The following is a 72,089-nucleotide window of genomic DNA, read 5'->3' on the forward strand; positions in this document are numbered from 1 at the left end:
CTGTGAGGGTTACTATGGCTACCTGATAGTTACTATGGCTACCTAAGGGTCACGCCACACTCAAACGTACATGTGGCTCAAAGCACAGTGTTGCTATTATATAATATTGTTTAAACGTGTGTATTCTTTTATTTTATTTTTATGTATAAGACCTTTGCACTAATATTAACGTGTTCTTGTATTTTTAGGCTTGTTATATATTTTTTGTGTTTGTTTGAATGACATTTCATGTGTTCTTGGGGCTCTATTCAATCCGCATTGTGGAAGTTCAGCTTTACAGTGTGATTTAAACAATTTGTTCTTATCTGACTTGCCTAGTTTAAATAAAGGTTACATAAAAAAAAATATATATATATATATATATATATATATATATATATAAATGTAAAGGCAATGTAAAGGCAATGTAAGCGAAGACTTACCTCAAGTGTAAACGATGCATGTGTCGTTTACATTTCTATCGCGGACTCTGTAACGCTTCTTCAGCTTCCCAGATTGAATAGAGCCCCCTTTGTAGGCCTTTTACCTTGTCAATGCAACAGTCTGCATGGACCACTAATGACCACGTCAGACGGACATTTCATAGTAGGAGGAGCGTTCTAGCATTTATCTACATGTGGTTCCGCGTCAGTAAAGACGTGATGTACATGATCCTGCTCTATCTTTGGTACTTTACATTCTAACTCAATGGAGACGGCTGGTACGGCAGTGTACAGGTAGACAGCTGGTACGGTAGTGCACAGGTAGACAGCTGGTACAGTAGTGCACAGGTAGACAGCTGGTATGGTAGTGCACAGGTAGACAGCTGGTACAGTAGTGCACAGGTAGACAGCTGGTACGGCAGTGTACAGGTAGACAGCTGGTATGGTAGTGCACAGGTAGACAGCCGGTACGGTAGTGTACAGGTAGACAGCTGGTATGGTAGTGTACAGGTAGACAGCCAGTACGGAAGTGTACAGGTAGACAGCTGGTACGTAGTGTACAGGAAGACAGCTGGTACGGTGGTGCACAGGTAGACAGCTAGTACGGTGGTGCACAGGTAGACAGCCACTATGGTAGTGCACAGGTGAGGTCCAGCAGTGTAGCAGTGTACAGCAGTGTACAGGTAGACAGCTGGTATGGTAGTGCACAGGTAGACAGCTGGTATGATAGTGCACAGGTAGACAGCTGGTACGGTAGTGCACAGGTAGACAGCTGGTACAGTAGTGCACAGGTAGACAGCTGGTACGGTAGTGTACAGGTAGACAGCTGGTATGATAGTGCCCAGGTAGACAGCTGGTACGGTAGTGTACAGGTAGACAGCTGGTACGGTAGTGCACAGGTAGACAGCTGGTACGGTAGTGTATTAGAATGAACTCACGTGAATCCTGTATTGATGAGGCTTTTCCTCTCCATATATTCTTTATTCCAATATGTTGTTCAGTACACCATAACGCACATACATTATGCTCAATTATGCTTTTGCCCCACAACAATGTTATAAATGAGTTAAACTTATTTTTCACAATGTGAATTTGTAAATACTTAATTTTTTTGTAATTTTTGTAATTTTTTACAACTAACCAAAATTGTAATTGGAAAATATTAAGACAAAAGAAAAGTATAAATTTTGTAAGTACAGTATGTAGCAATTATATAGCGATATTCCCCCAAGGTACCGATATGGAACATCCCCTATCCTGACTTACAGAGTCTTAACATATCATGCAGTCAGTAGAGACGGTATTCTGTGATCTGATTGGTTCATAAATGATGCTCATTGGTTTCCATGTCATTGACGGGGAGATGAAGAAGATGTTACAGTGACAGTCACATATTATTGTCACTTCTATGGTTTTTAAAAGAAACAGATTTTGATACTTATTTTGTATGAAATAAAATGTGTACAGTGTATTCCTTACACCGTTTGTGTGGACCATGTCTGTCTGTTGCAGTGCAGGAAATGAGGAGTTAAAAGACGGCTTTCGGTATGTATTTTATTATTCACATAGTTTAATTACTTTGATTTTATATCTTAGCATGTAATTAACATCTAATAGGGGTCTGGTTACAGAAGTACAATGTTGAATCATGTGTGTGTGTGTGTGTGTGTGTGTGTGTGTGTGTGTGTGTGTGTGTGTGTGTGTGTGTGTGTGTGTGTGTGTGTGTGTGTGTGTGTGTGTAGTATTGTGTGGGTGTTTAGTATTGTGTGTGTAGATTTGTGTGTGTGTGTGTGTGTGTATTATCTCAGAAGTGTACATATGAGATCTGTACGTCTCCCTCCAGCTCCACCGTGTCTATCTGGTTGTAGTTCTGGAAGCGATGGAAGAAGTCACACATGTGCTGCCCGTTCACAAACACCTTGAACCGCTGGTTCCCACAACGGATAGACATCTGAGAGAGAGAGACAGAGACAGAGACAGAGAGAGAGAGAGACAGAGAGAGAGAGAGACAGAGACAGAGAGAGAGAGAGAGACAGAGAGAGAGAGATAGAGAGAGACAGAGAGACAGAGAGAGAGAGACAGAGAGAGACGGAGACAGAGAGACAGAGAGAGGGAGAGAGACAGAGAGAGAGAGAGACAGAGAGAGACAGAGAGAGAGAGAGACAGCGACAGAGACAGAGACAGAGAGAGACAGACAGAGAGAGAGAGGCAGACAAACAGACAGACAGACAGACAGAGACACACAGACAGACAGACAGACAGACAGACAGACAGACAGACAGACAGACAGACAGACAGACAGACAGACAGACAGACAGACAGATAGACAGACAGACAGACAGACAGACAGGTTAATAAGCATTAAAAACAGAGCACATCGAAGAGACTTGATGAGGAGTGAGATGACAAACAGAAAGGACACTAATCTGACTGTGAACTTATATTTTATGTACAGTACTAGTCAAAAGGTTGGATACATCTACTCATTCCCAGGGTTTTTCTCTTTACTATATTGTAGAACAGTATTTATTTTACCTTTATTTAACTAGGCAAGTCAGCTGAGAACAAATTCTAAATTTACAATCACGGCAAGTCAGTTAAGAACAAATTATTATTTTACAATCACGGCCTAGGAACAGTGGGTTAACTGCCTTGTTCAGGGGCAGAACGACAGATTTTTACCTTGTCAGCTCGGGGGATTCAATCTTGCAACCTTTCAGTTACTGGTCCAATGCTCTAACCACTAGGCTACCTCCCACCCAGAATAATAGTGAAGACATCAAAACTATGAAATAACACAACTGGAATCATGTAGTAACTGAAAAATTGTCAAACAAATCAAAATATATTTGAGATTTCAGATTCTTCAAAGTAGCCACCTTTTGTCTTGACGACAGCTTTGCACACTTTTGACATTCTCTCAACCAGCTTCATGAGGTAGTCACCTGGAATGCATTTCAATTAACAGGTGTGCCTTGTTAAAAGTTCATTTGTGGAATTTCTTTCCTTCGTAATGCGTTTGAGCCAATCAGGTGTGTTGTGACAAGGTAGGGTTGGTATAGAGAAGATAGCCCTATTTGGTAAAATACCAAGTACATATTATGGCAAGAACAGCTCAAATAAGCAAACAGAAACGACAGTCCATCATAACTTTAAGACATGAAGGTCAGTCAATGTGGACAATTTCAAGAACTTTTCAAGTTTATTCAAGTGCAGTCGTAAAAAACAATCAAGCGCTATGATGAAACTGTCTCTGATGAGGACCACCACAGGAAAGGAAGACCCAGAATTACCTCTACTGCAGAGGATGGAGAGCATCCTGACCGGTTGCATCACCGCCTGGTATGGTAACTGCTCAGCATCTGACCCGGAAGTCACTACAGAGGGTAGTGCGTATGGCCCAGTACATCACTGGGGCCAAGCTTCCTGGCATTCAGGACCTCTATACCAGGCGGTGTTAGAGGAAGGCCCAAAAAATTGTCAAAGACTCCAGCAACCCCAGTCATAGACTGTTCTCTCTGCTATCGCACGGCAAGCGGTACCGGAATGCCAAGTCTAGGTCCAAAGGGCTCCTTAACAGCTTCTACCCCCAAGCCATAAGACTCCTGAACAGCTAATCAAATGGCCACCCGGGCTCTTTACATTGACCCCCTTTGTTTTTACACTGCTGCTACTCACTGTTTATTATCTATGTATAGTCACTTCACCCCTATCTACTGTACAAATTACCTCAACTAACCTGTACCCCCGCACATTGTACTGGTACCCCCTGTATATAGCCTCCACATTGACTCGGTACTGGTACCCCCTGTATATAGCCTCCACATTGACTCGGTACTGGTACCCCCTGTATATAGCCTCCACATTGATTCTGTACCAGTACCCCCTGTATATAGCCTCCATATTGACTCTGTACCGGTACCCCCTGTATACTCCACATTGACTCTGTACCGATACCCCCTGTATATAGCCTCCACATTGACTCTGTACCGTAACACCCTGTATATAGCCTCCACATTGACTCTGTACCGTAACACCCTGTATATAGCCTCCACATTGACTCTGTACCGTAATACCCTGTATATAGCCTCCACATTGACTCTGTACCGGTACCCCCTGTATATAGCCTCCAAATTGACTCTGTACCGTAACACCCTGTATATAGCCTCCACATTGACTCTGTACCGGTACCCCCTGTATATAGCCTCCAAATTGACTCTGTACCGTAACACCCTGTATATTGCCTCGATGTTACAGGATGGCCATAAATATCATCAAGGACAACAACCACCCGAGCCACTGCCTGTTCACCACGCTACCATCCAGAAGGCGAGGTCAGTACAGGTGCATCAAAGCTGGGACAGAGAGACTGAAAAACAGCTTCTATCTCAAGGCCATCAGACTGTTAAACAGCCACCACTAACATTGAGTGGCTGCTGCCAACATACTGACTCAACTCCAGCCACTTTAATAATGGGAATTGATGGGAAATGATGTAAAATATATCACTAGCCACTTTAACAATGTAAAAATGTATGAAAAAAATGTATCACTTGCCACTTTAAACAATGCTACTTAATATAATGTTTACATACCCTACATTACTCATCTCATATGTATATGTATATACTGTACTCTATATCATCTACTGCATCTTTATGTAATACATGTATCACTAGCCACTTTAAACTATGCCACTTTGTTTACATACCCTACATTACTCATCTCATATGTATATACTGTACTCAATACCATCTACTGTATCTTGCCTATGCCGTTCTGTACCATCACTCATTCATATATCTTTATGTACATATTCTTTATCCCCTTACACTTGTGTCTATAAGGTAGTAGTTTTGGAATTGTTAGTTAGATTACTTGTTATTACTGCATTGTCGGAACTAAAAGCACAAGCATTTCGCTACACTCGCATTAATATCTGCTAACCATGTGTATGTGACAAATACAATTTGATTTGATTTGATTTGTGATTGATTAAAAAAATAATAATACTTTCGTTTATTTAGTAAATATTTTCTTAACTCTATTTCTTGAACTGCATTGTTGACTAAGGGCTTGTAAGTAAGCATTTCAGGGTAAGGTCTACTACACCTGTTGTATTCAGCATTTCACTGTAAGGTCTACTACACCTGTTGTATTCAGCATTTCACTGTGAGGTCTACTACACCTGTTGTATTCAGCATTTCACTGTGAGGTCTACTACACCTGTTGTATTCAGCATTTCACTGTAAGGTCTACTACACCTGTTGTATTCAGCATTTCACTGTGAGGTCTACTACACCTGTTGTATTCAGCATTTCACTGTGAGGTCTGCTACACCTGTTGTATTCAGCATTTCACTGTAAGGTCTACTACACCTGTTGTATTCAGCATTTCACTGTGAGGTCTACTACACCTGTTGTATTCAGCATTTCACTGTGAGGTCTACTACACCTGTTGTATTCAGCATTTCACTGTAAGGTCTACTACACCTGTTGTATTCAGCATTTCACTGTAAGGTCTACTACACCTGTTGTATTCAGCATTTCACTGTAAGGTCTACTACACCTGTTGTATTCAGCATTTCACTGTGAGGTCTACTACACCTGTTGTATTCAGCATTTCACTGTAAGGTCTACTACACCTGTTGTATTCAGCATTTCACTGTGAGGTCTACTACACCTGTTGTATTCGGCATTTCACTGTGAGGTCTACTACACCTGTTGTATTCGGCATTTCACTGTGAGGTCTACTACACCTGTTGTATTCAGCATTTCACTGTAAGGTCTACTACACCTGTTGTATTCAGCATTTCACTGTGAGGTCTACTACACCTGTTGTATTCGGCATTTCACTGTGAGGTCTACTACACCTGTTGTATTCAGCATTTCACTGTAAGGTCTACTACACCTGTTGTATTCAGCATTTCACTGTGAGGTCTACTACACCTGTTGTATTCGGCATTTCACTGTGAGGTCTACTACACCTGTTGTATTCGGCATTTCACTGTGAGGTCTACTACACCTGTTGTATTCGGCATTTCAGGGTAAGGTCTACTACACCTGTTGTATTTGGCATTTCAGGGTAAGGTCTACTACACCTGTTGTATTCGGTGCATGTGACAAATACAATTTGATTTGATTTGTTCATTAGAGTTACCAGCCTCAGAAATTGCAGCCCAAATAAATGCATCACAGAGTTCAAGTTACAGACGCATCTCAAAATCAACTGTTCAGAGGAGACTAGGGGAATCAGGCCTTTATGGTCGAATTGCTGCAAAGAAACCACTACTAAGGGCCACCAATAATAAGAAGAGACTTGCTTGGGCTAAGAAACATGAGTAATGGACATTAGATTGGTGGAAATCTGTCCTTTGGTCTGATGAGTCCAAATTTGAGATTTTTGATTCCAACCGCTGTGTCTTTGTGAGATGCAGAGTAGGTGAAAGGATGATCTCCACATGTGTGGTTCCCATCGTGAAGCATGGAGGAGGAGGTGTGATGGTGTGAGGGTGCTTTGCTGGCGACACTGTCTGTGATTTACTTAGAATTCAAGGCACACTTAACCAGCATGGCTACCACAGCATTCTGTAGCGATACGCCATCTGTCACGCCCTGGTCTAAGTATTTTGTGTTTTTCTTCATGTATTGGGTCAGGCCAGGGTGTGGCATGGGGTTTTTGTATTGTGGTGTGTTTTGTCTTGGGGTTTTGGTGTGTATGTATTGGGATTGTAGCTAGTGGGGTGATCTAGCAAAGTCTATGGCTGTCTGGAGTGGTTCTCAATCAGAGGCAGGTGTTTATCGTTGTCTCTGATTGGGAACCATATTTAGGCAGCCATATTCTTTGAGTTTGTCGTGGGTGATTGTCCTTAGTGTCCTGATGTCCTTGTTCTGTGTTAGTTTACACAAGTATAGGCTGTTTCGGTTTTTGTTACGTTTATTGTTTTGGTAGTGTTTGTGTTTAGTGTGTTTCTTCATTAAACATGGATCGCAATCTACACGCTGCATTTTGGTCCGACTCTCCTTCTCACCTAGAAAACCGTGACAGAATCACCCACCACAAAAGGACCAAGCGGTGTGTCAACAGGCAGCAGCAGCAGGAGAAGGAACAGAGGCAGGAGCAGCTGCAGCAGTGGGAGAGGCTGCATTACTTGGAGAAATGGACTTGGGAGGACGATTTGGACGGTAAAGGACCCTGGGCACAGCCTGGAGAATATCGCCGCCCCAAAGAGGAACTGGAGGCGGCGAAAGCAGAGAGGCGCTGGTATGAGGAGGCAGCACGGCGACGCGGATGGAAGCCTGAGAGTCAGCCCCAAAAATGTATTGGGGGGGGGCTAACAGGGAGTATGGCTACGCCAGGTAGGAGACCTGGGCAGACTCCCTGTGCTTACCGGGGGGCTAGAGAGACCGGACAGGCACCGTGTTATGCAGTGGTGTGCACGGTGTCTCCAGTGCGGGTGCATAGCCCGGTGCGGTATATTCCAGCTCCGCGTGTCGGCCGGGCTAGATTGAGCGTCGAGCCTAATGCCATGAAGCCGGCTCTACGCATCTGGTCCCCAGTGCGTCTCCTTGGGCCGGCTTACATGGCACCAGCCTTGCGCTCGGTGTCTCCGGTTCTCCTGCATAGCCCAGTGCGGGCTATTCCACCTCGCCGCACTGGCAGGGCGACCGTGAGCGGTCAACCAGGTAAGGTTGGGCAGGCTCGGTGCTCAAGAGCTCCAGTGCGCCTGCACGGTCCGGTCTTTCCAGTACCACCTCTACACCCCAGCCCTCCGGTAGCAGCTCCCCGCACCAGGCTTCCTGTGCGTGTCCTCGGCCCAGTACCACCAGTTCCAGCACCACGCATCAGGCCTACAGTGCGCCTCGCCTGTCCAGCGCTGCCGGAGCCTTCCTCCTCTCCAGCGCTGTCGGAGTCTCCCGCCTGTTTAGCGCTGTCAGAGCTTTCCGCCTCTACAGCGCTGCCGGAGTCTCCCGCCTGTTCAGAACTGCCAGTCTGCAAGGAGCTGCCAGTCTGCAAGGAGCTGCCAGTCTGAAAGGAGCTGCCAGTCTGCAAGGAGCTGCCAGTCTGCAGGATGCCGCCAAAGCTGCCAGTCTGCAAGGAGCCGCCAGAGCTGCCAGTCTGCATGGAGCCGCCAGAGCCGCCAGTCAGCATGGAGCAGCCAGAGCCGCCAGTCAGCATGGAGCAGCCAGAGCCGCCAGTCAGCATGGAGCAGCCAGAGCCGCCAGTCAGCATGGAGCAGCCAGAGCCGCCAGTCAGCATGGAGCAGCCAGAGCCGCCAGTCAGCATGGAGCAGCCAGAGCCGCCAGTCAGCATGGAGCAGCCAGAGCCGCCAGTCAGCATGGAGCAGCCAGGGCCGCCAGTCAGCATGGAGCAGCCAGAGCTGCCAGTCAGCATGGAGCAGCCAGAGCTGCCAGTCAACCAGACTCTTCCAGATCTGCCAGTCAACCAGACTCTTCCAGATCTGCCAGTCTACTAGACTCTTCCAGATCTGCCAGTCAGCCAGACTCTTCCAGATCTGCCAGTCAGCCAGACTCTTCCAGATCTGCCAGTCAGCCAGACTCTTCCAGATCTGACAGTCAGCCAGACTCTTCCAGATCTGCCAGTCAACCAGACTCTTCCAGATCTGCCAGTCAACCAGACTCTTCCAGATCTGCCAGACTCTTCCAGATCTGCCAGACTCTTCCAGATCTGCCAGTCAGCCAGACTTTCTCTCACTCCCAAGCTTTCTCTCACTCCCGAGCTTCCCCTCAGTCCCGAGCTGCCTCAGTCCCGAGCTGCCTCAGTCCCGATCTGCTCCTCAGTCCAGTGGGATTCTGGGTGAGGACTACTAGGCCATGGTCGGCGGCGAGGGTGGACTATCCAGGGACGCGAGGAGAGGGGACTAAGACATTGACTGAGTGGGTTCCACGTCCCGCGCCGGAGCCGCCACCATGGACAGACGCCCACCCGGACCCTCCCTATTGTTTTGAGGTGCGTTCGGGAGTCCGCACCTTAGGGGGGGGGGGGGGGTTCTGTCACGCCCTGGTCTAAGTATTTTGTGTTTTTCTTCATGTATTGGGTCAGGCCAGGGTGTGGCATCGGGTTTTTGTATTGTGGTGTGTTTTGTCTTGGGGTTTTGGTGTGTATGTATTGGGATTGTAGCTAGTGGGGTTATCTAGCAAAGTCTATGGCTGTCTGGAGTGGTTCTCAATCAGAGGCAGGTGTTTATCGTTGTCTCTGATTGGGAACCATATTTAGGCAGCCATATTCTTTGAGTTTGTCGTGGGTGATTGTCCTTAGTGTCCTGATGTCCTTGGTCGGTTTTCGTTACGTTAATTGTTTTGGTAGTGTGTGTGTTTCTTCATTAAACATGGATCGCAATCTACACGCTGCATTTTGGTCCGACTCTCCTTCTCACCTAGAAAACCGTGACACCATCCCATCTTGTTTGCGCTTAGTGGGACTATCATTTGTTTTTCAACAGGACAATGACCCAACACACCTCCAGGCTGTGTAAGGGCTATTTGACCAAGAAGGAGAGTGATGGAGTGCTGCATCAGATGACCTGGCCTCCACAATCACCCGACCTCAACCCAATTTAGATGGTTTGGGATGAGTTGGACCGCAGAGTGATGGAAAAGCAGCCAACAAGTGCTCAGCATATGTGGGAACTCCTTCAAGACTGTTGGAAAAGCATTCCAGGTGAAGCTGGTTGAGAGAATGCCAAGAATGTGCAAAGCTTTCATCAAGGCAAAGAGTGGCTACTTTGAAGAATCTAAAATATATTTGGATTTGTTTAACACTTTGTTTGGTTACTACGTGATTCCATATGTGTAATTTAATAGTTTTGATATCTTCACTATTATTCTACAATGTAGAAAATAGTTTAAATAAAGAAAAACCCTTGAATGAGTAGGTGTGTCCAAACTATTGACTGGTACTGTACGTCCATAGACATGGGCTACACCCCAAATGCCACCCTACTCTCTTTTCACCAGAGCCCCATAGGCCCTAGTCAAAGTGCACTATATAGGGAATAGGGTTCTATTAGAGCCCTGGTCTAAAGTAGTTCACTATATAGGGTTCTATACGGCTCTGGTCTAAAGTAGTTCACTATGTAGGGAATAGGGTTCTATTAGGGCCCTGGTCTAAAGTAGTGCACTATGTAGGGAATAGGGTTCTATAGGGCCCTAGTCAAAAGTAGTGCACTATGTAGGTAATAGGGTTCTATTAGAGCCCTGGTCTAAAGTAGTTCACTATGTAGGTAATAGGGTTCTATTAGAGCCCTGGTCTAAAGTAGTTCACTATGTAGGGAATAGGGTTCTATTAGGGCCCTGGTCTAAAGTAGTGCACTATGTAGGGAATAGGGTTCTATTAGGGCCCTGGTCTAAAGTAGTGCACTATGTAGGGAATAGGGTTTTATAGGGCTCTGGTCTAAAGTAGTGCACTATATATAGGGAATAGGGTTCTATTAGGGCCCTGGTCTAAAGTAGTGCACTATGTAGGGAATAGGGTTCTATAGGGCTCTGGTCTAAAGTAGTGCACTATGTAGGGAATAGGGTAATATTCTTGACACAGACCTGTTCCTTGTTTACTCACGTCAAAGTACTGTCCCTCCAGGAAGGGGTTGATGCTGATCTCTCTCTCCTCCGTCTCCCAGCTCCCACCAATAAAACTGTTTCTCACCAGCTCTCTCTCCTGCACACGAGGGTTTAGGTGGAACGCTATGTCCCCTGAGCTGCCCACTTTGAAGTTAATTGAGAACCTGCAACACAAAGAACCCCAACCACAGAGTTATTCATGTTGACCCTGCAACACACAGAACCCCAACCACAGAGTTATTCATGTTGACCCTGCAACACACAGAACCCCAACCACAGAGTTATTCATGTTGACCCTGCAACACACAGAACCCCAACCACAGTTATTCATGCTGATCCTGCAACACACAGAACCCCAACCACACAGTCATTCATGCTGATCCTAGCTTACACCTGGATTCACCTGGTCAGTCTATGTCATGGAAAGCACAGATGTTGTCAATGCTTTGTATTTTGTATACTCTTGTGTATTTTAGTGTTTAATTGTCCATAAAACATTTTTAAATGTTAGAATATTTCTTCCACTTTGACATCACAGTGTATTTTGTGTAGATCGTTGACTAAAAAAAGGAACATTTTGTAAAGCTATCCTTGTGGGGACCAAAGAATTGATTCCCATCCAAAATCCAATTTCCCCTAACCCCTAAATCTAACCTTAACCCTAACCCAACCTTAACATAAGCCTAACTCCTAACCCTAATATTAATTCTAACCCTAAAATAGCATTTTTCCTCGAGGGGACTGGCAAAATGTACCCACTTGTCCGATTTTTCCTTGATTGAATTTACTTGTGAGGCCTTCTGGTAAAACACACACACACTACACACACTACACACACTACACACACTACACACACTACACACACACACACACACACAGTATGTTAAATGGTGACCACCAACCTCTTAGCTCTGTAGGTTTAGGGGTAGAGTATAGGGGTTAGGGTACAGGGGTTAGGGTAATGTGGTTAGGGTATAGGGGTTAGGGTATAGGGGTTAGGGGATAGGGTAATGGGGTTAGAGTATAGGGGTTAGGGTATAGAGGTTAGGGGATAGGGTAATGGGGTTAGGGGTTAGGGGATAGAGGTTAGGGGATAGGGTAATGGGGTTAGGGTATAGGGTAATGGGGTTAGGGTATAGGGTAATGGGGTTAGGGTATAGGGGTTAGGGGATAGGGTAATGGGGTTAGGGTATAGGGGTTAGGGTATAGGGTAATGGGGTTAGGGGTTAGGGGATAGGGTAATGGGGTTAGGGGATAGGGTAATGGGGTTAGGGGATAGGGGTTAGGGTATAGGGGTTAGGGTATAGGGTATAGGGTAATGGGGTTAGGGTATAGAGGTTAGGGGTTAGGGTATAGGGGTTAGGGGTTAGGGTATAGGGGTTAGGGGTTAGAGTATAGGGGATAGGGTATAGGGGATAGGGTATAGGGGATAGGGGTTAGGGTATAGGGGTTAGGGTATAGGGGTTAGGGTATAGGGGTTAGGGTATAGTGGTTAGAGTACTACAGACCTGTTTGCTCCTAGAGGTACCATGCCTCTGATGACGATGGTCTTCTTCGTAGACATCCCTCCTGGAATCATGATGGTGTACGGGACAGGCTGATACACATAGGACAGGAGTCAGTTCACTGACACCATGTAGTGTATACTGTATGTACGTATACTTAGGACAAAACAAATCCATCCTGACTCACAGAGATGTTACTTACAGGTTTGAATATTGGCTGTCCATCCATGACCGGTAGGTTTCCCTGTGAACAGGGGAGTGTCAGAGAACGGCCATCAGTAGCCTCTTTTGAAGTCAGACCTACACCCTGATCACCTGGGGATCCACCCTGATCACCTGGGGATCCACCCTGATCACCTGGGGATCCACCCTGATCACCTGGGGATCCACCCTGATCGGGGATCCACCCATGTCCCCTGGGGATCCACCCTTGTCCCCTGGGGATCCACCCTGATCACCTGGGGATCCACCCAGATATCACTGTCTAACGTCGAAATCTGAAGTGGTACGGACAAACGTCTATTTTTTTATTTAATTAATTTCAAAGTGGTTAAGGTTAGGGCTAGGGTTAAACATAAACAACACCATTACTATGAAGTAAGCTAGCGGCTTGCTCTGGAGTTGTTGTCAGCGCCAAGTGGAGCTGTGAGCTAAAGTTCAGAGGGTTGTGAGTTCAATCCCAATGCGAGGTAGTCTTTTTTTTTGTGAGCACCGAATCAGGCAAATATAATATAACCATCGGAGTCTAAATGTAATTATCCCTCTGCCTGACAGAAGGCAATTACAAATGATTTACCTTTATTTAACGAGGCAAGTCAGTTAAGAACAAATTCGTATGTTCAATGACGGCCTAGGAACAGTGGGTTAACTGCCTTGTTCAGGGGCAGAACGACAGATTTGTACCTTGTCAGCTCGGGGGATTCGATCTTGCATCCTTTACGGTTAATAGTCCAACGCTCTAACCACTAGGCTACCCTGCCGCCTCTACACTCTAACCACTAGGCTACCTGCCACCTCTACACTCTAACCACTAGGCTACCTGCCACCTCTACACTCTAACCAATAGGCTACCTGCCGCCTCTACACTCTAACCACTAGGCTACCTGCCACCTCTACGCTCTAACCACAAGGCTACCCTGCCGCCTCTACACTCTAACCACTAAGCTACCTGCCACCTCTACGCTCTAACCACAAGGCTACCCTGCCGCCTCTACGCTCTAACCACTAGGCTACCTGCCGCCTCTACACTCTAACCACTAGGCTACCTGCCACCTCTACATTCTAACCACTAGGCTACCTGCCGCCTCTACACTCTAACCACTAGGCTACCCTGCCACCTCTACACTCTAACCACTAGGCTACCTGCCGCCTCTACACTCTAACCACTAGGCTACCTGCCTCCTCTACACTCTAACCACTAGGCTACCCTGCCGCCTATACACTCTAACCACTAGGCTACCTGCCGCCTCTACACTCTAACAACTAGGCTACCCTGCTGCCTCTACACTCTAACCACTAGGCTACCCTGCCGCCTCCACACTCTAACCACTAGGCTACCTGCCGCCTCTACACTCTAACCACTAGGCTACCCTGCCGCCTCTACACTCTAACCACTAGGCTACCCTGCCACCTCTACACTCTAACCAATAGGCTACCCTGCCACCTCTACACTCTAACCACTAGGCTACCTGCCGCCTCTACACTCTAACCACTAGGCTACCTGCCACCTCTACACTCTAACCACTAGGCTACCCTGCCTCCTCTACACTCTAACCACTAGGCTACCTGCCACCTCTACATTCTAACCACTAGGCTACCTGCCGCCTCTACACTCTAACCACTAGGCTACCCTGCCGCCTCTACACTCTAACCACTAGGCTACCCTGCCGCCTCTACACTCTAACCACTAGGCTACCTGCCACCTCTACACTCTAACCACTAGGCTACCTGCCACCTCTACACTCTAACCACTAGGCTACCTGCCACCTCTACACTCTAACCACTAGGGAACCCTGCCGACTCTACACTCTAACCACTAGGCTACCTGCAGCCTCTACACTCTAACCACTAGGCTACCTGCAGCCTCTACACTCTAACCACTAGGCTACCCTGCCGCCTCTACACTCTAACCACTAGGCTACCTGCAGCCTCTACACTCTAACCACTAGGCTACCCTGCCGCCTCTACACTCTAACCACTAGGCTACCCTGCCGCCTCTACACTCTAACCACTAGGCTACCTGCCACCTCGATAACTCTAACCACTAGGCTACCCTGCCGCCTCTACACTCTAACCACTAGGCTACCTGCAGCCTCTACACTCTAACCACTAGGCTACCTGCCTCCTCTACACTCTAACCACTAGGCTACCTGCCACCTCTACACTCTAACCACCAGGCTACCTGCCACCTCTACACTCTAACCACTAGGCTACCAGCCACCTCTACACTCTAACCACTAGGCTACCCTGCCGCCTCTACACTCTAACCACTAGGCTACCTGCAGCCTCTACACTCTAACCACTAGGCTACCCTGCCGCCTCGACACTCTAACCACTAGGCTACCCTGCCGCCCAAATCCATGTATTTGTTGAAACAGACACACCACCTACCAACTTACCCCAATTTGATCACCTGCAGGATTTCCTCCCTGTTGACGGTAGAAAACATACCAAATGTCAGTTTATGACACACTAAGAAATGCATTCATGAGTATATATAGTATATACAGTTACCCCACAATTAATTAATTCCACTTGTTTTTCATTTCCTCCTGTCTCATCCTATGTTTTGTCTGCAACTGTCACTCAAAGATTTGAACCATTGAATTAACATACACATGACAGACAATAAAACGATGATCTCTGTTGGGAAGAGTACGCTGACCCTAGATTTGTGGGTAACAGAAATCAACTTCTTCTCTGAGGTGTTTTTACTTACTGCTCCCTTCCCCTGCTCCCAGGCACCAGCCCCTACTCCCTCTCCCTACCCCAGCCCCTACTCCCTTCCCCTACCCCAGCCCCTACTCCCTCTCCCTACCCCAGCCCCTACTCCCTCTCCCTACCCCAGCCCCTACTCCCTTCCCCTACCCCAGCCCCTACTCCCTTCCCCAGCCCCTACTCCCTTCCCTACTCCAGCCCCTACTCCCTCTCCCTACCCCAGCCCCTACTCCCTTCCCCTACCCCAGCCCCTACTCCAGCCCCTACTCCCTTCCCCTGCTCCAGCCCCTACTCCCTTCCCCTGCCCCAGCCCCTACTCCCTTCCCCTGCTCCAGCCCCTACTCCCTTCCCCTGCTCCAGCCCCTACTCCCTCTCCTTACCCCAGCCCCTACTCCCTTCCCCTACCCCAGCCCCTACTCCCTCTCCCTACCCCAGCCCCTACTCCCTTCCCCTACCCCAGCCCCTACTCCCTTCCCCTACCCCAGCCCCTACTCCCTCTCCCTACCCCAGCCCCTACTCCCTTCCCCTGCTCCAGCCCCTACTCCCTTCCCCTACCCCAGCCCCTAACCCAGAACCCTAACCCAGCCCCTACTCCCTTCCCCTACCCCAGCCCCTACTCCAGCCCCTACTCCCTTCCCCTACTCCCTTCCCCTACCCCAGCCCCTACCCCTTCCCCTACCCCAGCCCCTACTCCCTTCCCCTACCCCAGCCCCTACCCCTACCCCATCCCTACTCCCTTCCCCTACCCCAGCCCCTACTCCCTTCCCCTACAACCAGCCCCTACTCCCTTCCTCTACCCCAGCCCCTACTCCCTTCCCCTACCCCAGCCCCTACTCCCTTCCCTTACCCCAGCCCCTACTCCCTTCCCCTGCCCCAGCCCCTACTCCCTTACCCTACCCCAGCCCCCACTCCCTTCCCCTACCCCAGCCCCTACTCCCTTCCTCTACCCCAGCCCCTACCCCAGCCCCTACTCCCTTACCCTACCCCAGCCCCTACTCCCTTCCTCTACCCCAGCCCCTACTCCCTTCCCCTACCCCAGCCCCTACTCCCTTCCCCTACCCCAGCCCCTACTCCCTTACCTTACCCCTACCCCAGCCCCTGCTCCCTACACCTGCTCCAGCCCCTACCCCTACCCCCTCCCCCTGCTCCAGCCACTAACCCTACCCCCTTCCCCTGCTACAGCCCCTACCCCTAATCCCTTCCCCTGCTCCAGCCCCTACTCCCTTCCCCTGCCCCAACCCCTACTCCGTTCCCCTGCTCCAGCCCCTACTCCCTTCCCCTGCCCCAGCCCCTACTCCCTTCCCCTACCCCAGACCCTACTCCCTTACCCTACCCCAGCCCCTGCTCCCTACACCTGCTCCAGCCCCTACCCCTACCCCCTCCCCCTGCTCCAGCCACTAACCCTACCCCCTTCCCCTGCTACAGCCCCTACCCCTAATCCCTTCCCCTGCTCCAGCCCCTACTCCCTTCCCCTGCCCCAACCCCTACTCCGTTCCCCTGCTCCAGCCCCTACTCCCTTCCCCTGCCCCAGCCCCTACTCCCTTCCCCTACCACAGACCCTACTCCCTTACCCTACCCCAGCCCCTACTCCCTTCCTCTGCCCCAGCCCCTACTCCCTTACCCTACCCCAGCCCCTACTCCCTTCCCCTACCCCAGCCCCTACTCCCTTCCTCTACCCCAGCCCCTACCCCAGCCCCTACTCCCTTCCTCTACCCCAGCCCCTACTCCCTTCCCCTACCCCAGCCCCTACTACCTTACCTTACCCCTACCCCAGCCCCTACTCCCTACACCTTCTCCAGCCCCTACCCCTACCCCCTCCCCATGCTCCAGCCACTACCCCTACCCCCTTCCCCTGCTACAGCCCCTACCCCTAATCCCTTCCCCTGCTCCAGCCCCTACTCCCTTCCCCTGCCCCAACCCCTACTCCGTTCCCCTGCTCCAGCCCCTACTCCCTTCCCCTGCCCCAGCCCCTACTCCCTTCCCCTACCCCAGACCCTACTCCCTTACCCTACCCCAGCCCCTACTCCCTTCCCCTACCCCAGCCCCTACTCCCTTCCTCTACCCCAGCCCCTACCCCAGCCCCTACTCCCTTCCTCTACCCCAGCCCCTACTCCCTTACCCTACCCCAGCCCCTACTCCCTTCCTCTACCCCAGCCCCTACTCCCTTCCCCTACCCCAGCCCCTACTCCCTTACCCTACCCCAGCCCCTACTCCCTTCCCCTACCCCAGCCCCTACTCCCTTCCTCTACCCCAGCCCCTACTCCCTTCCCCTACCCCAGCCCCTACTACCTTACCTTACCCCTACCCCAGCCCCTACTCCCTACACCTGCTCCAGCCCCTACCCCTACCCCCTCCCCCTGCTCCAGCCCCTACCCCTACCCCCTTCCCCTGCTACAGCCCCTACCCCTACTCCCTACCCCAGCTCCAGCCCCTACCCCTACTCCCTACCCCTGCTCCCAGGCCCCAGCCCCTACTCCGGTCCCCTACCCCAGCCCCTACTCCCTTCCTCTGCCCCAGCCCCTATTCCCTTCCCCTGCCCCAGCCCCTACTCCCTTCCCCTACACCAGCCCCTACCCCCTTCCCCTACCCCAGCCCCTACTCCCTTCCCCTGCCCCAGCCCCTACTCCCTCTCCCTACCCCAGACCCTACTCCCTTCCCCAGCCCCTACTCCCTTCCCCTGCCCCAGCCCCTACTCCCTTCCCCTACCCCAGCCCCTACTCCCTCTCCCTACCCCAGCCCCTACTCCCTTCCCCTACCCCAGCCCCTACTCCCTTCCCCTACCCCAGCCCCTACCCCAGCCCCTACTCCCTTCCCCTACCCCAGCCCCTACTCCCTTCCCCTGCTCCAGCCCCTACCCCTACCCCTTCCCCAGCCACCTGCTCCTACCCCGTGCAACAGCCCGTACCTCAGCCCCAACCCCCCTTCCCCAGCCCCTGTGCCCCTACCCCTTGACCCTACCCCCTTCCACTGCCCCTACCCCTTGACCCTACCCCCTTCCCAAGCCCCTACCAACCTGCTCCTTTTCCCTGCCCCTACACCCTATCCCCTGCCCCTACACCCTTCCCCTGCCCCCTACCCCCTGCCCCTACACCCTACACCCTTCCCCTGCCTCCTACCCCCCATACCCCCCTTCCCCAAACCCCTACCCCCTGCCCCTACACCCTACCCCCCTATCCCCCTACACCCTTCCCCTGCCCCTACCCCCCTACCCCCCTTCCCCAACCCCCTACCCCCTGCCCCTACACCCTGCCCCCTACCCCCCTACCCTCCTACACCCTGCCCCATACCCCCCTACCCCCCTACACCCTTCCCTGTACCCCCCTACCCCCCTGCTCCAGTCTCACCCCGATGACGTTGACGGTCTGGATGGAAGCGTCGCCGCCGATCTGCAGGGCGTTGACTCTCTCGACTGGAATACGGTGGTTGAACGTATGAAGGTCTTGTCCGTTCACTGTCACCTACGACAGAAAAACACATGAACTACGGTATAACCCTAACCCATACACAACTATAGTCTAACCCTAACCCATACACAACTATAGTCTAACCCTAATCCATACACAACTATGGTCTGACCCTAACCCATACACAACTATGGTCTGACCCTAACCCATACACAACTATAGTCTAACCCTAATCCATACACAACTATAGTCTAACCCATACACAACTATAGTCTAACCCTAACCCATACACAACTATAGTCTAACCCTAACCCATACACAACTATAGTCTAACCCTAATCCATACACAACTATGGTCTGACCCTAACCCATACACAACTATGGTCTGACCCTAACCCATACACAACTATAGTCTAACCCTAATCCATACACAACTATAGTCTAACCCATACACAACTATAGTCTAACCCATACACAACTATAGTCTAACCCTAACCCATACACAACTATGGTCTGACCCTAACCCATACACAACTATAGTCTAACCCTAACCCATACACAACTATAGTCTAACCCTAACCCATACACAACTATAGTCTAACCCTAACCAATACACAACTATAGTCTAACCCTAATCCATACACAACTATAGTCTAACCCATACACAACTATAGTCTAACCCTAACCCATACACAACTATAGTCTAACCCTAACCCATACACAACTATGGTCTGACCCTAACCCATACACAACTATAGTCTAACCCATACACAACTATAGTCTAACCCTAACCCATACACAACTATAGTCTAACCCAGACACAACTATAGTCTAACCCTAACCCATACACAACTATAGTCTAACCCTAATCCATACACAACTATAGTCTGACCCTAATCCATACACAACTATAGTCTAATCCATACACAACTATAGTCTAACCAATACACAACTATAGTCTAACCCTAACCCATACACAACTATAGTCTGACCCTAATCCATACACAACTATAGTCTAAACCTAATCCATACACAACTATAGTCTAACCCTAACCCATACACAACTATAGTCTAATCCATACACAACTATAGTCTAACCCTAACCCATACACAACTATAGTCTGACCCTAACCTATACACAACTATAGTCTAACCCATACACAACTATAGTCTAACCCTAACCCATACACAACTATAGTCTAACCCATACACAACTATAGTCTAACCCTAATCCATACACAACTATGGTCTGACCCTAACCCATACACAACTATAGTCTAACCCATACACAACTATAGTCTAACCCTAATCCATACACAACTATAGTCTGACCCTAACCCATACACAACTATAGTCTAACCCATACACAACTATAGTCTAACCCATACACAACTATAGTCTAATCCTAACCCATACACAACTATAGTCTAACCCTAACCCATACACAACTATAGTCTAACCCTAACCCATACACAACTATAGTCTAACCCATACACAACTATAGTCTAACCCTAACCCATACACAACTATAGTCTAACTCTAACCCATACACAACTATAGTCTGACCCTAACCCATACACAACTATAGTCTAACCCTAACCCATACACAACTATAGTCTAACCCATACACAACTATAGTCTAACCCTAACCCATACACAACTATAGTCTAACTCTAACCCATACACAACTATAGTCTGACCCTAACCCATACACAACTATAGTCTAACTCTAACCCATACACAACTATAGTCTAACCCTAATCCATACACAACCATAGTCTGACCCATACACAACTATAGTCTAACCCTAATCCATACACAACTATAGTCTGACCCTAACCCATACACAACTATAGTCTAACCCTAATCCATACACAACTATAGTCTGACCCTAACCCATACACAACTATAGTCTGACCCTAACCCATACACAACTATAGTCTAATCCATACACAACTATAGTCTAACCCATACACAACTATAGTCTAACCCTAACCCATACACAACTATAGTCTAACCCTAACCCATACACAACTATAGTCTGACCCTAACCCATACACAACTATAGTCTAGCCCTAACCCATACACAACCATAGTCTAACCCATACACAACTATAGTCTGACCCTAACCCATACACAACTATAGTCTGACCCTAACCCATACACAACTATAGTCTAACCCATACACAACTATGGTCTGACCCTAACCCATACACAACTATAGTCTAACCCTAACCCATACACAACTATAGTCTAACCCATACACAACTATGGTCTGACCCTAACCCATACACAACTATAGTCTAACCCATACACAACTATAGTCTGACCCTAACCCATACACAACTATAGTCTGACCCTAACCCATACACAACTATAGTCTAATCCATACACAACTATAGTCTAACCCATACACAACTATAGTCTAACCCTAACCCATACACAACTATAGTCTAACCCTAATCCATACACAACTATAGTCTGACCCATACACAACTATAGTCTAACCCTAACCCATAAACAACTATAGTCTAACTCTAACCCATACACAACTATAGTCTAACCCATACACAACTATAGTCTAACCCTAACCCATACACAACTATAGTCTATACACTTTTCTGTACAGCACTTTGAGATATCAGCTGATGTACGAAGGGCTATATAAATAAATTTGATTTGATTTGATTTGATTTGATTTGATTTAGTCTGACCCTAACCCATACACAACTATAGTCTAACCCTAACCCATACACAACTATAGTCTAACCCTAACCCATACACAACTATAGTCTAACCCATACACAACTATAGTCTAACCCATTCACAACAATAGTCTAACCCTAATCCATACCCAACCATAGTCTAACCCATACACAACTATAGTCTGACCCTAACCCATACACAACTATAGTCTAACCCTAATCCATACACAACTATAGTCTAACCCTAATCCATACACAACTATAGTCTAACCCTAACCCATACACAACTATAGTCTAACCCTAACCCATACACAACTATGGTCTGACCCTAACCCATACACAACTATAGTCTAACCCTAACCCATACACAACTATAGTCTAATCCTAATCCATACACAACTATAGTCTAACCCTAACCCATACACAACTATAGTCTAACCCATACACAACTATAGTCTAACCCTAACCCATACACAACTATAGTCTAACTATAACCCATACACAACTATAGTCTGACCCTAACCCATACACAACTATAGTCTAACCCTAACCCATACACAACTATAGTCTAACCCATACACAACTATAGTCTAACCCATACACAACTATAGTCTAACCCTAACCCATACACAACTATAGTCTAACCCATACACAACTATAGTCTAACCCATACACAACTATAGTCTAACCCTAACCCATACACAACTATAGTCTAACCCATACACAACTATAGTCTAACCCATACACAACTATAGTCTAACCCTAACCCATACACAACTATAGTCTAATCCATACACAACTATAGTCTAACCCATACACAACTATAGTCTAATCGAGACACAACTATAGTCTAACCCTAATCCATACACAACTATAGTCTAACCCATACACAACTATAGTCTAACCCATACACAACTATAGTCTAACCCTAATCCATACACAACTATAGTCTAACCCATACACAACTATAGTCTAATCGAGACACAACTATAGTCTAACCCTAATCCATACACAACTATAGTCTAACCCATACACAACTATAGTCTAACCCTAATCCATACACAACTATAGTCTAACCCATACACAACTATAGTCTAATCGAGACACAACTATAGTCTAACCCATACACAACTATAGTCTAACCCATACACAACTATAGTCTAACCCATACACAACTATAGTCTAACCCTAACCCATACACAACTATAGTCTAACCCTAACCCATACACAACTATAGTCTGACCCTAACCCATACACAACTATAGTCTAACCCATACACAACTATAGTCTAATCCATACACAACTATAGTCTAACCCATACACAACTATAGTCTAATCCATACACAACTATAGTCTAATTGAGACACAACTATAGTCTAACCCTAAACCATACACAACTATAGTCTAACCCTAATCCATACACAACTATAGTCTAGAATTATAGAGCAGAGATTCTCAAACTTTTTGGGGCCAGAGACCCCTTTTCTGATGGCAAATTCATCAGAGACCCCTTTTGTGATGGCAAATTAATCAGAGACCCCCACAAAATAGCATACAAGGAGTTGTACTATGACTTTGGCAGTGCACGGCCGAACGAACCAAGTCTTGGGAAAGAAACATCATGAAGTCCAGCCTATAGGCATCGGAGAGAAACTTATACAATTCAAACTATTTTCCGCAAACCTGCACAGTGTGTTATGGGGCAGAGAGAAGTTATCCACACAGACATGTAGTTATCCACACAGACATGTAGTTATCCACACAGACATGTAGTTATCCATACAGACATGTAGTTATCCACACAGACATGTAGTTATCCACACAGAGATGTAGTTATCCACACAGACATCTAGTTATCCACACAGACATGTAGTTATCCACACAGACATCTATATATATATATATATATACAGTTTATATATAAATATATATATATATATATATTACAAATGAAAAGTTTGGATACAACTACTCATTCAAGTTTTTTTTTTTACATTGCAGAATAATAGTGACGACATCAAAACTATGAAATAACACATATGGAATCATGTAGTAACCAAACAAGTGTTACACATCATTACTTCAACACATGAAGGTCAGTCAGTTCCAACCGCCGTGTCTTTGTGAGATGCAGAGTAGGTGAACCGATGATCTCCGAATGTGTGGTTCCCACCGTGAAGCATGAATGAGGAGGTGTGATGGTGTGGGGGTGCTTTTCTGGTGACACTGTCTGTGATTTATTTAGAATTCAAGTCACACGTAACCAGCATGGCTACCACAGAATTCTGCAGTGAAACTCCATCCCATCTGGTTTGCGCTTAGTGGGACTATCATTTGTTTTTCAACAGGTCAATGACCAAACACACCTCCAGGCTGTGTAAGGGTTATTTGACCAAAAAGGAGAGTGATGGAGTGCTGCATCAGATGACCTGGCCTCCACAATCACCAGACCTCAACCCAATTGAGATGGTTTGGGATGATTTGTACCGCAAAGTGAAGGAAAAGTAGCCAAAATGTGCTCAGTATATGTGGGAACTCCTTCAAGACTGTTGGAAAAGCATTCCAGCTGAAGCTGGTTGAGAGAATGCCAAGAGTATGCAAAGCATTCATCAAGGCAAAATACATCTCGTTTTAAAACTCTCGTAAGAATGTTTCAGATTAACTACATGATCACTCAGTATCTATCTCTATACATTATATATATATATATATATACAGTAAATATACACATTATCAATATCTATACAGTATCTATCTCTATACATTATATATATATATATATATACAGTAAATATACACATTATCAATATCTATACAGTATCTATCTCTATACATGTTCTATATTTATACAGTATCTATCTCTATACATTATATATATATATATATGTATACAGTAAATATACACATTATCAATATCTATACAGTATCTATCTCTATACATTATATATATATATATATGTATACAGTAAATATACACATTATCAATATCTATACAGTATCTATCTCTATACATTATATATATATATATATATATATATACAGTAAATATACACATTATCAATATCTATACAGTATCTATCTCTATACATTATATATATATATATATATATATATACAGTAAATATACACATTATCAATATCTATACAGTATCTATCTCTATACATATATATATATATATATATATATATATATATATATATATATATATATATATATATATATACAGTAAATATACACATTATCAATATCTATACAGTATCTATCTCTATACATGTTCTATATTTATACAGTATCTATCTCTATACATTATATATATATATATATGTATACAGTAAATATACACATTATCAATATCTATACAGTATCTATCTCTATACATTATATATATATATATATGTATACAGTAAATATACACATTATCAATATCTATACAGTATCTATCTCTATACATTATATATATATATATATATATGTATACAGTAAATATACACATTATCAATATCTATACAGTATCTATCTCTATACATTATATATATATATATATATATATATACAGTAAATATACACATTATCAATATCTATACAGTATCTATCTCTATACATTATATATATATATATATATATATATATATATATATATATATATATATATATATACAGTAAATATACACATTATCAATATCTATACAGTATCTATCTCTATACATGTTCTATATTTATACAGTATCTATCTCTATATCTATACAGTATCTATAGTATATATAGAGTATCTATATCGATACAGTATATATATAGTGTCTATAGAGTATCTATATGTATACAGTATTTATATATACAGAAAATATACACAGTATCTATCTCTATACATGATCTATTATTATACCGTATCTATCTCTATACATTATCTATATATATAGTAAATATACACCTTATCAATATCTATACAGTATATATCTCTATACATTATCTATCTATCTATATATATATATATATATATATACATACAGTATCAATACACAGTATCAATATCTGTACAGTATCTATCTCTATACATTATCTATATCTATACAGTATCTATAGTATATATAGAGTATCTATATCTATACAGTATATATAGTGTCTATAGAGTATCTATATGTATACAGTATTTATATATTTAAAGTATCAATATCTATACAGTATCTATATTACATATTTTATAAAAACAAATATTTATTATTTAACCCTTATTTAACTATGCAAGTCAGTTAAGAGCAAATTCTTATTTACAATGACAGCCTACCCCGGCCAAACCCGGACGACGCTGGGCCTATTGTACACCGTCCTATGGGACTCCCAATCACGGCCGGATGTGATACAGCATCAATAGTATTTATATTATCTATATCTATACAGTATCTATCTCTATACAGTATCTATATTTATACCGTATCTATCTCTATATCTATATATATATATATATATATATATATATATATATATATATATATATATATATAGTATATATATAGATGTAAAATGTAGCATTCAGACCCCTTGACTTTTTCCACATTTTGTTACAGCTTTATTCTAAAATTGATTAAATAAAACAAATTCCTCAGCAATCTACACACAATACCACATAATGACATCACAATACCACATAATGACATCACAATACCACATAATGACAAAGCAAAAACAGGTTTTTATCATTTTTTGCAAATGTATTAAATATTAAAAAAAACAGAAATACCTTATTTACGTAAGTATTCAGACCCTCTTCTATGAGACTCATAATTGAGCTCAGGGGCATCCTGTTTCCATTGATCATCCATGAGATGTTTCTGCAACTGGTTTCAATTGATTGGACATGTTTTGAAAAGACACACACCTGTCTATATAAGGTCCCACAGTTGATGTGTGCATGTCAGATGTCAGAGCATGTCAGAGCAAAAACCAAGTCATGAGTTCAAAGGAATTGTCCGTAGAGCTCCGAGACAGGATTGTGTCGAGACACAGATCTGGGGAAGGGTACCAAAAAATTTCTGCAGCATTGAAGGTCCCCAAGAACCAAGAACACAATGGCCTCCATTATTAAATGGAAGAAGTTTGGAACCACCAAGACTCTTTTTAGAGTACATAAGTATTCAGACCCTTTCTAAAAACCTGTTTTTGCTTTGTCATTATGGGGTACTGTGATGTCATTATGGGGTATTGTGATGTCATTATGGGGTACTGTGATGTCATTATGGGGTATTGTGATGTCATTATGGGGTATTGCTCGTAGATTGATGAGGATTTATTTTTTAGAATAAGGCTGTAACGTAACAAAATGTGGAAAAGTCAAGGGGTCTGAATACTTTCCAAATGCCCTGTATATCTATATCTACACAGTATCTATCACTATATCTATACAGTATCTGTTACTATATCTACAAAGTATCTACTACTATATCTATACAGTATATATCACTATATCTACACAGTATCTATTACTATATCTATACAGTATATATCACTATATCTACACAGTGTCTATTACTATATCTATACAGTATATATCACTATATCTACACAGAATCTATTACTATATCTACACAGTATCTATCACTATATCTACAAAGTATCTACTACTATATCTATACAGTATATATCACTATATCTACACAGTATCTATTACTATATCTATACAGTATATATCACTATATCTACACAGTGTCTATTACTATATCTATACAGTATATATCACTATATCTACACAGAATCTATTACTATATCTACACAGTGTCTATTACTATATCTATACAGTATATATCACTATATCTACACAGAATCTATTACTATATCTATACAGTATTTGTTACTATATCTACAAAGTATCTATTACTATATCTACACAGTATCTATCACTATATCTACACAGTATCTATCACTATATCTACACAGTATCTATCACTATATCTATACAGTATTTGTTACTATATCTACAAAGTATCTATTACTATATCTACACAGTATCTATCACTATATCTACACAGTATCTGTTACTATATCTACAAAGTATCTATTACTATATCTACACAGTATCTATCACTATATCTACACAGTATCTATCACTATATCTACACAGTATCTATCACTATATCTACACAGTATCTATCACTATATCTATACAGTATTTGTTACTATATCTACACAGTATCTATATCTATACACAATCTATATCTAAACACTATCTATCACTATATATATACAGTATATATTACTATATCTACACACAATCTATTACTATATCTAAACACTATCTATCACTATATCTACACAGTATCTATCACTATCTACACAGTATCTCCATCTATACAGTATATATATATATATATATATATATATATATATATATATATATATATATATATATATATATATATATATATATACAGTATCTATATCTATACAGTATCTATTACTATATCTACACAGTATCTCTATCCATACAGTATATATATACAGTATTTATATCTATACAGTATCTATAAAGTGTATATATATATAGTATCTCTATATCTGACCTGGTAACCCTCCTGGTTAATGATGATAACCATCTCGAAGGCGTCTCCCTTGCTAAAAGGCATGTTGTGGATCTCCTCCTCTGAACCCCATTCCCCTTCCTGGCAGCTGTTGAACACCACCTTGTCCCAGTTGTCGAAGCGAGGGCTGAAGTGAAAGCCGATATCACTGCCCTCAGATTCTTCACACTGCAAGTTCATGTTGAACCTAGAGGGGGTGTTAGAGAGGACATGGAATGAACAAAGCGGACAACAAATAGCATCGGTAGGGTCTGGAGTTTTTTCTCACCATTTGAGCTGACCGGACAGAACTTCAGAGCCCTAGTTATGTCAGGGATAAACGGCAGTGCTCTTTTCGAGGCAGAGCCCGAGTACATTTTTCCAAGGTAGTATACAGACTGGAAGCATTTATTCCGCTTATACATGTTCATTGAAATGCATTCCAGGTGACTACCTCATGAAGCTGGTTGAGAGAATGTCAAGCGTGTGCGAAGCTGTCATCAAGGCAAAGGGTGGCTACTTTGAAGAATTTCAAAAATAAAATGTTTTGATTTGTTTAACAATTTTTGGGTTACTACATGATTCCATGTGTGTTATTTTATAGTTTTGTTGTCTTCACTATTATTCTACATTGTAGAAAATAGTAAAAAATTCAGAAAAACCCTTGAAGACTTTTGACAGGTAGTGTATATATCCATAAAACAATTATGCTGATTCATGATTTCGACAGGCTGAGAAAAGCTGCCGGCCAGTCTGTCTCATCCAGACTCATTACTATAGGATAGCGTTCATTACTATAGGATAGCTGGAGATCAAATTTCAATATACATTTTTTGGGGGCAAATGTCAGAGAGACAGACACCAAGATCTTTTCAAATCTCCGCTGTAGAAAACTAAATGTTAGTCTAAAAGAAATGTGAGATAATGTCTAGATGTCTTTTACAGTGGAGATCAAGTTCATACAGTGCCTTGCGAAAGTATTCGGCCCCCTTGAACTTTGCGACCTTTTGCCACATTTCAGGCTTCAAACATAATGATATAAAACTGTATTTTTTGTGAAGAATCAACAACAAGTGGGACACAATCATGAAGTGGAACGACATTTATTGGATATTTCAAACTTTTTTAACAAATCAAAAACTGAAAAATTGGGTGTGCAAAATTATTCAGCCCCTTTACTTTCAGTGCAGCAAACTCTCTCCAGAAGTTCAGTGAGGATCTCTGAATGATCCAATGTTGACCTAAATGACTAATGATGATAAATACAATCCACCTGTGTGTAATCAAGTCTCCGTATAAATGCACCTGCACTGTGATAGTCTCAGAGGTCCGTTAAAAGCGCAGAGAGCATCATGAAGAACAAGGAACACACCAGGCAGGTCCGAGATACTGTTGTGAAGAAGTTTAAAGCCGGATTTGGATACAAAAAGATTTCCCAAGCTTTAAACATCCCAAGGAGCACTGTGCAAGCGATAATATTGAAATGGAAGGAGTATCAGACCACTGCAAATCTACCAAGACCTGGCCGTCCCTCTAAACTTTCAGCTCATACAAGGAGAAGACTGATCAGAGATGCAGCCAAGAGGCCCATGATCACTCTGGATGAACTGCAGAGATCTACAGCTGAGGTGGGAGACTCTGTCCATAGGACAACAATCAGTCAGTCGTATATTGCACAAATCTGGCCTTTATGGAAGAGTGGCAAGAAGAAAGCCATTTCTTAAAGATATCCATAAAAAGTGTTGTTTAAAGTTTGCCACAAGCCACCTGGGAGACACACCAAACATGTGGAAGAAGGTGCTCTGGTCAGATGAAACCAAAATTGAACTTTTTGGCAACAATGCAAAACGTTATGTTTGGCGTAAAAGCAACACAGCTGAACACACCATCCCCACTGTCAAACATGGTGGTGGCAGCATCATGGTTTGGGCCTGCTTTTCTTCAGCAGGGACAGGGAAGATGGTTAAAATTGATGGGAAGATGGATGGAGCCTAATACAGGACCATTCTGGAAGAAAACCTAATGGAGTCTGCAAAAGACCTGAGACTGGGACGGAGATTTGTCTTCCAACAAGACAATGATCCAAAACATAAAGCAAAATCTACAATGGAATGGTTCAAAAATAAACATATCCAGGTGTTAGAATGGCCAAGTCAAAGTCCAGACCTGAATCCAATCGAGAATCTGTGGAAAGAACTGAAAACTGCTGTTCACAAATGCTCTCCATCCAACCTCACTGAGCTCGAGCTGTTTTGCAAGGAGGAATGGGAAAAAATGTCAGTCTCTCGATGTGCAAAACTGACAGAGACATACCCCAAGCGACTTACAGCTGTAATAGGTGGCGCTACAAAGTATTAACTGAAGGGGGCTGAATAATTTTGCACGCCCAATTTTTCAGTTTTTGATTTGTTAAAAAAGTTTGAAATATCCAATAAATGTCGTTCCACTTCATGATTGTGTCCCACTTGTTGTTGATTCTTCACAAAAAAATAAAGTTTTATATCTTTATGTTTGAAGCCTGAAATGTGGCAAAGTTCAAGGGGGCCGAATACTTTCGCAAGGCACTGTAAATTGCCTGGCTGGGCTGATGAGACGGTGAATTGTGCAGTCAGATGGAACAGAGTAAATATTAATTTAATCATCATAGATTTAGCCTGTGGTAACTTGTCGAATAGACAACGGCCTGAATGCGGTTTTAACCAATCAGCATTCAAGATTAGACCCACCCGTTGTATAAAAATGTCATAACACATGTGCTCTCATTATTACTTTCATTAATGCCCATTCTAGAATGCTCTTCTAGCCAATCAGAAACTAGTATTCAACAATGCTGTGTTTCCTGGTTACATGGTCAGAAAAGGGATAAATACCACACCAAGCCACTGAGGCTCTTACTGTTCAGGTAATAACTTTTCTAACATAGCTGAACATATCATAGGGACGCACAAGGTACTCCTCCCTCGGGAACGACCCCATTATATACCACACCAAGCCCATGGGATCTTATTGTTTAGGTCACATTGTGCTCTTAGAGCAAAGAATAACTGTTCTAACATAACTGATGTGAAATACACAGCTTAATCTTCTATACTGAACTCAACACTGTCACACCCTGATCTGTTTCACTTGTCGTTGTGCTTGTCTCCACCCCCCCTCCAGGTGTTGCCCATCTTCCCCATTATCCCCTGGGTATTTATACCTGAGTTCTCTGTTTGTCTGTTGCCAGTTCGTTTTGTCCGTCAAGCCGAAAAGCGTCCCCCCCCCCCCTTGCTCAATGTCATTTTCTATAGTTCCTTTGTTCTAGTTTCCACGGGTTTGACCATTCTGCCTGCCCTGACCCTGAGACTGCCTGCCGTTCTGTACCTATTGACTCTGACCTGGATTATTGACCTTTTGACCTGTCGTTTTGCCTGCCCCCTGTTCTAGTAATAAACTTTGTTACTTTGACACCATCTGCGTCTGGGTCTTCCCCCTAAAACGTGATAAACTCATCGACCATTGATGCAATTCTAGGTAATTTATTTTGTAATCGAACGCTAATTTACATAAAACAATAAGGAACATAAGCACAGTCTAAGAATGTGTAAACCAATTCCCTTGTTGTCTCCCAAACGTTACAAACTGATCATGTGTAGCATACCTCCAATCCTCAGAGGCTGTGTTTCTCACCTGGTGATCTCGTGAGGGATGACTCCCTGGATGTAAACAGACATCCCTGATCTCAGCCCGCCGTAGATCGGCCCCACATAGGGGATACTCTGCACACAACACACAGTAATAATCGTTTAACAACTATACACAAGTAGAGATGCAAGGCACTCTGGGAAATAATAACTGTTTAACAACTATACACAAGTAGAGATGCAAGGCACTCTGGGAAATAATAACCATTTAACAACTATACACAATTATAGATGCAAGGCACTCTGGGAAATAATAGCCGTTTAACAACTATACACAAGTAGAGATGCAAGGCAGTCTGTGAACTTTTCCTGTTAGATGTAATGTCAAAATGTAGATTTCTGCCTAAATAGACTCCCTAAAAGTATTATTTATCATGAGCGGGCCATAAACAACACATAGTAATGCTTCTACTGCCAAAAATATGAAAACCTCACCTTTCTGATAAAAGATTATTACAAATTCAATAGCTGAAGTGTAGTGACTTTTGAGTACTACAAGCTCAAGTACAAATATGATTTCTGCACTCTGGCTTTGTTCCAACATGTTTTTGACCACAGTTACTGCGGTTTTCCTTGTTATTATGATGATACATAACCTACATAACCTGTTCTGCCGGTTCATGCCGTCAAAGATGTTCCAATGCCAAAAACACGACAAGATCATTCACACATTCATCAGTGAGGATTACGTCTACTTCCTATCAAAACAGATTTGTCACATTTCTAGTTTATCCATAACTTATTTCTGCTTGTAGCAGGTGGCGTTTACAGGAATGCTTTTCTCTCACATTATTTCATGAGAAAATTATTCTACAGCGAGGGTGTAATGCAAGTCAAGACGTCCTTGGATGAATGTCAACAAGATGCATAACCAACATTGTTATGTACATTATTGGGCTAGCCCCCACCCTTCTCGAGCTTGGCTTCCTGAACTCATTAGGAACTGGCCTCTAATCTCATATAGATATCCATCTATGGCAAACAGAAAGTGTTTTTTTTGTTTTGTTTTTTTAATCTATTAAATATTTTACATTTCCTTTTATAAACTATTAATCGATCGCTGAATATGCTAGAGCAACGAAACAACTCTCTCCTGCGGCACAAGGATCAAAGATGGTGGATTTGAAATGAAGATAGTCGATTTATCATGCTTTTCCGCATAAACTCATGGTTCCGCCATAATATCTGGCATGCTCATGCCAAGAGAGGGAACAGCTGGCTCTGGTCTACTTATTGTCTCCTCCCCGCTCGCACCGCAATGACCAGAACATTTTTTGCCACTGAGATGTCTTGCTCTGGGGCACCGATGGGTGCAGAGATATTGGATATCATGATGAGCTGCTTAGGTTTCTGCCATAACAATGGGATTCGTTGTCCGCAGAGCGGAACGGCGGGCTGTCAAGCTTCCCGCCTGTTCCTCTCTTTGGATTGGTGGATACATCTCGCTCTTTTAAGACGTTTTAAAAAATATATATATATATATTTGATGAGCGATGTTGACGTCAACGGCCTGTATTCAATGAAGAGTGAGATTCTATGCCTAATGACCATGCATCGACTTCTCGAATTTCAACAGTGACAATTCTAATATATATATTTTTTTATTTTCAAAGTTGCCAGGGTGTCACTAGCATCACACTTATATCAGTACTAACAACCTAAACATTACCAAACTTCTATTAGATCAAATAAGCATTACGTATCAAAATAGCAATTCATTATTTATTTATTTTATCTTTGACTAAATTCGACACTCACTCATTGTTCTGCTATAAAAAAAAAAAAAAAAAAAAAATCCTCATTTGTTTAATAATTTGATAATGCTTAACGTGGATAGATTTTGGACGGAGTAAAACTCTCTCGTTTCGCCTCGTCCTCCCTAATCACAGGGTCGTCGATGACGTAGCGTTCAGCAAGGAGCTGATGGAAGAGCAGGAAGAGCAAATTAAATGTTAGGTGGGACATCCCAGCTTTAGGTAGAGTCAGATTTCACAGCCATAGTCACATAGGCGAAAGGTGAGCAAGACAACCGGAAACTATGGAGAAAAAAAGACTAAAAACTCAACAACAAAAAAATACAAAAAATATTTTTGAACGTTCATCCAACTCGGAATTCCAAATCGGAAAACTCAAGCATCTTTCTAGAGCTCCGACTTTCCGACCTGAAGATCTTTAACGTCATGATTTGACCTCATTTATCTCTTAAGTTCCCAGTTGTCTTGAATGCCCCCATACTCCAAAGTTCATGAGAACTAGGGCTATCTCTGAATGCAATCCATTTCGATGTACGGGGTCCACAGATTGATATATAAGCTAAAATGTTGGTTGGAACCGGTACCGGAACCGCTACTCCCAACTTTAAGGGAGTTTATATCCCAAGACGGTACATAGAGTAAAAGTGTAAAAGTGAAGTAAATGAAGAATGGTAGATTCAGACAATATCTATGATATCTGTATACACTAGACAAGGAGACGTGCTACTCACAGGGTTGTAGACGGGCTGATAGCCAGGTGGCGCAACGAACATGATGGCTGTCACTCAGAGATCAACAGACAGACAGACGGAGAGACGGAGGAGAGGAGAGTCAGAGAGAACAGGAAACGGTCGCTGCTGGACGGCTGGTCTTATAGGGACTCAGAACCATGGGAGGGGAGGGGCTGGTTAAACAGGTTAGACAGAGTTAGAGACAGAGCTGGGTATGGGGAATGGGCCGGACCCATATTTACATACCTGGCCTAGAATACGTTATTTCCTGGAGCTACCAAATGTGTAATGTGATGAACTTGAAAAGCTATGAAAAGCCAACTGACATTTACTCCTGAGGTGCTGCTGACCTGTTGCACTCTCAACAACCACTGTGATTATTAAATATTGGACCATGCTGGTCATCTATGAACATTTGAACATCTTGGACATGTTCTGTTATGATCTCCACCAGGCACAGTCAGAAGAGGACTGGCCACCCCTCATAGCCTGGTTCCGCTATAGGTTTCTTCCTAAGTTTTGGCCTTTCTTGGGAGTTTTTCCTAGCCACCGTGCTTCTACACCTGCATTGCTTGCTGTTTGAGGTTTGAGGTTTTACGATGTACTTACCTGGTCTAGGTGGTGTTCTTGCCTGGAGCTATCAACCTTGTAATACGATGTACTTACCTGGTCTAGGTGGTGTTCTTGCCTGGAGCTATCAACCTTGTAATACGATGTACTTACCTGGTCTAGGTGGTGTTCTTGCCTGGAGCACGGAAATGAAATGAAAATGAAATGAAAATGAAATGAAAATGTCATGTCACTTTAGAACTGTATTTCATAACTTTACATTTCAGTCAAGGAAAATTACAACAAAAAAAAAAAAACGCAAGATTAAATAATGTATTACTTCAACAGGATTTCATGTATTGCAAAGAGGAAATAGCATCGGAGCTCCTAGAGTGTGGCTTTCCCTTTACTTTTTAATATGCAAATAGCAGCATTTGTAATGCAAATAGCAGCATCGGTTTTACTCCAACTACAATCTACCAGAGTTCACTGTATCAAATCAAATCAAACTTTATTAGTCACATGTGCAGAATACAACAGGTGAACACCTTACCGTGAAATGCTTACTTACAAACCCTTAACCAACAGTGCAGTTAGATAAATAGAGCTAAGAAAATATTTAACAAATAAACTCAAGTTTTCTTATTTCTTTTTTAAGTAACACAATAAAATAACAATAACATATATACAGGGGGGTACCGGTACCGAGTCAATGTGCGGGGGTACAGGTTAGTAATGAGACTATATACAGGGGGTACAGGTTAGTAATGAGACTATATACAGGGGTACAGGTTAGTAATGAGACTATATACAGGGGGGTACCGGTACCGAGTCAATGTGCAGGGGTACAGGTTAGTAATGAGACTATATACAGGGGGGTACCGGAACCGAGTCAATGTGCAGGGGTACAGGTTAGTAATGAGACTATATACAGGGGGTACAGGTTAGTAATGAGACTATATACAGGGGGTACAGGTTAGTAAAGAGACTATATACAGGGGTACAGGTTAGTAATGAGACTATATACAGGGGGTACAGGTTAGTAATGAGACTATATACAGGGGGGTACCAGTACCGAGTCAATGTGCGGGGGTACAGGTTAGTAATGAGACTATATACAGGGGGTACAGGTTAGTACTGAGACTATATACAGGGGTACAGGTTAGTAATGAGCCTATATACAGGGGGTACCGGTACCGAGTCAATGTGCAGGGGTACAGGTTAGTAATGAGACTATATACAGGGGGGTACCGGTACCGAGTCAATGTGCAGGGGTACAGGTTAGTAATGAGACTATATACAGGGGTACAGGTTAGTAATGAGACTATATACAGGGGTACAGGTTTGTAATGAGGCTATATACAGGGGTACAGGTTAGTAATGAGACTATATACAAGGGGTACAGGTTAGTAATGAGACTATATACAGGGGGTACAGGTTAGTAATGAGACTATATACAGGGGTACAGGTTAGTAATGAGGCTATATACATGGGGTACAGGTTAGTAATGAGGCTATATACAGGGGTACAGGTTGGTAATGAGACTATATACAGGGGGTACAGGTTAGTAATGAGGCTATATACAGGGGGGTACCGGTACCGAGTCAATGTGCAGGGGTACAGGTTAGTAATGAGACTATATACAGGGGGTACAGGTTAGTAATGAGACTATATACAGGGGGTACAGGTTAGTAATGAGGCTATATACAGGGGGGTACCGGTACCGAGTCAATGTGCAGGGGTACAGGTTAGTAATGAGACTATATACAGGGGGTACAGGTTTGTAATGAGACTATATACAGGGGGTACAGGTTAGTAATGAGACTATATACAGGGGTACAGGTTAGTAATGAGACTATATACAGGGGGTACAGGTTAGTAATGAGACTATATACAGGGGGGTACCAGTACCGAGTCAATGTGCGGGGGTACAGGTTAGTAATGAGACTATATACAGGGGGTACAGGTTAGTACTGAGACTATATACAGGGGTACAGGTTAGTAATGAGACTATATACAGGGGGTACCGGTACCGAGTCAATATGCAGGGGTACAGGTTAGTAATGAGACTATATACAGGGGGGTACCGGTACCGAGTCAATGTGCAGGGGTACAGGTTAGTAATGAGACTATATACAGGGGTACAGGTTAGTAATGAGACTATATACAGGGGGTACAGGTTAGTAATGAGGCTATATACAGGGGTACAGGTTAGTAATGAGACAATATACAAGGGGTACAGGTTAGTAATGAGACTATATACAGGGGTACAGGTTAGTAATGAGACTATATACAGGGGTACAGGTTAGTAATGAGGCTATATACATGGGGTACAGGTTAGTAATGAGGCTATATACAGGGGTACAGGTTAGTAATGAGACTATATACAGGGGGTACAGGTTAGTAATGAGGCTATATACAGGGGTACAGGTTAGTAATGAGACTATATACAAGGGGTACAGGTTAGTAATGAGACTATATACAGGGGGTACAGGTTAGTAATGAGGCTATATACAGGGGTACAGGTTAGTAATGAGACTATATACAAGGGGTACAGGTTAGTAATGAGACTATATACAGGGGGTACAGGTTAGTAATGAGGCTATATACATGGGGTACAGGTTAGTAATGAGACTATATACAGGGGGTACAGGTTAGTAATGAAGCTATATACAGGGGTACAGGTTAGTAATGAGACTATATACAAGGGGTACAGGTTAGTAATGAGACTATATACAGGGGGTACAGGTTAGTAATGAGACTATATACAGGGGTACAGGTTAGTAATGAGGCTATATACATGGGGTACAGGTTAGTAATGAGACTATATACAGGGGTACAGGTTAGTAATGAGGCTATATACAGGGGGTACAGGTTAGTAATGAGGTTATATACAGGGGTACAGGTTAGTAATGAGACTATATACAGGGGGTACAGGTTAGTAATGAGACTATATACAGGGGTACCGGTACCGAGTCAATGTGCAGGGGTACAGGTTAGTAATGAGACTATATACAGGGGGTACAGGTTAGTAATGAGACTATATACAGGGGGTACAGGTTAGTAATGAGACTATATACAGGGGTACAGGTTAGTAATGAGACTATATACAGGGGGTACAGGTTAGTAATGAGACTATATACAGGGGGGTACCAGTACCGAGTCAATGTGCGGGGGTACAGGTTAGTAATGAGACTATATACAGGGGGTACAGGTTAGTACTGAGACTATATACAGGGGTACAGGTTAGTAGTGAGACTATATACAGGGGGTACCGGTACCGAGTCAATGTGCAGGGGTACAGGTTAGTAATGAGACTATCTACAGGGGGGTACCGGTACCGAGTCAATGTGCAGGGGTACAGGTTAGTAATGAGACTATATACAGGGGTACAGGTTAGTAATGAGACTATATACAGGGGGTACAGGTTAGTAATGAGGCTATATACAGGGGTACAGGTTAGTAATGAGACTATATACAAGGGGGTACAGGTTAGTAATGAGACTATATACAGGGGTACAGGTTAGTAATGAGGCTATATGCATGGGGTACAGGTTAGTAATGAGGCTATATACAGGGGTACAGGTTAGTAATGAGACTATATACAGGGGGTACAGGTTAGTAATGAGGCTATATACAGAGGTACAGGTTAGTAATGAGACTATATACAAGGGGTACAGGTTAGTAATGAGACTATATACAGGGGGTACAGGTTAGTAATGAGGCTATATACAGGGGTACAGGTTAGTAATGAGACTATATACAAGGGGTACAGGTTAGTAATGAGACTATATACAGGGGGTACAGGTTAGTAATGAGGCTATATACATGGGGTACAGGTTAGTAATGAGACTATATACAGGGGGTACAGGTTAGTAATGAGGCTATATACAGGGGTACAGGTTAGTAATGAGACTATATACAAGGGGTACAGGTTAGTAATGAGACTATATACAGGGGGTACAGGTTAGTAATGAGACTATATACAGGGGTACAGGTTAGTAATGAGGCTATATACATGGGGTACAGGTTAGTAATGAGACTATATACAGGGGTACAGGTTAGTAATGAGGCTATATACAGGGGGTACAGGTTAGTAATGAGGTTATATACAGGGGTACAGGTTAGTAATGAGACTATATACAGGGGGTACAGGTTAGTAATGAGACTATATACAGGGGTACCGGTTAGTAATGAGACTATATACAGGGGGTACAGGTTAGTAATGAGACTATATACAGGGGGTACAGGTTAGTAATGAGACTATATACAGGGGGGTACCGGTACCGAGTCAATGAGCAGGGGTACAGGTTAGTAATGAGGCTATATACAGGGGGTACCGGTACCGAGTCAATGTGCGGGGGTACAGGTTAGTAATGAGACTATATACAGGGGGTACAGGTTAGTAATGAGACTATATACAGGGGTACAGGTTAGTAATGAGGCTATATACATGGGGTACAGGTTAGTAATGAGGCTATATACAGGGGTACAGGTTAGTAATGAGACTATATACAGGGGGTACAGGTTAGTAATGAGGCTATATACAGGGGTACAGGTTAGTAATGAGACTATATACAAGGGGTACAGGTTAGTAATGAGACTATATACAGGGGGTACAGGTTAGTAATGAGGCTATATACAGGGGTACAGGTTAGTAATGAGACTATATACAAGGGGTACAGGTTAGTAATGAGACTATATACAGGGGGTACAGGTTAGTAATGAGGCTATATACATGGGGTACAGGTTAATAATGAGACTATATACAGGGGGTACAGGTTAGTAATGAGGCTATATACAGGGGTACAGGTTAGTAATGAGACTATATACAAGGGGTACAGGTTAGTAATGAGACTATATACAGGGGGTACAGGTTAGTAATGAGACTATATACAGGGGTACAGGTTAGTAATGAGGCTATATACATGGGGTACAGGTTAGTAATGCGACTATATACAGGGGTACAGGTTAGTAATGAGGCTATATACAGGGGGTACAGGTTAGTAATGAGGTTATATACAGGGGTACAGGTTAGTAATGAGACTATATACAGGGGGTACAGGTTAGTAATGAGACTATATACAGGGGTACCGGTTACCAGGGGTACCGGTCTTCCTCACCGCCTGGGGGGCCTTCCTCACCGCCTGGTATAGAGGTCCTGGATGACAAGAAACTTGGCTCCAGTGATGTACTGGGCCGTTCACGCTACCCTCTGTAGCTCCTTACGATCGGATGCCGAGCAGTTGCCGTACCAAGCAGCAATGCAACCCATCAGGATGCTCTCGATGGTGCAGCTGTATAACTTTTTTGAGGATCTGGGAACCCCATGCCAAATCTTATCAGTCTCCTGAGGGGGAAAAGGTGTGTTCATAACTGTCTTGGTGTGTTTGGACCATGATAGGTTGTTGGTGATGTGGACACCAAGGAACTTGAAGCTCTCGCCCCGCTTCATCACAATCGATGAGAATAGGGACGTGTTCGACCCTCTTTTTCCTCTCTGTTGTCTTGATCACGTTGAGGGAGAGGTTGTTGTCCTGGCACCACACTGCCAGGTCTCTGACCTCCTCCCTATAGGCTGTCTCATCGTTTTTTTGTTGTGTCGTCAGCAAACTTAATGATGGTGTTGAAGGACATCAACCACCCGAGCCACTTCCTGTTCACACCGCTACCATCCAGAAGGCGAGGTCAGTACAGGTACATCAAAGCTGGAACCGAGAGACTGAAAAACAGCTTCTATCTCAAGGCCATCAGACTGTTAAACAGAAATCACTAACTCAGAGAGGCTGCTGCCTACATTGAGACCCAATCACTGGCCACTTTAAAAAATTGATCACTAGTCACTTTATACAATGCCACTCTAAATAATGGCACTTTAATAATGTTTACATATCTTATATTACACATAGCACATGTATATACTGTATTTTATACCATCTACTGCACCTTGCCATGCCGCTCGGCCATCACTCATCCCTCTACTTACATGTACATATTCTCATTCACCCCTTTAGATTTGTGTGTATTAGGTCATTGTTGGGGATTGTTAGATTACCTGTTAGATATTTTTGCACTGTCGGAACTAGAAGCACAAGCATTTCGCTACACTCGCATTGACATCTGCTAACCATGTTTATGTGACAAATAAAATTAGATTTGATACAGCCCAACAGGATGCTCTCAATTGTGCATCTGTAAACGTTTGTGAGGGTTTTAGGTGACACTCCAAATTTCTCCAGACTCCTAAGGTTGAAGAGGTGCTGTTGCACCTTTTTCACCACACTGTCTGTGTCTGTGATGTGTACGCCGAGGAACTTAACTTTCCACCTTCTCCATTCCACCTTCTCCAATACTGTCCTGTCGATATGGATAGACCACCATAGTCCCTGTGCCCAAGAACACTAAGGTAACCTTCCTAAATGACTACAGACCCGTAGCACTCACGTCCGTAGCAATGAAGTGCTTTGAAAGGCAGGTAATGGCTCAGATTAACACAATTATCCCAGAAACCCTAGACCCACTCCAATTTGCATACCGCTCAAACAGATCCACAGATGATGCAATCTCTATTCCACTCCACACTGCCCTTTCCCACCTGGAAAAAGGAACACCTATGTGAGAATGCTATTCATTCACTACAGCTCAGAGTTCAACACCATAGTGCCCTCAAAGCTCATCACTAAGCTAAGGATCCTGGGACTAAAACACCTCCCTCTGCAACTGGATCCTGGACTTCCTGCCGGGCCGCCTCCAGGTGGTGAGGGTAGGTAACAACACATCTGCCACGCTGATCCTCAACACTGGGGCCCCTTAAGGGTCCGTGCTTAGTCCTCTCCTGTACTCCCTCTTCACCCACGACTGCATGGCCAGGCATGACTCCAACACCATCAAGTTTGCAGAAGACACAACAGTGTATGCCTGATCACTGACAACAACAAGACAGCCTATAGGGAGGAGGTCAGAGACCTGGCTGGGTGGTGCCAGGACAACAACCCCTCCTTCAAAGTAATCAAGACAAAGGAGATGATTGTGGACTACAGGAAAAGGAGGACCGAGCACGCCCCCATTCTCATCGACGGTGCTGTAGTGGAGCAGGTTGAGAGCTTCAAGTTCAATGATGTCAAACTAGAATGGTCCAAACACACCAAGACAGTCGTGAAGAGGGCAGGGATACCATCTGGGCCAGCAGCCTTGCGAAGGTTAACACGTTTAAATATCTAAATATATTTATATATATATAAATATCACGTCGGCCACGGAGAAGTAGAGGGGGGACCCACAGTCCTTGGTAACAGTCCGCATCGGTGGCACTGTTTTATCCTCCAAGAAGGTGTTTAGGAAGCAAGACGTTAGTGTCTGTGATGTGGCTGGTTTACCTTTTGTTGTCCTGTAGACCCTGCCACATATGTCTCATGTCTGAGCAGTTGAATTGTGACTCCACTTTGTCCCTATACCGACATTTTGCTTGTTTGATTGCCTTTCAGAGGGAATAACTACACTGTTTACGTATATTCGGCCATATTCCTAGTCACCTTTCCATGGTGGTTCGCGCTTTCAGTTTTGTACGAATGCTGCCACCTATCCACGGTTTCTGGTTAGGTATTAATAGTCACAGTGGGTACAACATCTCCAATGCACTTCCTTTTAAACTCACTCACTGAGTCAGCGTATAAATCAATGTTGTTCTCTGAGGCTTCCCGGAATATTTCCCAGTCCGCGTGATCAAAACAATCTTGAAGCATAGATTCTGATTGGTCAGGCCAGCGTTGAATGGTTCTAGTCACGGGTACATACTGTTTGAGTTCCTGCCTGTAGGACGGTAGGAGCAAAATTGAGTCGTGGTCGGATTTTCCTGAAGGGGGGAGGGCCTTGTATACATTGACTGCAGCGTGCTACAGTCAATGTGCTGATAGAATTTAGGTAGTCTGGTTCTTAAATTAGCTTTTTTTAAATCCCCAGCTACAATAAATGCAGCCTCAGGATATATGGTTTCCAGTTTACATAGAGTCCAGTGATGTTCCTTGAGGGCCGTCGTGATATTTGCTTGGGTGGTAATTTACACGGCTGTGACTATAATCGAAGAGAATTGTGCTACCTTTCCAAGACCTGCTGTTTTCAAATCTCTAGAGACAGCAGGTAGAGATACTTTTAATGATCGGCTATGAGAAGCCAACTGACATTTACTCCTGAGGTGCTGACTTGCTGCACCCTCGACAACTACTGTGATTATTATTATTTGACCATGCTGGTCCTTTTTGAACATCTTGGCCATGTTCTGTTGGCATCTTGGCCATAATCTCCACCCGGCACAGCCAGAAGAGGACTGGCCACCCCTCATAGCCTGGTTTCTATCTAGGTTTCTTCCTAGGTTTTGGCCTTTCTAGGGAGTTTTTCCTAGCCACCGTGCTTCTACACCTGCATTGCTTGCTGTTTGGGGAATTAGGCTGGGTTTCTGTACAGCACTTTGAGATATCAGCTGATGTACGAAGGGCTATATACAGTGCCTTGCGAAAGTATTCGGCCCCCTTGAACTTTGCGACCTTTTGCCACATTTCAGGCTTCAAACATAAAGATATAAAACTGTATTTTTTGTGAAGAATCAACAACAAGTGGGACACAATCATGAAGTGGAACGACATTTATTGGATATTTCAAACTTTTTTAACAAATCAAAAACTGAAAAATTGGGCGTGCAAAATTATTCAGCCCCCTTAAGTTAATACTTTGTAGCGCCACCTTTTGCTGCGATTACAGCTGTAAGTCGCTTGGGGTATGTCTCTATCAGTTTTGCACATCGAGAGACTGAAATTTTTTCACATTCCTCCTTGCAAAACAGCTCGAGCTCAGTGAGGTTGGATGGAGAGCATTTGTGAACAGCAGTTTTCATTTCTTTCCACAGATTCTCGATTGGATACAGGTCTGGACTTTGACTTGGCCATTCTAACACCTGGATATGTTTATTTTTGAACCATTCCATTGTAGATTTTGCTTTATGTTTTGGATCATTGTCTTGTTGGAAGACAAATCTCCGCCCAATTTTTCAGTTTTTGATTTGTTAAAAAAGTTTGAAATATCCAATAAATGTCGTTCCACTTCATGATTGTGTCCCACTTGTTGTTGATTCTTCACAAAAAATACAGTTTTATATCTTTATGTTTGAAGCCTGAAATGTGGCAAATGGTCGCAAAGTTCAAGGGGGCCGAATACTTTCGCAAGGCACTGTATATATATATATAAACTCTCAGTCATTTATTGGGTTAAACACCAACGTTTCAGCATCACTGTGCCTTCTTCATGGTCACCCAATAGCTTAATTGGAGTTTATATATACAGTTTTAATTTATTTTGATAGCTGACAGTTTATTCGCCGTTAGTCATCACCTCTACTCTAAATTAATTTCTCTGGGTCATTCCTTTTATATAACAAGAAAATGAAATATTTGTTCACAATTTTTTTTCCCCTTCTTCACATATTACTGTTATTTAACCACGTAAACTAGTAGTTTTGGGTGGATTATCCATGTGAAATAGGGCCATTTTGGCTTCTGGTTAGCCCCACTGCATAGTGGTGGGGGGGGGGGGGGGATCAGAATTAGCAAAGTAACATTGACACAATTAAAGTGTCTCGTTTGCAGAATATGCTTACTGATATGTCTTCCCTACAGACTCTGGTGTTGGCGATTGCACTTCCTCCCTCATATGGGCCTCAGTCACCTGGGGCCCAGAGAGGGGAGGAGTCAGGCTTGTCTGTCACATGTCCCTGTTGCTAGGCAGAATATCAGAAAGGGAACATTGTTTCCATAGGGGAACGTGTATCTAGTATGAACCAAGTGAAGGGATGGCGTGAGCGTAGGAACCAATAACATTCCTTCACAGTGTCTGTGTGTCAGCACCTCTCCCCCCTAGCCCGAGGGGAGGGAGGGGGGTGAGTCTCCCTTTTCGTCCCCTTATCAGGGTGGAGACTAAGTAACGAAATACGTCCTTTTATGTTCTTTATGTTCTCTCTAATGGCAATATGCCTTGGCTACTGCTGTCTTGGCTAGTTGTTACTGTTTTATTTCACTGTAGAGCCTTCAGTCCCGCTCAAAATGTCTTAGATAGCTCTTTCATCCCACCTCACACACATGCGGAGACCTCACCTGGCTTAACTGGTGCCTCCAGAGACTAAACCTCTCTCAACGCCTAGGTTTACATCCACTGTACTCACATCCTACCTTACCCTTGTCTGTACATTATGCCTTGAATCTATTCTACCACGCCCAGAAAACGGCTCCCTTTTTTCTCTGTCCCCAACGCACTAGACGACCAGTTCTTATAGTCTTTAGCCGTAACATTATCCTACTCTGTGCCTCTGGTGATGTAGAGGTTAATCCAGGCCCTGCAGCCCCCAGTTCCACTCCTATTTCCGAGGCGCTATCATTTGTTGACTTCTGTAACCGTAAAATCCTTGGTTTCATGCATGTTAACATTAGTAGCCTCCTCCCTAAGTTTGCTTTATCCACTGCTTTAGCACACTCTGCCAACCCTGATGTCCTTGCCGTGTCTGAATCCTGGCTTAGGAAGGCCACCAAATATTCTGAAATTTCCATCCCCAACTACAACATTTTCCTCCAAGATAGAACTGCCAAAGGGGGTGGAGTTGCAATCTACTGTAGAGACAGCTTGCAGTTCTGTCATGCTATCCAGGTCTGTGCCCAAACAGTTCCAGCTTCTCCTTTTAAAAATCCACCTTTCCAGAAATAAGTCTCTCACTGTTGCCGCTTGTTATAGACCACCCTCAGCCCCCTAACTGTGCCCTGGACACCATATGGGAATTAATTGTCCCCCATTTATCTTCAGAGTTTGTAATGTTAGGTGACCTAAACTGGGACATTCTTAACACCCCGGCCGTCCTACAATCTAAGCCTGATGCCCTCAATCTCACACAAATTATCATGGAACCTACTAGGTACAACCCTAAATCCGTAAACTCGGGCACCCTCATAGATATCATCCTGACCAACCTGCCCTCTAAATACACACACCTCTGCTATCTTCAGCCAGGATCTCAGCGATCACCGCCTCATTGCCTGCATCCGTAATGGGTCCGTGGTCAAATGACCACCCCTCCCTAAAACACTTTAGTGAGCAGGCCTTTCTAATCGACCTGGCCCGGGTATCGTAGAAGGATATTGACCTCATTCCGTCAGTAGAGGATACCTGGTCGTTCTTTAAAAGTGCTTTCCTCACCATCTTAAATAAGCATGCCCCATTTAAAAAATTTAGAACTAAGAACAGATATAGCCCTTGGTTCACTCCAGATCTGACTGCCCTTGAGCAGCACAAAAATATAATGTGGCGTACTGCATTAGCATCGAAGAGCCCCCGCGATATGCAACTTTTCAGTGAAGTTAGGAACCAGTATACACAGGCAGTTAGAAAAGCTAAGGCTAGCTTTTTCAAACAGAAATAGCACAAACTCCAAAAAGTTCTGGGACACTGTAAAGCACCTCCTCCCAGCTTCCCAACTGCACTGAAGCTAGGAAACACTGTCACCACTGATACATCTACGATAATCGAGCATTTTTCTACGGTTAGCTATGCTTTCCACCTGGCTACCCCTACCCCGGTCAACAGCTCTGCACCCCCCACAGCAACTTGCCCAAGCCTCCTCCATTTCTCCTTCACCCAAATCCAGTCAGCTGATGTTCTGAAAGAGCTGCAAAATCTGGACCCCTACAAATCAGCTGGACTAGACAATCTGGACCTTCTCTTTCTAAAATGATCTGCCGCAATTGTTGCAACCCCTATTACCAGTCTGTTCAACCTGTCTTTCGTATCGTCTGAGATTCCTAAAGACTGGAAAGCTGTTGCGGTCATCCCCCTCTTCAAAGTGGGAGACACTCTAGACCCAAACTGTTACAGACCTAAATCCATCCTGCCCTGCCTTTCTAAAGTCTTTGAAAGCCAAGTGATCAAACAGATCACCCACCATTTCAAATCCCACCGTACCTTCTCCGCTGTGCAATCCGTTTTCCGAGCTGGTCATGGGTGCACCTCAGCCACGCTCAAGGTCCTAAACAATATCATAACCGCCATCGATAAAACACAATACTGTGCAGCCATATTTTTAAAATATTTTTATTTCACCTTTTATTTAACCAGGTAGGCAAGTTGAGAACAAGTTCTCATTTATAATTGCGACCTGGCCAAGATAAAGCAAAGCAGCTCGACACAAACAACAACACAGAGTTACACATGGAGTAAAACAAACATACAGTCAATAATACAGTATAAACAAGTCTATATACGATGTGAGCAAATGAGGTGAGATAAGGGATGTAAAGGCAAAAAAAGGCCATGGTGGCAAAGTAGATACAATATAGCAAGTAAAACACTGGAATGGTAGATTTGCAGTGGAAGAATGTGAAAAGTAGAAATAAAAATAATGGGGTGCAAAGGAGCAAAATAAATAAATAAAATAAATAAATACAGTAGGAAAAGAGGTAGTTGTTTGGGCTAAATTATAGGTGGGCTATGTACAGGTGCAGTAATCTGTGAGCTGCTCTGACAGTTGGTGCGTAAAGCTAGTGAGGGAGATAAGTGTTTCCAGTTTCAGAGATTTTTGTAGATCTTCCAGTCATTGGCAGCAGAGAACTGGAAGGAGAGGCGGCCAAAGAAAGAATTGGTTTTGGGGGTGAATAGAGAGATATACCTGCTGGAGCGTGTGCTACAGGTGGGAGATGCTATGGTGACCAGCGAGCTGAGATAAGGGGGGACTTTACCTTTGGTGACGAGTATGAAGCGAGGGCCAGCCAACGAGAGCGTACAGGTCGCAATGGTGGGTAGTATATGGGGCTTTGGTGACAAAACGGATTGCACTGTGAGAGACTGCATCCAATTTGTTGAGTAGGGTATTGGAGGCTATTTTGTAAATGACATCGCCGAAGTCGAGGATTGGTATTCATCGACCTGGCCAAGGCTTTCGACTCTGTCAACCACAGCATTCTTATCGGCAGACTCAACAGCCTTGGTTTCTCAAACGACTGCCTAGCCTGGTTCACCAACTACTTCTCAGTTCAGTGTGTCAAATCAGCGGGCCTGTTGTCCGGACCTCTGGCAGTCTCTATGGGGGTGCCACAGGGTTCAATTCTCGGGCCAACTAATTTCTCTGTATATATCAATGATGTTGCTCTTGCTGCTGGTGATTCTCTGATCCACCTCTACACAGACGTCACACGAGCTTCCATGCCATACAACTTTGCTTCTGTGGTCTCCAACTGCTCTTAAATGCAAGTAAAACTAAATGCATGCTCTTCAACCAATCGCTGCCCGCACCTGCCTGTCTAGCATCACTTCTCTGGACGGTTCTGACTTAGAATATGGGGAAAGCTACAAATACCTCGGTGTCTGGTTAGACTGTTAACTCTTCTTCCAGACTCACATTAAGCATCTCCAAACCAAAATAAAATCTAGAATCAGATTCCGATTTCGCAACAAAGAATCCTTCACTCATGCTGCCAAACATACCCCCGTAAAACTGACTATCCTACCGATCCTTGACTTTGGCGATGTTGTTTACAAAATACCATCCAACACTCTACTCAGCATTTTGGATGTAGTCTATCACAGTGCCATTCGTTTTGTCACCAAAGCCCCATATACTACCCACCACTGCGACCTATATGCTCTCAGTGGCTGGCACTCGCTTCATATTCATCCCCAAACCCCCTGGCTCCAGGTCATCTACAAGTCTTTGCTAGGTAAAGCCCCGCCTTATCTCATCTCAGCTCACTGGTCACCATAGCAACACTCACCCGTAGCACGCGCTCCAGCAGATATATTTCCCTGGTCACCATAGCAACACCCACCCGTAGCACGTGCTCCAGCAGATATATTTCACTGGTCACCATAGCAACACAAACCCGTAGCACGCGCTCCAGCAGATATATTTCACTGGTCACCATAGCAACACCCACCCGTAGCACGCGCTCCAGCAGATATATTTCACTGGTCACCATAGCAACACCCACCCGTAGCACGAGCTCCAGCAGGTATATTTCACTGGTCACTCCCAAAGACAACTCCTCTTTGTCCGCCAGCAGTTCTCTGCTGCCAATGACTGGAGACTTATATCTCCCTCACTAACTTAAAGCACCAGCTGTCAGAGCAGCTCACAGATCGCTGCACCTGTACACAGCCCATCTATAAATAGCCCACCCAACTACCTCATCCCCATAGTGTTATTTTAAATGCTTTGCTCCTTTGCACCCCAGTATCTCTACTTGCACATTCATCTTATGCACAGCTGTCACTCCGGAGTTTAATTGTTAAATTGTAATAATTTCGCCACTGCGGTCTATTTACTGCCTTACCTCCCTAATCTTACTACATTTGCACACACTGTATATAGACTTTTCTATTGTGTTATTTAACTGTACGTTTGTTTATCCCATGTGTAACTCTGTGTTGTTTGTGTCGCAGTTCTTCCAGGCAGATTGTTAATACCTCCAGTTGCTTTAAACTCATTATTGCCGTGATAAGTAGAAATTGTCATTTTTAACCTTTGAGCTATTTTCTTAAAGCCATTTCCTGATTTGTGCAGCTCAACAATCGTTTGTCACACATCATTACTGTATTCTCGGGTCTTTCCCATAGTGATGGATGACTATGGGAACTTAGCCTGTGTGTCACCTCATATTTATACCCCAGTGAAACAGGAAGTCACTTATTAAGTGTTCCTAATCACTCAGGTGAACTTAAAAAAACGTAAAATATGAAATGGAATATACAGTACTTCAGTTAGATTCTACTCATAAGAATTTCTAGTGGTGCAAATAAATGTGGCACACGTGTTTCGGCGAGAAAAATATGTACTTTATTTCACATTTATTTTTTTCTAAAATTTTACTTCAATTAAAATGTATTTTGTGAATATTTTGAATGAAAGACCAAGAGGATAGATAAACAGCCCTTTTTACTCAAATTTACCAAGGCCGCCAATATTAGTGGAGGGCACTGTAGGTATCATATCCTGTGTGCTAATGTTAGCTGGCTAACTTTCAATCAGGTGTTTGATTGACAGGTGAGATTCGTTGTCATGGCTATGTGTAACGTCTGTTTCCAACTCACACTCTCAAACACGTAGATCCGCCTGAACGCAGCTCACTCTCCAAATCCCAATCACCTGAATTCTGATCACCTGTTCACACACCTGTATGTCATTATCACACACTATTTAGTTCAGTTCTTAGCACCCAATCACTGTGAGGTATTGTTTGTTTTGATACACGTCTAGTCGGAGCTCTGTTTATTTCGCTATTAGTCCTCCTGTGTATCATCGTTTTTGGCCCTGGACCCAGTTACCTGTCCCTGGACCCAGCTACCTGCCCCTGGTCCCAGCTACCTGTTCCTGGACCCAGCTACCTGTCCCTGGACCCAGCTACCTGTTCCTGGACCCAGCTACCTGCCCCTGGACCCAGCTACCTGTCCCTGGACCCAGTTACCTGCCCCTGGACCCAGCTACCTGTCCCTGGACCCAGTTACCTGCCCCTGGACCCAGCTACCTGTCCCTGGACCCAGTTATCTGCCTCCTCCTGTGTATGACCTTCTGCCTGCCCCTGGACCCAGCTACCTGCCTCCTCCTGTGTATGACCTTCTGCCTGCCCCTGGACCCAGCTACCTGCCTCCTCCTGTGTATGACCTCCTGCCTGCCCCTGGACCCAGCTACCTGCCTCCTCCTGTGTATGACCTCCTGCCTGCCCCTGGACCCAGCTACCTGCCTCCTCCTGTGTATGACCTTCTGCCTGCCCCTGGACCCAGCTACCTGCCTCCTCCTGTGTATGACCTTCTGCCTGCCCCTGGACCCAGCTACCTGCCTCCTCCTGTGTATGACCTTCTGCCTGTCCCTGGACCCAGCTACCTGTCCCTGGACCCAGTTACCTGTCCCTGGACCCAGTTACCTGTCCCTGGACCCAGTTACCTGTCCCTGGACCCAGTTACCTGTCCCTGGACCCAGCTACCTGTCCCTGGACCCAGCTACCTGTCCCTGGACCCAGTTACCTGCCCCTGGACCCAGCTACCTGCCTCCTCCTGTGTATGACCTTCTGCCTGCCCAGCCCATCCCACGTACCCATGAAAACGGACGCTGCGACAGCGATCAATGTTTAATATTTTTCATCCTTGCGAAACATGGAAACCACCCGAAAGTCGGCATGAGTATAAATGAAATGTAGTTTTGACCAGCGACACTTGTTGTATTCTAATAATGTCTACAGACAATAGAAGTAAAAACCAGCCATTATCATAGAGTTCAAACAATGTCTTTCTTTTATTTTTAGTTTAAAATTGTTGTTTTTTTTATATTCGAAACCTACAATATACTTACAGTGAAGCCGCTCAACAACTACACCACACCTACACTACATCATACCAGTTATCCAACAGACCTACACTACACCACACCTACACTACACCACACCAGTTATCCAACAGACCTACACTACACCACACCTACACTACACCACACCACTTATCCAACAGACCTACACTACACCACACCACACCTACACTACACCACACCACTTATCCAACAGACCTACACCACACCACACCTACACTACACCACACCACTTATCCAACAGACCTACACCACACCACACCTACACTACATCACACCAGTTATCCAACAGACCTACACTACACCACACCTACACTACACCACACCACTTATCCAACAGACCTACACTACACCACACCACTTATCCAACAGACCTACACTACACCACACCACTTATCCAACAGACTCCCGTTCAGAGTGATACACAGAAGCGTCCAGGGTCAACGCCTTGCTCAAGGGCACGTCGGCAGATCTCCCACAAAGAAAAAAATCCAAGAAAAAAATCATTAACAATGTGTCTTTGTTCCAGAGAGACAGTATTCTGTGATCTGATTGGTTTAGTTTAAAATGATGCTCTTTTGGGGTTTCCATGTATCGGATTGGGAGATGAAGAATGTTTTATGATGATGGTGACAGCGCGGTTATATGCATAGTGGATCGTCAGGTTTAATATAATAGTTTAATTAAAACGTTTACACGCGTTGCAAGAATGATTTCCCCCAATAATCCTGTTTACATGGGACACATCTGAAATCAGGCTTTTAAATACATGTCCAAAATCAACATTATTTTTATTTGTTTGTTTGTTTGTTTGCGAAGACTTATTTGATTCTGAGTTCGGACATGTAAAAGTTTGGTATGTGAAAACTATTTCTAAGGTCAGTTTTTTTTAACGAACTCACTTCACTCGAGTGAAAGAGGGAAGCTTCCGGCACATGCAGAGATCAACCACTGGAACGCCGATTGATGTGTTCACAGGTCCTAATAATTCAAAACGCTTCCTCAGGTGTTTTAATTGGCCAATGCTTACTTCAATTATGACCTTAAACACCGATTTAAGATAAGCAGAGTAATGTGTTTACATGACTAATGGCATACTCGGCCTACTGCCATAATCAGTTTAATATCGATTCATTAGTGTGTATGTAAATGTACTCATTGTTGAGTTTTAAAACAGATTTGTATAGTTTTTTTGTTAGAAATACACAGCTGTATAGACTATATGTCTGCACGTTATATTACTGCTATGTGCTACATGAAATGAGGAGTACCAGGCTCTGGGAATTATATTTACTTTATTAGAAGCAGTTTGCTTACTTTGATTCTCTCTCTCACGATCCACTTAACATCTAATAGCAACCTGCTGACAGAGGTACAATGCTGAATCGTGGTGTGTGTGTGTGTGTGTGTGTAGTATCGTGTGTGTGTGTGTAGCATTGTGTGGGTGTTTAGTATTGTGTGTGTGTGTGTGTGTGTGTGTGTAGTATTGTGTGGGTGTTTAGTATTGTGTGTGTAGATTTGTGTGTGTGTGTGTAGTATTGTGTGCGTGTGTAGTATTGTGTGCGTGTGTGTGTAGTATTGTGTGGGTGTTTAGTATTGTGTGTGTAGATTTGTGTGTCTGTGTGTGTGTATTATCTCAGAAGTGTACGTATGAGATCTGTACGTCTCCCTCCAGCTCCACCGTGTCTATCTGGTTGTAGTTCTGGAAGCGATGGAAGAAGTCACACATGTGCTGCCCGTTCACAAACACCTTGAACCGCTGGTTCCCACAACGGATAGACATCTGAGAGAGAGAGACAGAGAGACAGAGACAGAGACAGAGAAAGAGAGACAGAGAGACAGAGAGAGACAGAGAGAGACAGAGAGAGACAGAGAGAGAGAGAGAGAGAGAGACAGAGAGAGAGACAGAGAGAGACACAGAGAGAGAGACATAGAGAGAGAGACAAAGAGACAGAGAGAGACACAGAGAGAGAGACAGAGAGAGAGAGACAAAGAGACAGAGAGACAGAGAAAGACAGAGAGACAGAGAGAGACAGAGAGAGAGACAGAGAGAGAGACAGAGAGAGAGACAGAGAGAGAGACAGAGAGAGAGAGACAAAGAGACAGAGAGAGACACAGAGAGAGAGACAGAGAGAGAGAGACAAAGAGACAGAGAGACAGAGAGAGACAGAGAGACAGAGAGAGACAGAGAGAGAGACAGAGAGAGACACAGAGAGAGAGACAGAGAGAGAGAGACAAAGAGACAGAGAGACAGAGAGAGACAGAGAGAGACAGAGAGAGAGAGACAGAGAGAGAGACAGAGAGAGACACAGAGACAGAGAGACAGAGAGACAGAGAGAGACACAGAGAGAGAGACAGAGAGAGAGAGACAAAGAGACAGAGAGACAGAGAGAGAGACAGAGAGAGACAGAGACAGACAGAGAGAGACAGAGAGAGACAGAGAGAGAGAGACAGAGAGAGAGACAGAGAGAGACACAGAGACAGAGAAAGAGAGACAAAGAGACAGAGAGACAGAGAGAGAGACAGAGAGAGACAGAGAGAGAGAGAGACAGAGAGACAGAGAGACAGAGAGAGAGTAAAAAACTTGACACAGATAGCCAAAAGGATAATGAATAAGCAACCGGACCGTAGATTAACTGAGGAAACGAGTTAGAATGTTGTCATCAATTCTAATTCTAACATCAATTCTAATTTTAAACAATGTCTGTAGATCTCATACCTGTGAACCTTGACAAAGTGAGATTCTGTGTGTGCTGTGTGTACTCACGTCAAAGTACTCTCCCTCCCGGAAGGGGTTGATGCTGATCTCTCGCTCCTCCATGCCCCAGCTCCCACCAATCATACTGTTTCTCACCACCTCTCTTTCCTGTAGACGAGGGTTCATGTGGAACGCTATGTCCCGCGAACCGCCCACAATGAAGTTTATAGAGAACCTGCAACACAACAGGCCCACCGGTAAACATATAGTCCACACTCCCTCATGCAGTAAAATACATACAGTTGAAGTCGGAAGTTTACATACACCTTAGCCAAATATATTTAAACTCAGACATTTAATCTAAGTAAAAATGCCCCGTCTTAGGTCAGTTAGGATCACCACTTTATTTTAAGAATGTGAAATGTCAGAATAAGAGTAGAGAGAATGATTTATTTCAGCTTTTATTTCTTTCATCACATTCCCAGTGAGTCAGAAGTTTCCAAACACTCAATTAGTATTTGGTGTAGCATTGCCTTAACTTGAGTCAAACATTTAAGGTAGCCTTCCACAAGCTTCCCACAATAAGTTGGGTACGTTTTGGCCCATTCCTCTTGACAGAGCTGGTGTAACTGAGTCAGGTTTGTGTCTCCTTGCTCGCACACGCTTTTTCAGTTCTGCCCACAAATGTTCTATAGGTTGAGGTCAGGGCTTTGTGATGGCCACTCCAATACCTTGACTTTGTTGTCCTTAAGCCATTTTGCCACAACTTTGGAAGCAAACTTGGGGTCATTGTCCATTTGGAAGACCCATTTGCTACCAAGATTTAACCTCCTGACTGATGTCTTGAGATGTTGCTTCAATTTATCCACATCATTTTCCTACCTCATGAAGCCATCTATTTCGTGAAGTGCCCCAGTCCCTCCTGCAGCAAAGCACCCCCACAACATGATGCTGCCACCCCCGTGCTTCACGGTTGGGATGGTGTTCTTCGGCTTGCAATCCTCCCCCTTTTTCCTCCAAACATAACGATGGTCATTATGGCCAAACAGTTCTATTTTTGTTTCATCAGACCAGAGGACATTACTCCAAAAATACGATCTTTGTCCCCATGTGCAGTTGCAAACCGTAGTCTGTCTTTTTTATGGTGGTTTTGGAGCAGTGGCTTCTTCCTTTCTGAGCGTCCTTTCAGGTTATGTTGATATAGGATTTGTTTTACTGTGGATATAGATACTTTTGTACCTGTTTCCTCCAGCATCTTCACACGGTCCTTTGCTTTTGTTCTGGGATTGATTTGCACTTTTCGTACCAAAGTACTTTCATCTGTAAAGACAGACTCCTTCCTGAGCGGTATGACGGCTGCGTGGTCCCATGGTGTTTATACTTGCAAACTATTGTTTGTACAGATGAACTTGGTACCTTCAGGCATTTGGAAATTGCTCCCAAGGATGAACCAGACTTGTGGAGGTCTACCATTTTTTTATGAAGTCTTGGCTGATTTCTTTAGATTTTCCCATGATGCCAAGCAAAGAGGCACTGAGTTTGAAGGTAGGCCTTGAAATACATCCACAGGTACACCTCCAATTGGCTCAAATTATGTCGATTAGCCTATCAGAAGCTTCTAAAGCCATGACATAATTTTCTGGAATTTTCCAAGCTGTTTAAAGGCACAGTCAACTTAGTGTACGTAAACTTCTGACCCACTGGAATTGTGATACAGTGAATTATAAGTGAAATAATCTGTCTCCAAACAATTGTTGGAAAAATTACTTGTGTCATGCACAAAGTAGATGTCCTAACCGACTTGCCAAAACTATAGTTTGCTAACAACAAATTTGAGGAGTGGTTGAAAAACGAGTTTTAATGACTCCATCCTAAATGTATGTAAACTTCCGACTTCAACTGTCGAGTGTTTATTGACTATGTAACCTGACCAGACCAGGAACATCTCTGGGGAAAATGCAACTGCAATATTTGTATAGTTGGGGGAAGGGCTAAGACTGAAATGAGCACCTACAGACCTGGTAGCTCCTCAACTAGCTCTCACAGTCTCACGTCAGAATCAGACGTTCATCCATGTTTATCAAACGTCCAAATTTCCAAGTGTTTAAGGTTAAGGCCAGGCATTAACTCTGAATGGTTAAGGTCGGGCATTAACTCTGAATGGTTAAGGTCAGGCATTAACTCTGAATGGTTAAGGTCAGGCATTAACTCTGAATGGTTAAGGTCAGACATTAACTCTGAATGGTTAAGGTTAGGCATTAACTCTGAATGGTTAAGGTTAGGCATTAACTCTGAATGGTTAAGGTTAGTCATTAACTCTGAATGGTTAAGGTTAGACATTAACTCTGAATGGTTAAGTTCAGGCATTCATTCTGAATGGTTAAGGTCCGGCATTAACTCTGAATGGTTAAGGTCAGGCATTAACTCTGAATGGTTAAGCCTTAACTCTGAATGGTTAAGGTCAGGTATTAACTCTGAATGGTTAAGGTCAGGCATTAACTCTGAATGGTTAAGGTTAGGCATTAACTCTGAATGGTTAAGGTTCTAACTCTGAATGGTTAAGGTCAGGCATTAACTCTGAATGGTTAAGGTCAGGCATTAACTCTGAATGGTTAAAGTAAGGTTTAGTATAGGCTTAAAATCAAAAACAACATTCAATCGCTGGATTTGAACATGCAACATTTGGAATCAGAGGTTTGGTTAAAACAACAATATATATAAAAACAACTTTCTACCCCCGGAATCGAAGGAACTTTGGAATCAGAGGCAGACAAACTGTTGCCCCCTAGTGGCCAGTTCACAAGTCATCTCCTGATGTCCTCAGACAGGGACGTTGAATACTACTGACTTGTATCACAGGTGACCTGCCTGTCCTCGAGGCACCATGCCTCAGATGGGTTAGGGGTTAGGGGTTAGGGGTTAGGGGTTAGGGGACTACAGACTTGTTAGATCCTCGAGGCACCATGCCTCAGATGGGTTAGGGGATAGGGGATAGGGGACTACAGACTTGTTAGATCCTCGAGGCACCATGCCTCAGATGGGTTAGGAGTTAGGGGTTAGGGGACTACAGACTTGTTAGATCCTCGAGGCACCATGCCTCAGATGGGTTAGGGGTTAGGGGACTACAGACTTGTTAGATCCTCGAGGCACCATGCCTCAGATGGGTTAGGGGTTAGGGGACTACAGACTTGTTAGATCCTCAAGGCACCATGCCTCAGATGGGTTAGGGGTTATGGGATAGGGGATAGGGGTTAGGGGTTAGGGGACTACAGACTTGTTAGATCCTCGAGGCACCATGCCTCAGATGGGTTAGGGGCACCATGCCTCAGATGGGATAGGGGTTAGGCACCATGCCTCAGATGGGTTAAGGGATAGGGTATAGGGGTTAGGGGATAGGGTAATGGGGTTAGGGTATAGGGGTTAGGGTATAGAGGTTAGGGGATAGGGTAATGTAGCTTAGCTCTGTAGGTTTAGGGGTAGAGTATAGGGGTTAGGGTATAGGGGTTAGGGTACTACAGACCTGTTAGCTCCTAGAGGTACCATGCCTCTGATGACGATGGTCTTCTTCGGAGACATCCCTCCTGGAATCATGCTGGAGTACGGGACAGGCTGATACACATAGGATAGGAGTCAGTTCATTGACACCATGTAGTGTATACTGTATGTATGTATACTTAGGACAAAACAAATCTATCCTGATGTTACTTACAGGGTTGTATATTGGCTGTCCACACATGACCGGTAGGTTTCCACCAGGATAGCATCCCTGACCACAAACAGGGATATTATCACACACACACAGACATCACATTCACACACAGACATCACACAGACACACACAGACATCACATTCACACACACAGACATCACACACAAAACACGTCACACACACATCACACACACCAAACACATCACACTCAAAACACGTCACACACACACACACACACACACACACACACACACACACACACACACACACACACACACACACACACACACACACACACACACACACACACACACACAAAGACATCCCACATCACGCACAAAACATGTCACACACACCAGAAAACAGCTGTCAGCCATACGTGTTTCATTAAGTCATGTATTTACTAACTGATGCAGAACCATCCACTGAAGAAAATTATCCCACATCCAAAGTATAAAGACCCACTGTCTCAACCACACAGGTGATAGTCCTGACCCCCCATGTTACCTCTCACTGTCTCAACCACACAGGTGATAGTCCTGACCCCCCATGTCACCTCTCACTGTCTCAACCACACAGGTGATAGTCCTGACCCCCCCATGTCACCTCTCACTGTCTCAACCACACAGGTGACAGTCCTGACCCCCCATGTCACCTCTCACTGTCTCAACCACACAGGTGATAGTCCTGACCTCCCATGTCACCTCTCACTGTCTCAACCACACAGGTGATAGTCCTGAACCCCCATGTCACCTCTCACTGTCTCAACCACACAGGTGATAGTCCTGACCCCCCATGTCACCTCTCACTGGCTCAACCACACAGGTGATAGTCATGACCCCCCATGTCACCTGTCACTGTCTCAACCACACAGGTGATAGTCCTGACCCCCCATGTCACCTCTCACTGTCTCAACCACACAGGTGATAGTCCTGACCCCCCATGTCACCTCTCACTGTCTCAACCACACAGGTTATAGTCCTGACCCCCCATGTCACCTCTCACTGTCTCAACCACACAGGTGATAGTCCTTACCCCCCATGTCACCTCTCACTGTCTCAACCACACAGGTGATAGTCCTTACCCCCATGTCACCTGGGTATCCTCCGCCCTGTGGGTATCCTCCGCCCTGTGGGTATCCTCCGCCCTGTGGGTATCCTCCGCCCTGATAAGCATTGAAAGACATACAGTATAAATACAGTGCCTTGCGAAAGTATTCGGCCCCCTTGAACTTTGCGACCTTTTGCCACATTTCAGGCTTCAAACATAAAGATATAAAACTGTATTTTTTTGTGAAGAATCAACAACAAGTGGGACACAATCATGAAGTGGAACGACATTTATTGGATATTTCAAACTTTTTTAACAAATCAAAAACTGAAAAATTGGGCGTGCAAAATTATTCAGCCCCCTTAAGTTAATACTTTGTAGCGCCACCTTTTGCTGCGATTACAGCTGTAAGTCGCTTGGGGTATGTCTCTATCAGTTTTGCACATCGAGAGACTGACATTTTTTCCCATTCCTCCTTGCAAAACAGCTCGAGCTCAGTGAGGTTGGATGGAGAGCATTTGTGAACAGCAGTTTTCAGTTCTTTCCACAGATTCTCGATTGGATTCAGGTCTGGACTTTGACTTGGCCATTCTAACACCTGGATATGTTTATTTTTGAACCATTCCATTGTAGATTTTGCTTTATGTTTTGGATCATTGTCTTGTTGGAAGACAAATCTCCGTCCCAGTCTCAGGTCTTTTGCAGACTCCATCAGGTTTTCTTCCAGAATGGTCCTGTATTTGGCTCCATCCATCTTCCCATCAATTTTAACCATCTTCCCTGTCCCTGCTGAAGAAAAGCAGGCCCAAACCATGATGCTGCCACCACCATGTTTGACAGTGGGGATGGTGTGTTCAGGGTGATGAGCTGTGTTGCTTTTACGCCAAACATAACGTTTTGCATTGTTGCCAAAAAGTTCAATTTTGGTTTCATCTGACCAGAGCACCTTCTTCCACATGTTTGGTGTGTCTCCCAGGTGGCTTGTGGAAAACTTTAAACGACACTTTTTATGGATATCTTTAAGAAATGGCTTTCTTCTTGCCACTCTTCCATAAAGGCCAGATTTGTGCAATATACGACTGATTGTTGTCCTATGGACAGAGTCTCCCACCTCAGCTGTAGATCTCTGCAGTTCATCCAGAGTGATCATGGGCCTCTTGGCTGCATCTCTGATCAGTCTTCTCCTTGTATGAGCTGAAAGTTTAGAGGGACGGCCAGGTCTTGGTAGATTTGCAGTGGTCTGATACTCCTTCCATTTCAATATTATCGCTTGCACAGTGCTCCTTGGGATGTTTAAAGCTTGGGAAATATTTTTGTATCCAAATCCGGCTTTAAACTTCTTCACAACAGTATCTCGGACCTGCCTGGTGATGCTCTCTGCGCTTTTGACGGACCTCTGAGACTATCACAGTGCAGGTGCATTTATACGGAGACTTGATTACACACAGGTGGGTTGTATTTATCATCATTAGTCATTTAGGTCAACATTGGATCATTCAGAGATCCTCACTGAACTTCTGGAGAGAGTTTGCTGCACTGAAAGTAAAGGGGCTGAATAATTTTGCACGCCCAATCTTTGATTTGTTAAAAAAGATGGAAATATACAATAAATGTCGTTCCACTTCATGATTGTGTCCCACTTGTTGTTGATTCTTCACAAAAAAATACAGTTTTATATCTTTATGTTTGAAGCCTGAAATGTGGCAAAAGGTCGCAAAGTTCAAGGGGGCCGAATACTTTCGCAAGGCACTGTATATGTAATGGTATTTGATGACACAGACACATGAACGTAACCAAGTGTGATACCAACTTACCCCCATTTGACCACCTGGGTATCCACCAGCAGGATATCCTCCCTGTTGATGGTGGGAAACATGTCAAATGTTATCCGGAGTTTATGACACTCTGAGACACAACATTCATGAGAATATATCGATATTTACAGTCACCCCGCAACATTCATGAGGATATATCGATATTTACAGTCACCCCGCAACATTCATGAGGATATATCGATATTTACAGTCACCCCGCAACATTCATGAGGATATATCGATATTTACAGTCACCCCACAACATTCATGAGAATATATAGATATTTACAGTCACCCCACAACATGCATGAGAATATATAGCTATGTACAGTCACCCCGCAACATTCATGAGAATATATAGCTATGTACAGTCACCCCACAACATTCATGAGAATATATAGCTATGTACAGTCACCCCATAACATTCATGAGAATATATTGATATTTACAGTCACCCCACAACATTCATGAGAATATATAGATATTTACAGTCACCCCACAACATTCATGAGAATATATAGATATTTACAGTCATCCCACAACATTCATGAGAATATATAGATATTTACAGTCACCCCACAACATTCATGAGAATATATAGATATTTACAGTCACCCCATAACATTCATGAAGATATATCGATATGTACAGTCACCCCACAACATTCATGAGAATATATATATATTTACAGTCACCCCACAACATTCATGAGAATATATAGCTATGTACAGTCACCCCGCAACATTCATGAGAATATATAGCTATGTACAGTCACCCCACAACATTCATGAGAATATATAGCTATGTACAGTCACCCCATAACATTCATGAGAATATATTGATATTTACAGTCACCCCACAACATTCATGAGAATATATAGATATTTACAGTCACCCCACAACATTCATGAGAATATATAGATATTTACAGTCATCCCACAACATTCATGAGAATATATAGATATTTACAGTCACCCCACAACATTCATGAGAATATATAGATATTTACAGTCACCCCATAACATTCATGAAGACATATCGATATGTACAGTCACCCCACAACATTCATGAGAATATATATATATTTACAGTCACCCCACAACATTCATGAGAATATATAGCTATGTACAGTCACCCCGCAACATTCATGAGAATATATAGCTATGTACAGTCACCCCACAACATTCATGAGAATATATAGCTATGTACAGTCACCCCATAACATTCATGAGAATATATTGATATTTACAGTCACCCCACAACATTCATGAGAATATATAGATATTTACAGTCACCCCACAACATTCATGAGAATATATAGATATTTACAGTCATCCCACAACATTCATGAGAATATATAGATATTTACAGTCACCCCACAACATTCATGAGAATATATAGATATTTACAGTCACCCCATAACATTCATGAAGACATATCGATATGTACAGTCACCCCACAACATTCATGAGAATATATAGATATTTACAGTCACCCCACAACATTCATGAGAATATATAGCTATGTACAGTCACCCCAAAACATTCATGAGAATATATAGCTATGTACAGTCACCCCATAACATTCATGAGAATATATTGATATTTACAGTCACCCCACAACATTCATGAGAATATATAGATATTTACAGTCACCCCACAACATTCATGAGAATATATTGATATTTACAGTCATCCCACAACATTCATGAGAATATATCGATATTTACAGTCACCCCGCAACATTCATGAGAATATATAGCTATGTACAGTCACCCCATAACATTCATGAGAATATATTGATATTTATAGTCACCCCACAACATTCATGAAGATTTATCGCTATGTACAGTCACCCCACAACATTCATGAGAATATATCGCTATGTACAGTCACCCCATAACATTCATGAGAATATATCGATATTTACAGTCACCCCACAACATTCATGAAGATATATCGATATGTACAGTCACCCCACAACATTCATGAGAATATATTGATATTTACAGTCACCCCACAACATTCATGAGAAGATATCGATATTTACAGTCACCCCACAACATTCATGAGAATATATTGATATTTACAGTCACCCCACAACATTCATGAGGATATATCTCTATGTACAGTCACCCCATAACATTCATGAGAATATATAGATATTTACAGTCATCCCACAACATTCATGAGGATATATCGATATTTACAGTCACCCCACAACATTCATGAGAATATATTGATATGTACAATCATCCCACAACATTCATGAGAATATTTAGATATTTACAGTCACCCCACAACATTCATGAGAACATATCGATATTTACAGTCACCCCACAACATTCATGAAGATATATTGATATGTACAGTCACCCCACAACATTCATGAGAATATATCGATATTTACAGTCACCCCACAACATTCATGAGAATATATCGCTATGTACAGTCACCCCACAACATTCATGAGAATATATAGCTATGTACAGTCACCCCACAACATTCATGAGAATATATAGCTATGTACAGTCACCCTGCAACATTCATAAGAATATATAGCTATGTACAGTCACCCCACAACATTCATGAGAATATATAGCTATGTACAGTCACCCCATAACATTCATGAGAATATATTGATATTTACAGTCACCCCACAACATTCATGAGAATATGTAGATATTTACAGTCACCCCACAACATTCATGAGAATATATAGATATTTACAGTCACCCCATAACATTCATGAAGATATATCGATATGTACAGTCACCCCACAACATTCATGAGAATATATAGATATTTATAGTCACCCCACAACATTCATGAAGATTTATCGCTATGTACAGTCACCCCACAACATTCATGAGAATATATCGCTATGTACAGTCACCCCATAACATTCATGAGAATATATCGATATTTACAGTCACCCCACAACATTCATGAAGATATATCGATATGTACAGTCACCCCACAACATTCATGAGAATATATTGATATTTAAAGTCACCCCACAACATTCATGAGAAGATATCGATATTTACAGTCACCCCACAACATTCATGAGAATATATTGATATTTACAGTCACCCCACAACATTCATGAGGATATATCTCTATGTACAGTCACCCCATAACATTCATGAGAATATATAGATATTTACAGTCATCCCACAACATTCATGAGGATATATCGATATTTACAGTCACCCCACAACATTCATGAGAATATATTGATATGTACAATCATCCCACAACATTCATGAGAATATTTAGATATTTACAGTCACCCCACAACATTCATGAGAACATATCGATATTTACAGTCACCCCACAACATTCATGAAGATATATTGATATGTACAGTCACCCCACAACATTCATGAGAATATATCGATATTTACAGTCACCCCACAACATTCATGAGAATATATCGCTATGTACAGTCACCCCACAACATTCATGAGAATATATAGCTATGTACAGTCACCCCACAACATTCATGAGAATATATAGCTATGTACAGTCACCCTGCAACATTCATAAGAATATATAGCTATGTACAGTCACCCCACAACATTCATGAGAATATATAGCTATGTACAGTCACCCCATAACATTCATGAGAATATATTGATATTTACAGTCACCCCACAACATTCATGAGAATATGTAGATATTTACAGTCACCCCACAACATTCATGAGAATATATAGATATTTACAGTCACCCCACAACATTCATGAGAATATATCGCTATGTACAGTCACCCCACAACATTCATGAGAATATATAGCTATGTACAGTCACCCCACAACATTCATGAGAATATATAGCTATGTACAGTCACCCTGCAACATTCATAAGAATATATAGCTATGTACAGTCACCCCACAACATTCATGAGAATATATAGCTATGTACAGTCACCCCATAACATTCATGAGAATATATTGATATTTACAGTCACCCCACAACATTCATGAGAATATGTAGATATTTACAGTCACCCCACAACATTCATGAGAATATATAGATATTTACAGTCACCCCATAACATTCATGAAGATATATCGATATTTACAGTCACCCCACAACATTCATGAGAATATATAGATATTTACAGTCACCCCACAACATTCATGAAGATTTATCGCTATGTACAGTCACCCCACAACATTCATGAGAATATATCGCTATGTACAGTCACCCCATAACATTCATGAGAATATATCGATATTTACAGTCACCCCACAACATTCATGAAGATATATCGATATGTACAGTCACCCCACAACATTCATGATATTTAAAGTCACCCCACAACATTATATTGATATTTACAGTCACCCCACAACATTCATGAGAATATATTGATATTTAATATTATGAGGATATATCTCTTACAGTCACCCCATAACATTCATGAGAATATATAGATATTTACAGTCATCCCACAAACATTCATGAGAATATATAGATATTTACAGTCACCCCACAACATTCATGAGAATATATAGATATTTACAGTCACCCCATAACATTCATGAAGATATATCGATATTTACAGTCACCCCACAACATTCATGAGAATATATAGATATTTACAGTCACCCCACAACATTCATGAGAATATATAGCTATGTACAGTCACCCCGCAACATTCATGAGAATATATAGCTATATACAGTCACCCCACAACATTCATGAGAATATATAGCTATGTACAGTCACCCCATAACATTCATGAGAATATATTGATATTTACAGACACCCCACAACATTCATGAGAATATATATATATTTACAGTCAACCCACAACATTCATGAGAATATATAGATATTTACAGTCATCCCACAACATTCATGAGAATATATCGATATTTACAGTCACCCCACAACATTCATGAGAATATATAGATATTTACAGTCACCCCATAACATTCATGAAGATATATCGATATGTACAGTCACCCCACAACATTCATGAGAATATATAGATATTTACAGTCACCCCACAACATTCATGAGAATATATAGCTATGTACAGTCACCCCACAACATTCATGAGAATATATAGCTATGTACAGTCACCCCATAACATTCATGAGAATATATTGATATTTACAGTAACCCCACAACATTCATGAGAATATGTAGATATTTACAGTCACCCCACAACATTCATGAGAATATATTGATATTTACAGTCATCCCACAACATTCATGAGAATATATCGATATTTACAGTCACCCTGCAACATTCATGAGAATATATAGCTATGTACAGTCACCCCATAACATTCATGAGAATATATTGATATTTATAGTCACCCCATAACATTCATGAGAATATATCGATATTTACAGTCACCCCACAACATTCATGAAGATATATCGATATGTACAGTCACCCCACAACATTCATGAGAATATATTGATATTTACAGTCACCCCACAACATTCATGAGAAGATATCGATATTTACAGTCACCCCACAACATTCATGAGAATATATTGATATTTACAGTCACCCCACAACATTCATGAGGATATATCTCTATGTACAGTCACCCCATAACATTCATGAGAATATATAGATATTTACAGTCATCCCACAACATTCATGAGGATATATCGATATTTACAGTCACCCCACAACATTCATGAGAATATATTGATATGTACAATCATCCCACAACATTCATGAGAATATTTAGATATTTACAGTCACCCCACAACATTCATGAGAACATATCGATATTTACAGTCACCCCACAACATTCATGAAGATATATTGATATGTACAGTCACCCCACAACATTCATGAGAATATATCGATATTTACAGTCACCCCATAACATTCATGAAGATATATCGATATGTACAGTCACCCCACAACATTCATGAGAATATATAGATATTTACAGTCACCCCACAACATTCATGAGAATATATAGCTATGTACAGTCACCCCACAACATTCATGAGAATATATAGCTATGTACAGTCACCCCATAACATTCATGAGAATATATTGATATTTACAGTAACCCCACAACATTCATGAGAATATGTAGATATTTACAGTCACCCCACAACATTCATGAGAATATATTGATATTTACAGTCATCCCACAACATTCATGAGAATATATCGATATTTACAGTCACCCTGCAACATTCATGAGAATATATAGCTATGTACAGTCACCCCATAACATTCATGAGAATATATTGATATTTATAGTCACCCCATAACATTCATGAGAATATATCGATATTTACAGTCACCCCACAACATTCATGAAGATATATCGATATGTACAGTCACCCCACAACATTCATGAGAATATATTGATATTTACAGTCACCCCACAACATTCATGAGAAGATATCGATATTTACAGTCACCCCACAACATTCATGAGAATATATTGATATTTACAGTCACCCCACAACATTCATGAGGATATATCTCTATGTACAGTCACCCCATAACATTCATGAGAATATATAGATATTTACAGTCATCCCACAACATTCATGAGGATATATCGATATTTACAGTCACCCCACAACATTCATGAGAATATATTGATATGTACAATCATCCCACAACATTCATGAGAATATTTAGATATTTACAGTCACCCCACAACATTCATGAGAACATATCGATATTTACAGTCACCCCACAACATTCATGAAGATATATTGATATGTACAGTCACCCCACAACATTCATGAGAATATATCGATATTTACAGTCACCCCACAACATTCATGAGGATATATCGATATTTACAGTCACCCCACAACATTCATGAGAAGATATCGATATTTACAGTCACCCCACAACATTCATGAGAATATATCTCCATGTACAGTCACTCCACAGTATTCATGAGAATATATCGATATTTACAGTCACCCCGCAACATTCATGAGAATATATAGCTATATACAGTCACCCCACAACATTCATGAGAATATATAGCTATGTACAGTCACCCCATAACATTCATGAGAATATATTGATATTTACAGTCACCCCACAACATTCATGAGAATATATATATATTTACAGTCACCCCACAACATTCATGAGAATATATAGATATTTACAGTCATCCCACAACATTCATGAGAATATATCGATATTTACAGTCACCCCACAACATTCATGAGAATATATAGATATTTACAGTCACCCCATAACATTCATGAAGATATATCGATATTTACAGTCACCCCACAACATTCATGAGAATATATAGATATTTACAGTCACCACACAACATTCATGAGAATATATAGCTATGTACAGTCACCCCACAACATTCATGAGAATATATACATGTCAGTCCCCCATAACATTCATGAGAATATATTGATATTTACAGTCACCCCACAACATTCATGAGAATATATAGATATTTACAGTCACCCCACAACATTCATGAGAATATATTGATATTTACAGTCACCCCACAACATTCATGAGAATATATAGATATTTACAGTCACCCCACAACATTCATGAGAATATATAGATATTTACAGTCATCCCACAAAATTCATGAGAATATATAGATATTTACAGTCACCCCACAACATTCATGAGAATATATAGATATTTACAGTCACCCCATAACATTCATGAAGATATATCGATATGTACAGTCACCCCACAACATTCATGAGAATATATAGATATTTACAGTCACCCCACAACATTCATGAGAATACATAGCTATGTACAGTCACCCCGCAACATTCATGAGAATATATAGCTATATACAGTCACCCCACAACATTCATGAGAATATATAGCTATGTACAGTCACCCCATAACATTCATGAGAATATATTGATATTTACAGACACCCCACAACATTCATGAGAATATATATATATTTACAGTCAACCCACAACATTCATGAGAATATATAGATATTTACAGTCATCCCACAACATTCATGAGAATATATCGATATTTACAGTCACCCCACAACATTCATGAGAATATATAGATATTTACAGTCACCCCATAACATTCATGAAGATATATCGATATGTACAGTCACCCCACAACATTCATGAGAATATATAGATATTTACAGTCACCCCACAACATTCATGAGAATATATAGCTATGTACAGTCACCCCACAACATTCATGAGAATATATAGCTATGTACAGTCACCCCATAACATTCATGAGAATATATTGATATTTACAGTAACCCCACAACATTCATGAGAATATGTAGATATTTACAGTCACCCCACAACATTCATGAGAATATATTGATATTTACAGTCATCCCACAACATTCATGAGAATATATCGATATTTACAGTCACCCTGCAACATTCATGAGAATATATAGCTATGTACAGTCACCCCATAACATTCATGAGAATATATTGATATTTATAGTCACCCCATAACATTCATGAGAATATATCGATATTTACAGTCACCCCACAACATTCATGAAGATATATCGATATGTACAGTCACCCCACAACATTCATGAGAATATATTGATATTTACAGTCACCCCACAACATTCATGAGAAGATATCGATATTTACAGTCACCCCACAACATTCATGAGAATATATTGATATTTACAGTCACCCCACAACATTCATGAGGATATATCTCTATGTACAGTCACCCCATAACATTCATGAGAATATATAGATATTTACAGTCATCCCACAACATTCATGAGGATATATCGATATTTACAGTCACCCCACAACATTCATGAGAATATATTGATATGTACAATCATCCCACAACATTCATGAGAATATTTAGATATTTACAGTCACCCCACAACATTCATGAGAACATATCGATATTTACAGTCACCCCACAACATTCATGAAGATATATTGATATGTACAGTCACCCCACAACATTCATGAGAGTATATCGATATTTACAGTCACCCCACAACATTCATGAGGATATATCGATATTTACAGTCACCCCACAACATTCATGAGAAGATATCGATATTTACAGTCACCCCACAACATTCATGAGAATATATCTCCATGTACAGTCACTCCACAGTATTCATGAGAATATATCGATATTTACAGTCACCCCGCAACATTCATGAGAATATATAGCTATATACAGTCACCCCACAACATTCATGAGAATATATAGCTATGTACAGTCACCCCATAACATTCATGAGAATATATTGATATTTACAGTCACCCCACAACATTCATGAGAATATATATATATTTACAGTCACCCCACAACATTCATGAGAATATATAGATATTTACAGTCATCCCACAACATTCATGAGAATATATCGATATTTACAGTCACCCCACAACATTCATGAGAATATATAGATATTTACAGTCACCCCATAACATTCATGAAGAATATATAGCTATGTACAGTCACCCCATAACATTCATGAGAATATATTGATATTTACAGTCACCCCACAACATTCATGAGAATATATAGATATGTACAGTCACCCCACAACATTCATGAGAATATATAGATATTTACAGTCATCCCACAACATTCATGAGAATATATTGATATTTACAGTCACCCCACAACATTCATGAGAATATATAGATATTTACAGTCACCCCACAACATTCATGAGAATATATTGATATTTACAGTCATCCCACAACATTCATGAGGATATATCGATATTTACAGTCACCCCATAACATTCATGAGAATATATAGATATTTACAGTCACCCCATAACATTCATGAGAATATATTGATATTTACAGTCACCCCACAACATTCATGAAATATATCGCTATGTACAATCATCCCACAACATTCATGAGAATATATCGCTATGTACAGTCACCCCACAACATTCATGAGAACATATCGATATTTACAGTCACCCCACAACATTCATGAAGATATATCGATATGTACAGTCACCCCACAACATTCATGAGAATATATCGATATTTACAGTCACCCCACAACATTCATGAGGATATATCGATATTTACAGTCACCCCACAACATTCATGAGAAGATATCGATATTTACAGTCACCCCACAACATTCATGAGAATATATCTCCATGTACAGTCACTCCACAGTATTCATGAGAATATATCGATATTTACAGTCATCCCACAACATTCATGAGGATATATCGATATTTACAGTCACCCCACAACATTAATGAGAATATATTGATATGTACAATCATCCCACAACATTCATGAGAATATTTAGATATTTACAGTCACCCCACAACATTCATGAGAACATATCGATATTTACAGTCACCCCACAACATTCATGAAGATATATCGATATGTACAGTCACCCCACAACATTCATGAGAATATATCGATATTTACAGTCACCCCACAACATTCATGAGGATATATCGATATTTACAGTCACCCCACAACATTCATGAGAAGATATCGATATTTACAGTCACCCCACAACATTCATGAGAATATATCTCCATGTACAGTCACTCACAGTACAGTATTCATGAATATATCGATAATTACAGTCACCCCATAACCTTATATTACAGTCACCCCACAACATTAATGAGAATATATTGATATGTACAATCATCCCACAACATTCATGAGAATACATCGATATTTACACTTACCCCACAACATTCATGAGGATATATCAATATTTACAGTTACCCTACAACATTCATGAGAATATATTGATATTTACAGTCACCCCACAACATTCATGAGGATATATAGATATTTACAGTCACCCCACAACATTCATGAGGATATATTGATATTTACAGTCACCCCACAACATTCATGAGGATATATCTCTATGTACAGTCACCCCATAACATTCATGAGAATATATAGATATTTACAGTCATCCCACAACATTCATGAGGATATATCGATATTTACAGTCACCCCACAACATTCATGAGAATATATTGATATTTACAATCATCCCACAACATTCATGAGAATATTTAGATTTTTACAGTCACCCCACAACATTCATGAAGATATATCGATATTTACAGTCACCCCACAACATTCATGAGAATATATCGATATTTACAGTCACCCCACAACATTCATGAGGATATATCGATATTTACAGTCACCCCACAACATTCATGAGAATATATCGATATTTACAGTCACCCCACAACATTCATGAGAATATATCTCCATGTACAGTCACTCCACAGTATTCATGAGAATATATCAATATTTACAGTCACCCCACAACATTCATGAGAATATATCGATAATTACAGTCACCCCACAACATTCATGAGAATATATCGATATTTACAGGCACCCCACAACATTCATGAGAATATATAGATATTTACAGTCACCCCACAACATTCATGAGGATATATTGATATTTACAGTCACCCCACAACATTCATGAGAATATTTAGATTTTTACAGTCACCCCACAACATTCATGGGGATATATAGCTATGTACAGTCACCACACAGTAATACATTGCTCAGCCCTCCAGTGGTCTTGTATGGCTTAGTAGGTAGATCATGACACAACGCCAGGATAGTGGGTTCAATACATATAAAATA

General features: G+C 42.5%; 2 protein-coding genes across 2 annotated transcripts in view; both read right to left on the bottom strand.

Annotated features, from left to right (window-relative positions):
- Positions 1-2,115: 2,115 nt before the first annotated feature.
- Positions 2,116-34,374, bottom strand: LOC139382583 (galectin-4-like). Its single transcript, XM_071126703.1, has 9 exons — positions 34,271-34,374; positions 31,772-31,860; positions 28,106-28,310; positions 18,789-18,902; positions 15,126-15,155; positions 12,710-12,751; positions 12,511-12,599; positions 11,001-11,166; positions 2,116-2,373 (listed from the first exon to the last, which is right to left on the bottom strand). Exons 1-9 carry the CDS (start codon positions 34,310-34,312, stop codon positions 2,227-2,229), a joined length of 924 nt encoding a protein of 307 aa, XP_070982804.1. The 5' UTR covers positions 34,313-34,374; the 3' UTR covers positions 2,116-2,226.
- Positions 34,375-52,767: 18,393 nt separating this feature from the next.
- The window catches only part of LOC139382735 (galectin-4-like), a 24,953-nt gene continuing 5,631 nt past the window's right edge, over positions 52,768-72,089 (bottom strand). Inside the window, exons 6-11 of the mRNA XM_071126846.1 lie at positions 60,469-60,510; positions 58,689-58,769; positions 57,605-57,661; positions 57,416-57,504; positions 53,965-54,130; positions 52,768-52,980 (exon numbers count right to left, since the gene is read on the bottom strand). Of these exons, the coding sequence (XP_070982947.1) occupies positions 52,834-52,980; positions 53,965-54,130; positions 57,416-57,504; positions 57,605-57,661; positions 58,689-58,769; positions 60,469-60,510 (582 nt within the window). The 3' untranslated portion in view covers positions 52,768-52,833. The remainder of the gene's footprint in view (positions 52,981-53,964; positions 54,131-57,415; positions 57,505-57,604; positions 57,662-58,688; positions 58,770-60,468; positions 60,511-72,089) is intronic.

The sequence above is a fragment of the Oncorhynchus clarkii genome, chromosome 24 (assembly GCF_045791955.1).
Source record: "Oncorhynchus clarkii lewisi isolate Uvic-CL-2024 chromosome 24, UVic_Ocla_1.0, whole genome shotgun sequence".
Classification (NCBI taxonomy): Eukaryota; Metazoa; Chordata; class Actinopteri; order Salmoniformes; family Salmonidae; genus Oncorhynchus; species Oncorhynchus clarkii.

Coding starts and splice junctions, on each gene's coding strand:
- LOC139382583 (XM_071126703.1), bottom strand. CDS start 34,312: ATGTTCGTTGCGCCACCTGGCTATCAGCCCGTCTACAACCCT. Junction 31,861..34,270: donor ATCAGCCCGTCTACAACCCT/GTGAGTAGCACG, acceptor TGTTGTGTGCAG/AGTATCCCCTATGTGGGGCC. Junction 12,600..12,709: donor GACAGCCAATATTCAAACCT/GTAAGTAACATC, acceptor TATGTGTATCAG/CCTGTCCCGTACACCATCAT.